The sequence below is a fragment of the Halictus rubicundus genome, unplaced genomic scaffold, assembly GCF_050948215.1.
Source record: "Halictus rubicundus isolate RS-2024b unplaced genomic scaffold, iyHalRubi1_principal scaffold0497, whole genome shotgun sequence".
Classification (NCBI taxonomy): domain Eukaryota; kingdom Metazoa; phylum Arthropoda; class Insecta; order Hymenoptera; family Halictidae; genus Halictus; species Halictus rubicundus.
The window spans coordinates 33,088-105,176 of record NW_027489038.1 but is presented as its reverse complement, the minus strand read 5'-3'; the positions used below and the strand labels follow the sequence as shown (position 1 = coordinate 105,176).

Genomic DNA, 72,089 nt, shown 5'->3' with positions numbered 1-72,089 from the left:
CAAGCATTACAGTTCGCAGTATTTGACTGAAGAAAACATAATAAAAATATGATTTCACAATGTTAAAATTAATTTGTAAAGTTGTTCGTTGTGGTTTGAAGAAAATGACATCGCAACTCAAATGAACAATATTCGTAATTTCGAAAAATTGTCCTATGGCCGGCTTTCGGGCATTCTCGCATACTCTGCGCAGTGGCGTGCGATGATTTCCGTACATTATTCCTTTCGTTATTTCCTAACTCGTGGTGATCTGGACTTTGTCAGCCAGGTCTGTCCTGCTCAGGTACACGTGTTTCCATATTTTATGGAACCCAGCCTTATTTGCGCCAATTTGCTTTTCCCCGTCGAGGGACCCGAAATGAGAGAGCACTTGAGAGTGCCATAAACCTCACCCCCCGTACCAGGCCGAGAGGACCGGGCATGATAATTCGTTGGTTTCGTCTCTGGCAGAGTTGGGCAAAATATTTATCTACATAAAAATTTCGAATAACGAATAAAAGATAAAAATATTTGTATTCGTTATTCGAAGGTTCGAATTAAAAAAGTATCTTTATCCGACGAGTATCGAATAAATAATTCTATTCCACGAGAATGTATCCGACGAATAAAGTTACTTTTCTATTCGAAGCGGATTTATTCGAACTTCGAATAATTTTTCCATCTTTTATCTGTATCTTTTATTCGAAGGCTTCGAATAAATGTTCGAACAACTTTTGCCGAGCGCCGAGCATCAAAGACCCAGCGACGACAGACGACATACAATGTAAGCGGATGGAGAATCGCGGACGAATGAAAGTTTAAACTTTTAGATTTTTCAATATATCCTCATAAAATTGTGACGAGCGTATGGAGGGGATTTTCCTGATGAGAATGAGGTCAAATTCGAGTGTAATCGAACAAGTTTCACTGATTCGTAATGTTACGATAAAAATCACAAACAAATGATGCCGTGTTTGGACTCATTTTGATCGTGAAAAGCTCTACAACTCATTCGTATTAACAATATTGTTCTGATTAAAAATATAAAAGCATAAATTGCCAATAATGCACGATTCTCCATCCGCGTATCTTTTATTCGAATCGTTATTGAAATAATTTTTTATCGAAACAATGCCCAACTCTGGTCTCTGGTGCGTGTTGAGCGCCAGTGTCGGATGACAATATGATACCCTTATTTGAAGATCTGTTCGAATAAAGTCTAATTATTTACTACTTATTTATAGAATAGAAAAATATCCGTTATATTCTAGTAATTAACTAGAATGAAATATGTTGTAGTCCATGTAACAGTTGAAGAGGTTTAGCAATAATTTCTTTTTTGCAGCTTGAGAACTATTTTTAGAAATTACAGGCGAAGTTTACAATTTCTGCCTACATTGTCGATGAACGGGCCTCGCTTGCGCATTATTATCTCCGGGACTGTTTCCACTTCAGCTACACTACTTTTTGTTTAATTTAGAAAGGATACGGCTGTTATAAAATAATTTTTTCGACCATGACAAGTAACTTTACAATGTAGGAAACTGTAAACAAATTCCTCTTTTGCGTTTTTTTCCGATGATGAGCCAGTGATTCACATGTTGGAAAAAATATGGTCACATTCCCTGAAGTTTCCCCTTCAAAATGAACCCTTCAGAAGAATGGAGAATTCTGATTGATTACGTATACATGTTAGTTTGTATGTGAATTGAATATGTTCTACAAGAAAGGTGTCATTGCTCAATGAAAACCACGAGAAGGTGGTGATTATTTACTTGACAATTAGGGTTTCATAAAATATACTTCAAAACCAGAATTTCGTGTTGTCGGCTTTGCAGTCTGCGAGGTACTGTCTGCAAAATATATGTCTAAATAAAAACTTCAAATAACGAATGAAAGAAAACAAAAAATTTGATTCGTCATTCGAAGGTCATAACGTCGATTTGGGAGTTCTAGTCTTAGAATTAATGGAAAAAGGGTGACACGTTTTTTGAAATGTCTGTAAAATCAAGAATTTGTAAGAGATCGAAAAATCCTTTGAGATTCGGTCAATAAACACCACATAGAAAGAATAAAAGCCGAAACATTACTACAACAGGGATGACCCATAGTTCTCGAGGTAAAAATAGGGTCATTTAGTCGTAAACGAAGTCTGCTGGTATTGCGGAGCGCACCACTCACCTACCTGAAACGGGGACACCCCGCGTCCTTTTCCAGCTCATTGTGAAGTCAATGTTCAATTCTCTATCCTTCTAAAGGGGTCATTACGAAGGGGAAACGTTTTTAGTAGATACTTTTATGGTTTTACTTTTCTGACTTTATAATGTAATGAAGAAAGGGTGATCCGTTTTTAACACGTCTATATCGAGATGTCTCATCACACAAACGTAATAGTAACTTGTTCGAAATCCGGAAAATCACAGGAAATTTATAAAATTTAATATATAATTATTATATAAAAATCGATTGAAAATATAAATACATAACGATAAAACATAATAAAATAAAAAAAAAATGCGTTAGTAGGCAGGATTTGAACGCTGGTCGGCCGGGTGAAAGCTTGGCACGCTACCGTCGCGCCACACCAATTTTTGTAGTGTACATAAAATACGGCGTGACATAGACGATATATATAAATATACATATATATAATAGTATACATATATTATTACATTTATGCGCTTCGTGGCATAAAAAGAGCTGCTTTAAATTTCATTCAAATGAGATTTGAATATAATTTTCTTTCTGCCAGGAAGTAAATGCCGGCACATTTTCAAGAAGTCCTGGTAATATATATAAAATTATTATAATGTTAAGAATAAATTGATTTAATTTAATATACATCAAATGATTTCATTAGCTTTTGCATACACGTGACCGCCATTCGAGTTTCATTCCAGAGATATTAGCGAAAAACTGCAGAGGTAATGTGACAACGAGTCCTGCGTATATCTACGCGCCCGTGGCAATGTATGTGTTAGCATGTGTTGGTCGGCTGAATCGGGCTCACGAGGCAGGAATCAGTTTCACGAAACGCTTGTACATTTACGGTTTTGATGACATGGCAACAGTGAGGCGAAGGATTATATGTGGCAACCATGTCTAGTCGCTAGCTTTCTCTCTCAATTTTCGTTTCTCTCTTCCGCTACTACTCAATCTTCTTACCATCCTCAATCGGCATTTCATATATTCTTTTTTACCGATATGTCGTAGACGCGACATAGTTCCACAAAAAAAATTTTAACCATTCCACAATGAGTTTTCCCTACTGACCGTTCGAGGACCGTTCAAGAATTGGCGTGACAGTCAAGGTCAAATTCCTGCCGGCCCCCTTAAGCTCCGGCGGCTTCGGGGTCGCGGCGGAGCGGTCTTCGGCAGGATCCCGGCGGCTCGCGTTGGGTTCGGTTCGCAATTCTGTTTTCGTGCGACCGGACTCGCGCGTGGCGGAAAGCCAAAGAGGCCGTTTTCCGGCTCGTCTCTCTCGTCTTCTACGCGAGGGGTGCGGTGCGGTGCGGTTCGCGGCCGGGTTTTCCGGCGTCGTCCGGTATCCGGCGCGGCGGTACTTCGTCATGGCGGGTTCCGGTTCCCGCCAAGATCGGTTTGGGGGTGCGGGGATCGCAGGGGCGCTCGCGGGTGCCGGCGGATCTCGGCATCCGTCGGCCGTGTTCGGCTCGGAACAGGCCTGGCGCAGCCAGGTCTGTTACAAATATTTCCTTTTCCTTAAAAGCTAAACGCCTGGGACGCAGTCGGACTGGATTTTTGTCTACAACCGTAGTTCGGGTTTCGACCGCTGTTTTTACATTTTTAGCCGGCTCATACCTTTCTACAACGTTCCGCAACTCTTTCTTAAATTGTCCATTAACAATGTCCAATTCACTTTGTTCGATGCAGTTGACGCTCGCCAGGCCACCCATCAGGACAGATTCCGCTGCATCGGCGATTGATTCGGGCCTTGGACTCACTTTTTTTTATCACGACTTCACCTTGGTTTATCTGCACTTGCACATCTTTTAAGAAATCTTGTCCTAGTATTAACTCGGTTGACATAGCGTCATTCGGCACCGTGAACATTTCAACGTCGAAGTCGTTATTGCCGACGCGCACTTGCGTTTTAAATATACCGACGGGTACCGTTCGCGCATTTCCAAAGCCGCTAAAAACCCGCGATGTCGACTGTAACTTAGGATTACCGATTTTGCGACACGTGTCTTCTCGCATTAAATTTACCTCACTTCCCGTGTCTATAAGCGCGTAACACACAACATTGTTTATACTAACAGCACTCAGCCGGTTTTTTACACTTCTTACACAGCTGACGTTGTCTCCACTATTTAGCGATTTTACACGCGTTTGGCAGTCTTTTGATAAATGTCCGAACTCGTTACACGCAAAGCATTTATGTAGGCCCCTTTCCTTTATGCGTGCAATTTTTTACATCGTGTTCCACTGACCCACAGGAGAAACAATGCATCTTCTTTTGAAACCTTGCCTCCTGAAACCGTGCTGGTCGTTGTTGCATCTTCCTGTCTTCTCCGTCGCGTTCCTTCCTTTCCCCGTGGCGTCTGCCGCTGTCGGCGTCCTTTTCTTTCTCTTTTCTTCGGTCGTATAGTTCTAAGCTTCTCCTTAATTCGTGAAGCGACATCGCTGCATACAGCATCGTTTTGTTGTGTTCTCGATCTTGGATGCCATTAATAATATGTTCGATTAACGCATCTTCTTCCACGGATCCTTGGCTTGCAATTCCTTGCATGGCCCCCACATACTGTCGCGCGCTCTCATTCGGCCGCCTTTTTCGTTTACGCAACTCTTCATCGATTAACGCGCCGTTCATTTCCGCCTTAAATTCTTGCAACAGCCTCTTTTTAAGAATCTGCCATGATACTATCCCTTTTTCGTAGGTAACAAACTGTTTCGCCGATCCCTTCATCATTCTTTTTCCGTATAACAACTTTTGTAAGTCGTTCCATTCAAGCAACGCACTTAGTTCTTCGAAATCGTTGACCCACTTTTTAATTGGCAATTTGTCGTCACCTGTGAAGTATGGGATACTATTGTCGACGTCTTTAATTGTGAATTTTATCACTTCGTTTCTTGAGCTGGTATGTCTCCTCGGTGTGCGATGTTTTTTATCTTCTTCCATTGCACTTTCCATGTTTTCGTCGGAATCGTCGTCTGTTTCCTCGTCTTCGGATTCTTCTTCCTCCTCTTCTGTTCCGCCGCGAAGGTAATTTTTCAGTCTCACTCGCATCTCGTTCTTGTTGCCTGTACCTGCTAGTTGCAACTCTCTTAATTTTTCTCGCAACTCTTTCACCTTCATTGAGTCTATCGTCTCTTCTGACAATTTTTCGTTCGTCCTATCCTTAGTCTTCATTTCGCTTCCGTTCAACGTTCCCAAGTTGCCCTCTGCACCTCCGTTCATCTCGGTAATTTTCTGATTACAACGTAATGTCGCTCGCTGATTGTTAACAACTTCCTTTGGCTAGTGGCCAACTTACACACTGCCGTACAACTGAATAAATCGCGAAACGACACTTTCAACTTTACTTTCAACTTCAACTGTACCTCGTAACCGAATCGTCCCGATCACTTGATCTAATTGCCCACGCAATCCCGGACGAGCCCCCAAATGTAGGATTTCCCTATTTTCACGAGGTTGCGATCGAATTAAGTAATCGATCTACGCGGGCAGGGATCAATTAATGAGCCGACTCGCAACGAACATATACTATGATTTAAAGCTGAAAGCCATAAATTAATGCCCTTCTCCGATTTCTAGCCATCCTTCGAAAACTAGAAGAATGCTAATTCTCGAGTGGCCGTACGCACGGTCCTCGAGGGTTTTTTAGCTGATGGCATTGGAAAGTGGCCATAAAAGTTCAATCCGGGAAATCCTCGCTCCGCGTACCACCCGCAATGTACCGGAGGTCTCGGATTCGAACAAAGCGGGCCTTACAGCCCGCTCAAGCGTCGACCAGGCCAAGAGCGCAACCCCTCTTGTGCCACACGTGCGCGTGCCCCTTAACCGTCGTCACCGGACCCAAGTTAAGGGGCAATAAATTCGTTCGCGAGCCACTTAGGCTAAATACTCGGGCTGTTCCGGGCAGAGTTGGGCAAAATATTTATCTAAATAAAAATTTCGAATAACGAATAAAAGATAAAAATATTTTTATTCGTTATTCGAAGGTTCGAATAAAAAAAGTATCTTTATCCGACGAGTATCGGATAAATACTTTTATCCGACGAGAATTTATCCGACGAATAAAGATAATTTTTTTTATTCGAAGCGGATTTATTCGAACTTCGAATAATTTTTTCATCTTTAATCTGTATCTTTTATTCGAAGGCTTCGAATAAATCTTCGAATAACTTTTGCCGAGCGCCGAGCATCGAAGACCCAGCGACTGCCAAACGGCACACAATGTAAGCGGATGGAGAATCGCGCACGAATGAAAGTTTAAACTTTTAGATTTTTCAACATATCCTCAAAAAATTGTGACGAGCGAATGGAGGGGATTTTCCTGATGAAAATGTGCTCAAATTCGAGTGTAATCGAACAAGTTTCACTGATACCTAATTTTACGATAAAAATTACAGTCTCATTAAAGAAAGTCCAAATGATGTCGTGTTTGGACTCATTTCGATCGGAACAAGCTCTACAACTCGTTCGTCTTAACAATATTGTTCTGATTAAAAACATACAAGCATAAATTGCCAATAATGCGCGATTCTCCATGCAATTGACATTTAAAAAGCATTATAAATTCGTTAAAAATCGTTATGAGGACATTGAGGACTTTGATCTTTTAGCCCATGAACAGCTAGCGCGGCGATCTGACATAGTTGTCGATCAAAGCATCGCCCGCCGAAAGCGTCCATTGGTCATCTGCCGATTCCTTCGTAAGGCGGCAAGTACCAAGGGTGCCGAAAGCGTCCTTTGGAGATCTGCCGATTCTGTCATAGGCAAAAGACAATGTATGAGCAAGAAGCATATAAAAGAGGGCTGAACGTTCGTTCAGCCAGTCTTCGTCGCGCTGTTGAACACGCACCGTAAACGAATCAGTTTTATATCAATCGCGTTTTCATACGTAACGATCGCTATGGATCCAGAAAGAGTTGCTGTAACAACCATCGAACCATCCGGTTCGACAAGCAACCAAGTGCCAACCATTTTAAATGGGAAGTACTTCCAAATTGCCACATGCCAAGACAAAAATGTTGTTGGCGTGTGTCAAGTTTGCCTTCCAACGGTGAGGGAGATTAAAGGACAATTGACGTCTTCCTCAAACTTCCGCTCGCATTTGAAGCGGAAGCATCCCGTTGAATTCGAGGAATATAGTGGTAGTATATAGAGTATATAGTATACAGGACCAGGACCAGGATCAGGACCCGGAATCGGGACCAGGACCAGGACTCTATTATGCCGACAACCCCTGCCGAAGAGGACCAACGAGAGAAGAGGACCAGCCGAAAACAATTCGAGGTGGACGTAACACGATACGCCATAAACGCCATGATTCCCCTGAGATCGGTGGAAGATGTTTATTTTCACCGTATTTTTAAAAACTTGGGAGTGCCGGGTGCTGTAACAAACATAAGTCGGCGCACAGTGGGACGAGTGATGGGAACAATGTTTGTGGAGAATAATAAAAAAATTGCGGAAGTTTTTAAGACAGTGCCATTTGTATGTACCACAGCAGATATCTGGTCTGCACGGAGAAGAAGTTTCTTCGGCGTGACAGCGCATTGGATTTCCTCCTACTATGAGAGGAAATCAGCGGCGCATGCCTGTCGACGCTTCGCGGGTGTGCATTCCTTCGATCGAATCACGGACATGTTGAGCACGATTCACGCCGAATTCGGGCTCACCAGTGACAAAATCGTCGCGACCGTAACCGACAACGCGGCGAACTTTGCCAAAGCGTTCAAGCGCTTTGGCGTTAAACAATCAGTGATCCGAATCGAGGATGAAGATGAAGCCATCGCAGTGGAATCATCGGCACTGCAAGAAGAGGAAGAAGAAGAAGAAGAAGATCAAGAAGAAGATCAAGAAGAAGATCAAGAAGAGGACGAAGTGGTAAACAGGTTCTTCATGAACCATATATTGCCCCGCCACATCAGATGTGATGCACACACGTTGAGCCTATGTGTCACCACGGACATGGTGAATGCAATCCGAGCGGACGAGCTGCTATCGGCGGTACACACGGAGGTGATGCAAAAATGTAACATTTTATGGAAAGCGGCTATGCGTCCGAAATCCGCGGAAGAAATCCAGTCTATAATTGGCCACGCTTTGAAGAGACCTGGAGAAACCAGATGGAACTCCCTATACGATTCTCTGAAGCAGTTGTCAGAGAACAAGGACAAGCTTACAGATATAGGGAGAGTCCTTGGCGTACGAAACATTCTAAGAGAGAGTGATTTCATTTATATCGAAGAACACGTCAAGTGCACATCACCAATCGCCGAAGCAATTGATATATTGCAGGGGGAGAGAGACATTTTCTATGGAACGTTGCTGCCCTGTCTTCTCTCCCTCAGAAGAAAACTGCAAATTCTAACGGAGAAGAGATGGACATTTCTTGGATCGTTAAGTGTCCAACTTCTCCTTAGCCTGGAAACGAGATTCAAAGACCACTTCGAACTCGTCACGGAGGTAGCAGAAAATGTTGGACTTGCGGCAATATCGCATCCACATGTCAAAAACCGGTGGTTCCCCTGCATACAGGAAGACCGCCGAGATGAATTGATGAATTTGTTCCGAAACAAAGTTATTCAAGAGCTGAAGAACAGCAGCAACCCGCCAATCGAAGGCGTGCCGACGACACCATCGACGTCCCAAACAACTTCAGCTCACGAGAACTTTTTCGATTTTGGCGATAATCCAGCACACCAAGTTCTGGGCTATACGTCCAAAGCATCATTGCAGGTTAGTAAAGTGTTGCCTACTTGGTAAATACATTTTTTCAACTTAATGCAGCACATGCAGTATGTATGTTGTTAATTAAAAAAATTTTGTTTTACAGATACTACACTTCCTGGAGGAAACGACAAGGGACTGGACGATTCTAGAAAAATATCCAGCAATTAAGAAAATATTCCTCAAGTACAACATGCCACTGCCGTCGTCAGCGTCAGTAGAGAGACTGTTTTCTTATGCAACCATGGCAAATTCACCAAAATGCAACAGGCTGTCGGACAAAAACTTCGAAAGAAGAGTGCTACTAAAATCCAGTTTGAAAAAGGGCAAATGAGATGACAACCATCGAGGAACCACCGGAAAAGGGAAAAGCACACAACGAGACAGCAGCGTGGAAAGCGAGCACCAGGCGCCAGGTTAGTTATGACTTATGAGCTATAGTAAAATTTCAATTGTACGTGTAACAAAACAAATTTTTAAATGAGAATGTTTCTCTTTTTATGTTATAGGAGTTGCAGGATTTCAAAAATGATACGGATCTGCGCTACAGGACGACGGCAAAGAACAACGAAGGAATAACACGAGGAAACTTCCAAGGAAAAGAGAATTCGCTGATTCGCCTTTGCCAAGAAGCGGACGTTTCGTCGTAGAAGACTAAGAAAGAATTGCTCGCTTGTAGCAATGACTCTTCCTCTACCTACCCTATTTAAGACCGACTTAGGTGAGGCAGTCACTATTCTCACAAGAGGATGTGCCCTCCACTGGAGATGTTACATTCTTTCTGGAAAGGATGTACCTCCAGAAGTTGGAATATGGTATCTAGAGAAAGATTCATTGGAAAAAAACAAGTGAGTAATTCTTTCAAGAAGACATCAAGAAAGAAGGTCGCAAGTTACAAGCAAGAAGTACACAAAAGGACAGGCAATGACGGACAGCTCTAAATTCTCCGAAATGTAAACATTTGTGTAACAGAACATTATACTTACCAATACAATGTTACCTTCATAATACATATGTAAAGACAGATTGTATCAACGCTTTGCCTAGGGTTTTTGGGAACGTGGTTTTTCCTTAGGTCTAAGGACAAATGTCAAGCGATTTCTTGTATTCACCACAAAAAAAAAAAAATAAATAAATAATATCTACATACGCCGCTTTAACCATATTTATTAATATTTCCCTTTTATATTCCTTTCCATATTTTCATAATTAAAATTTTTATCCGAAGCGTTAAAATAGATGTCCGAACGTAAAAATAAATTTTGCAAAAAAGAATAATTAATAGAGTAGAATCGCGCATTATTGGCAATTTATGCTTGTATGTTTTTAATCAGAACAATATTGTTAAGACGAACGAGTTGTAGAGCTTGTTCCGATCGAAATGAGTCCAAACACGACATCATTTGGACTTTCTTTAATGAGACTGTAATTTTTATCGTAAAATTAGGTATCAGTGAAACTTGTTCGATTACACTCGAATTTGAGCACATTTTCATCAGGAAAATCCCCTCCATTCGCTCGTCACAATTTTTTGAGGATATGTTGAAAAATCTAAAAGTTTAAACTTTCATTCGTGCGCGATTCTCCATCCACTTACATTGTATGTCGTCTGTCGTCGCTGAGTCTTTGATGCTCGACGCTCGGCAAAAGTTATTCGAAGATTTATTCGAAGCCTTCGAATAAAAGATACAGATAAAGGATGAAAAAATTATTCGAAGTTCGAATAAATCCGCTTCGAATAAAAAAAATTATCTTTATTCGTCGGATAAATTCTCGTCGAATAAAATTATTTATCCGATACTCGTCGAATAAAGATACTTTTTTTGTTCGAACCTTCGAATAACGAATAAAGATAAAGTATCTTTTATTCGAATCGTTATTTAAATAATTTTTTATCTAAATAATGCCCAACTCTGGTTCCGGGGTCCTGCAATTCGTTTTTTTCCCAACTTTCCTGGTTTCACTTGTGGGTGGAGACTTCCTCCTCCACCGGTGAGGGTTGTCCGGAAGATTCTTCCCCTTCATGTCAGCCAGCGAATGAGAAAGACTTTTCCCCCAAATTGGGATGTTTTCTCGGCACCACCGAGGTGACCAGCGAGCGGACCCCGGGACAGAAGTTAGATCGGGACAGAAGTTAGATCAACACAGAAGTTTGACTCGGAAAGACTGCATCAAGTCTTCACTCGTTACTCGGAAAGACTACATTGAGATTTCATTCGTTACTCGTTGGTCTTCAACCGTTACTCGTACGACTTACATACGACACTCGTCGACTTACAGTCGTTAAAAACTCTTTACTCGGAAATTCTCCATATTTCTTGTACCGCGAGAGTCTACTGGCTCCGTGAATCAGTTGCCCAACGTTAATTCCGCAGGCAACAATTGTTATTTGTTACGTTTTAATAAAAACATATTTAAACCCGAACGAAACAATTCAGCCGGTTGCGCGATGACGATATTCTGATACCGCTCTACGTCAAATTAATGAAGGACAGCTGTTTCTTGGTTGAATCGTTTATTTTAACAATGATGAATTGACAATGTTATCGACTAGACTGGCGTCGCAGATCGTGTAAGCAGGCGATCGATGCGACGGTTCTGCTGGACTTGACAAGTCGATAGACCAGACAGAAAAGCGACGTGGCGAGCGCAAGTTGAATCGAGTTGATGCGAACTAAGTCATCGACGTGACTTGAGCGAAGTCAATTTGCGAAGTGTTTTTTCGAACTGATGTCTACCCTTTTTATACGCTGAGTTGAATGACTAGCGGCTGATTGGCTGGTGCGGAAAACCCGAAAGAATAGACAAATATCGGTACATCAGGTACCCCGAGCTGGCGACCGAAGTAGAAATGAATGGGCGGACCGTCGTAAACGTTGGGTCGCTTGAGGAGAGGCACGATGTCCCATTGAACGCACGCGTATTAATTGTTTTATTGTCGGACGGTTCGACGGCATTGATTACGATAACTTAATTATATACACAATAAACCTAATGTTACTAAAGGAATAACGCCCATTTCGTCTTCATGTACTAAAACCATTAAATTTTAATTGCAGCTAGTTTGACTAAAGGAATCTAAACAGCTGTTTCGATGAATGCCAGGCAGTTTAGAAAGTCCGTTGAGGACGGAACAATAGTAGCAACACTTAAAGAATTTAAAACTGGTGTTGCATTATTTTCGTTTCGCTACAATTACATACTAAGAAAGAGATAAATGTTTATGTAACGTCTTGCAATTAATGCAGACAATTTTCATTTTGCATAAATATTCGCATTGATATAACATTGTGAAGAGTGGTTCAATTTAGGTGCTGGTGTAAACCAGATTACTATCTGCTAATAATATGAATAAATACGATAAAATGAATTTTTGTCATCGATTCTCAGAAAATGACAACTATCCACGTACTTTTGAGTAGCAGTGTACGTGAAGAAGTTCGATGGTTTAACAAAATAAGGTAAGCATACACTAACGAACCCGTCGATGTGTTTGTGGAAATGAGATTTCATGTTTGCAAGATCAAACATTATTATCTCCTCAGCTTACATTCTGCATACTATGAAAACAAACAGTTTTATTATTATTATCTCAGTAAGATAATAATTCAATTACATTTTTTATTATCAAACTTATACTTTACACAGTTTTCTTTCGATATAAGACGATGGCTTCGGACGACTTATTGCGGATGAGGGTACCTAAAACACAAAGTGGTCCGCCGGCCATTCTGGCCCTAAACGAATCCAGCGGACAACTTCGAAAGAAAAAGAGGGGATAGGGATTTTCTTGTTGCAAAAAAAAAACATAGTTGTCTTGTATCGAAAGAAAACTGTATAGGTATGACAAAGTTTCCAAAATAAAATGCTCGCAACGAAGGCTACGTATGTCCGTAGAAATATTTATTGTACATTTCTAAAAATAACAATGCGTGTGTGACGTCACGCGACGTTTGCGTAGTTTTAAGATATCATATTGTTTTGTATTATATGCTCATAGCCGCTAAGTACACAACCATTGTAACACGAACACGATAGAACATAAGAACAATCCTATAGTTAAGTATCAATCCACCTTATCCTACCAATCCTATCACACGTACCTTCCCGCTAAACACCTCACCCTAAACCGCGCGACGACGCTCGGTAGTACGTCATCGCGTCCAGCGATCCTCACTCCGAGCGTTAATGCCTCCTACCCCACCATTCATCCATGCCCAGACTCACCCCCGCTCCACTGACCCACTCCGCACCGAAGGAGCAGAGTGTGGCCCCCTAATTAATTAATTAGTTCGTTCTGTCCTGAACTCCACCGCGAGACAACGTATCTTGGAGTTTTTCTACCCTTCCATTCCGCGTCTTATTCCACGCCTTGCTATTTCTTTCGCGTATTATAACTAGGCCATAGGCACAAGTGTATACATATATAGTTTTCTTATTGATTAAATAACTATTACCATAACCACGACTCCATTCAATCGAATCCCTACCCTTCGTCGCATGTGATTTCATTAATTGTCATTTCCGATATTCGTAATAAATCTGTGTTCTCTTCCGTACGTCTGCAGCCCACCAGTGGCTCGGTACACCCTCCGAGAAAACAGATTGTTTATTGAACTGAATCTGAGTTCTTATTCGTACGCCCGTAGCCCACCAGCGGCCCGGTACGCTATCGAGAACCAGATTCTTCCATCGATTTCGTAGTTGTTTAGCTCGCGTACATTGTTCTATTGAGAAGTGACATGCCTCGTCGCGCCGTCCAGAAATATCAGCTGCGAAAGCTCGCCCGCGAGTACGGCCTAGCAGCGGCAGGTCAGGACCAGTTCGTGCGGTTCTGAGCGCGGAAGCGGTCCCGACGATCGCCCGTGTAACTAATTTTTCCGGGAAAGTGCGCGTCGTAACCGGTCAACGAGAGCAGGTCCCCTGGAGGACGCCCGCCCGGATCACGCTGGCTCCTGTCGACCGTGCCCGAGAGATAGCCCAGTCTCAGCCCGCCGAGCACCCAGAGGAGCCTCTTCCACGGGACGAGCAGCGTCCGCAACCCCGAGCCTGAGCATCACGACCAGCGAGCATCGTCCGAAGGAGATTAGCCCGGTGGGAAGCAGCCGGAAGGGTCTAGTCCGGTGAGAGTAGCCGAAGGGGCTTGGGCCGGTGAGTGTCGGCCAAATAATTACGCGCGTCCGAAAGTCTCCCGCGTGTCCCGAGTCGTGTGGACCCAAAAGCTGAATTATTATTATCGACGTCTTGTCCGCGACCTCGTAATTCGCGCTATCGCCCGAAGCGAATCGCGGGACGTAACACGTGAAAATTACAGTTCGATCTGGCGTAACAGAATATTCAATGATAAAAACCGTAAAAATATAAAAACATTTACGAACAACACCACTTTTTAGGAACGCACCGCCCAAATTTGTTTCTCAGCAAACCGGGTTTGCAGTGGCAGCCTCTACTAACGCATTCCTGAAACACAAATGAAGACGCACTGATTAGAATAGGTCAACTGATTGAAACGAAGGCCAATATCTCTCCCAGATCGTTGCAGAACTTTCTCGTGTCTGATTTTGAAGGATTTGACAACTAACCTTCGTGCAAACTCTTGGTTCAGGATTCTCGCAAGTTAACGGACAGGCTGTTCCGCAATCGTTCCACTCCTCGTGCGGTGAACAGCTTTCAGGTCCATCAGCCGCTTAATTTGTACAACGATTAATTAGAAAGTAACAAAAGTATTCCAAAAGTAATAAAATACTGAACGATGAAAACCACAAAAATCTAAAAATATTTACGTACGACACGATTCTTTAGGCACGCAATCTCCCGACTCGTTTCTCAGCAAACCAGGTTTGCATTGGCAGCCTATAACGCATGGCTGAAACACAAATACAACCGCACAATTAGAAATGATACAACGAATCCTCTTTTCTGAAATTGTAGGCTTTGAATGCTAACCACCGTGCAAATTCTTGGCTTAGGATTTTTGCAAGTTAATTGACAGGCTGTTGTTCCGCACACGCTCCAATCTTCATTCCGTGGACAGCTGTCACCCCCAAGAGACCCTTGATTTGTTAAAAGATTTATTAGAGACGGAGAAAAGTATTTCTAGAAAATTTAATGACTGAACAATATTGTTACTAATAATATTACAAATGAATTTTCTGTACCGAAGTGAAGAAGGTGTGGGTAAGGTCTGTGAATGATCCACACTTGTACTGGCGAACTGACTTTAATGAAATATGTACAGGGTGTCAAAAAATTATATGTCACGGCCACCAGAGCGTGATTCTACACCTACGATTTGGTGGAAATTGACATAAAAAACTCCCCGCAAAATTGAAAGAAAGAAGCTGCAAAAATTATAAGATATGCAACATCATTTTTTAAGAGAAAGGTTGAGATTTTTTTTTTTTTTATTTAATGCAATTAGAATCTCAAAGTAGAGATTATTAAGAGATTATTAAAAATACAAAGTACAGAAACGAGTAGGTTATTTTACATACTTCAACCGTAGGTCTGGATAGGAGAACATTGCATGAGAGCGGAAGAAAAAGATGCAGTTTCCGTAGTTGTCTGATAAACTCCAACCTCCGTTCATCGAACACGTGGGACACTGTCATAGCACGTGGTCGATATCCTGACTCTCATAACCGCACTGACATTGTGGATCGTTTACTATGCCAATTCGAGCAAGAGAGCTGGCAAGATTGTAGTGTCCTGATCTGCATCATCTGTTTATCGTTGTGACAATCTCACGTTGGAGATTTGTGTGACTGTACCACGGTTTAGATTTTCGGTTGTGGAAGTATGTGAAGTAGTTTACACCTTTAGATAAACCTTCTTTCTCTGTTGTTTTTATTAAAGGAACGGTGAGGGTAAACACGACACTTCACAAACAGTCGAGGATTCCGAAAAGACAAGAAACTATGCTTTATTAATTATATCCGGACCGAAATTAAAACCGTCACACTTGTACGATTTCCGCTAAATACAATGTCAGCGTGTCGCGTATACTCGAGAACTAAAAATCTCGACACACCGAAAACACTCTACAGTCCGAATCCGTAAAAATCTTAATACTCGAATCCTAACTTTCTGCTGCGGGGTCAGCTCTATTTAAACTAAAATCGACTGGGCGGAGGTATCCGCTAACGGGGGAAAAATCATCCCTATTTGCTGGACGACTTGGGGGAGGAGGGTCTTCTTGATCCGTGGAGGAGAAAGTCACTCCCTCAAGTCGTTTTAGTGCACTTCTAAAAACTATGACTCCCGGAGCAGCGCGTTCACGGTACCCTAAAATGGGCCTCTTAATTTATGGCCCCTCGACTGGCGCAGGCCAAGTGTAGTGCCAATTGCACGGATGGCCTGCACATGCGCCAGGACCCATTCTGTCCGTTCGGGGCCCTCGCTTACCATTTTATGGCCCCCTTTTCCGTGGTCATTTGGAAACGGCGGAAAAAGGGAAGCGCTCTTCGAAAAATATGCTAAGTAGTCGAGGGGCCATCTGTGCCGCTTGTAAATGAACGTGTATTTCTCACATTCTCTATGATGTCAAATGTGTTTTGTGTTGCCGCTGATTTAACCGATTCTCTTAGATCTGAGAAGGGAATTTTGACGGAGAATGAGGCTATCGTGTTGGTTGCTGTTCTAGCTAATGCGTCTGCACTCTAGTTAATATGTACCAAATATGAGATGGTACCCAGTAGAATTTGATTTTACTATCGTTTGTGGTTTCGGATGCGAAGTTGAACACGGTTTTTCTTATTTCAAAGATATAGGGATTCGTTTTTGTGCTTATATTAGTTTGTTTCAACGAGAGTAGTGCACTAAGAGAATCCGTAAAAATGAGAAAATTCTGATTGGGATGATTCAAAGCTATTTTGACTGCGTCGTTCAAGGCTGTAGATTCCGCAGTGAAAATTGATGCGTTTTTATATTTATATTTAAGTTGTAAGGATATGGGGGTCTGGTCTAAATGAATCTCCCCAGCGTGTTCGAACCAGGAACTTGGTTTATTTCTAGGTGGTATTTCACAGAGTTCTCTTTTGCTATGTTTCAACGCGACGCGAGACCTATTCGACTCTCCGGTCAAAACGTTTCTGTTCTCTCTTCCGTTCTTCTTAGTCTACTAGGCTTGTTGCCTATCCCTGAATCGTCCTGATTGGCCGGGGCTGAATTAGCCTGTTTAGCCAATCAGGTACCTTTTTCGGGGACTCTTCTCGACCTTGGCGCGGTCTCTCTAAACGCGGGGGCGACCCCGTAATTCCGGTAATGCAGCGGGATTTCCGACGGGCCCGCGGTGCATGGCGCGGCCGGCTGTCGCCTACCTGCCTAGCTTCCGGGTCCCTTTGGAAAACTCGAGGTTTATGATACCCGTACGAGCTGTTCAGGCCGATGGTAAAAATCTAATGGCCAATACGTGCCATAACAAAAACTGCTAAGACGACTAACGGCTTTCTCAAAAACAGCTGTGGGACAACGGGTTCCAGAAACTCGCTCGACCATTTGCACGCCAGATGTTGCTAAATGTACGTGCCGATGGCCGCTACATAGTCATTACAAATACATGAACTTCCCACAGAAACTGAATCCTTTGACTTACTACCGGCTGTGTAAATAGACAAGGATTTTTCTTCTTTAATTAGATTTTCAATTAATAGGTTGGGATTATCAGCATACAGAAGAGATGAGCCAAACTCCGTGTCAACATAAATATTGCTATTAAAAGTGTAATATTCTCGAACATCGTTATAGTGGTTGCTGGTGCAGAAAATATGACTGATAGAGTTTTTTGTGTCTTTTATGCATTGATATATTAGCCTGTTACTATTTTTACGTTTGCTGTACTTGTTATCCATAATATTCCTGATCCGTGAAACAGTTGCATATATAACCGTGTTTTGGTTTGAATGGACTTTGTAAAGGTAATTCATACATAGGAATCGGGCACGTTCTTGTAAAAATTGAAGTTTAGATTCCGATATAAGAATATTGGTGGGTGTGCTAATTCTGTACCCAAGAGCAAGTCGTATTGCCGCGAATTGAATTTTCTCTAGCTTTCGTATTTGGTTTTGTTGGGTGGGAAAATATACAAAGCAGCCATAATCTAGTATTGAACGAACAAAACTTTTGTAAAGTATTATTAAGGTTTCTGGATCTGATCCCCACCACGTATCCCGAAGAAATTTTATTATGTTAATAGCTCTTGCGCATTTTTTCTGTAATTGATCAATTTGATTTTTAAATGACATTTTGTAGTCGAAGATTATCCCCAAGAAGCGTACACATTCACTTGATTTGATTGTAGTATTCTTGATCTTTATTTCTGTTTGACCTGGGTGGATGTTGAGTCCGTTGAAATGTATAAACACGGTTTTATGAGGAGAGTGTTTGTGGGTTAGGTTTTAGGAGCACGCGATGTGAATAAACCATTAGGTTGTATATTGAAAACACGCTGTGCGAATGTCGCTCTATATACTGTAATGTTTATGTTTAAGTACGTAGCGAGCAAGAACCGGGAGAGCGAGATATATACCACCGCGAGACGCGACAGAACACGCATCGGTATAACGCGAGAGAGTGAGAGTACTGAGAGTAAGAGCAACAAGAGAAAGAGAGAGAGAGAGAGAGAGAGAGTAACCGTCGTGTGAACCACGTGCCGGCGAGAGTTTGTGGTATAACGTGTAATTGTATCTATTCAATCCTATATCTGTTGATTAAACTATTATTAATCTCTTTGTCCAATCCACGACTCATTTATTGTGGTCACCCACAGAGTTCTAATCCTAAATTACGTAGGTTGATGTCAATATGCGAAATTGCTTTTTCTAATAGTCTTTTACTATTGCTGACTGAGGATCTGTTGCAATAAATTGCTATATCATCTGCAAATTGAGATACTATGACGCTCTTGGGTAAGTTATCAGCAATGTTAGAAATGTATATATATTGTATAAAAGTGGACTGAGGACTCCGCCTTGAGGAACACCCTTAAAAACTTTTCTAGCCTGGTCACCTGTGAGATCTGTATATATTATCCTTTCAAAAGTTATGGATTTAACAAATTTAATAATATTTAATGGACAGCCAATCATTGCCAATTTTTGTAAAAGAATGTTTGTATTGACGTTATCAAATGCACTGCTGACGTCTAGAAATGTGGCTAAAAGATTCTTTTTATTGTTAACGGATTCTTCAATGCTCAAGGTTGTAGAGTGGAAGGGTCTTTTCAGGAAGCTAAATTGTGTAATTTTGAAAGATGCTTTATTAAATGTTCTCTGCCAAGTCTGAAGTGAACTAAACTCGTTTAACGGACAACTCAAAACGAAAACTAGTGTCGGCGGTTTTTCGTCGTCGATCAGTTATTGTGTCGAAAAACACGGGGCGACGACCGCGCGCCACAACATTGTCTGAGGAACGACAATCCTTCCTCGCGCAAGGGACACACGCTTGTATACAAGGCAGCGCAAGGTGTTGTTTCTTTTACAGTTCGGCCTATTCTGACACCATGACCGTCCTCGGTCAAAGTCGATTTCACAGCGACTAACAGAGCAATAAACAAAAGAAACGATATACAAAGATATGATAAAGTGGAATCACAAAAAAAAAAAATAAAATTGTAACATAAAATGAGATAAAATTATTAGTCATCACGATTATTTGGCCAGAGTTTCATTTGGTCGGGCCCTACAACCGTCGAAAAGGGTATACGTGTTCGTTGAAACCCATCGATATCGCTGACTACGTATCGATCATAATCTAACACCTTAATTACTTCATATGGGCCTTTAAACTTAGGTATTAACTTTTTATTGACTCCTGGCGTAACGTCGTGATTCCTAATCAATACATAATCTCCGACTCCATATTGAGTGCTCGGTTTGTGACGCCGATCATATAGTAATTTATTGCGATCTTGCTGTTAAAGTATACATTTAGAATGCATCTACGTACGAAAGAAAAAGTCTCCTCTATCCCTTATACCTGGGTTCTCCCTTTTTTTTTTTTTTTTTTTTTTTTTTCGTGAGGAAATGTTTTATACATACCCCGACTCCCTGGGGGAAGCCGGGGTTATGTGGGATTCTCTCCGGGGGGCGGAGCCCCCGGAGACTACCCACTAAAACCTCACGCCCACCTAAGCTAAAGGGGAGGTGCCTGGATCACGCGAGTACTCAACAGGACACCTCCCAGCTATCATCATGCCCCGGGGGAGGGGTTAACCTCCCCCACTGCCTACGCTATAAGACCTCGGGCGGAGGGACCCGCCCGGTGTCCCCATCCCTGGAGCCTTCGGATTGGGCTTCCCGAGCCCCAGCTCGGTCCACCCACAGCTCCCGGAGTCTTCGTGTCCCGCTCGGGGTCGGTGTCCCGAAGGAACCAGCCCCGGCCGAGACAAGAAGACGCCGCCACCGGAAGGAAGGGCCGTCGGAGGCGTGATCCGGCACGCCCCGACCCTTCCTTTCCCCAAACCCCCCACGGATCCCCCTCCCCAATCGGGGAGGGACGGACCGACACCCCCCTACACCGGGAAACTAACCCGGGGGGTGTCGGCCTATCACGGGGGGAGCTACGCTCCCCCCCGGGGGCCCGGGTCAGCTCACACCCCGGGCCCCCAAGTTCACCGCCCCCAGTTGTGGGGGCATAATACCTGGGTTCTCCCTTCTGCGTTTATGACCATCCTTAAAGGCGGCAACTGTCCGAGGACAGACTTCGAACAAATTCAGTTGAACTGAAGCGCTTGAGCGAGAAGCTCCTCCTGTATTCGCTCCTGAATAAACTGTATATTCTGTTTTTTTATTTTTCACGTACTACGGACCTTTAACTTATTTCATAACCTACAGGATAATTAACACTTGCATCTTATCAATAACGGCGCACGCATTGTTTCTTATCCCAACTAAATCTCTCGATTGATCAATATTATCGAGAAGAATTGGTCGTACGCTATCATTCACTTTACCTGCTTGGTCCACACCGAAAAGTAATTTGCTGGGAGTAGTTCCAGTTGATTGGCAAATTGTGTTGTTTATAGCGTATTCTACATTATCGAGAACGTAAGACCAATCCTTGGGTGCTTCGCATAATTTCGCTAACATTGGCGTTATTAATTTATTATATCTTTCAGCCTGTCCGTTGGCTCGAGGTGTTCCGACAGCAATCAACACGTGGCTTATTCCTGCTTCATCAATAAATTCTTTAAAAATGTTCGACGTGAAACAGGATCCGCGATCGCTAATTATACGTTTGGGCTTGCTGTAACTTTGGAAATAATCGTTAAGATGTTTAATAACTTCCTCGGTCGTTGTGGACTTGCACGCGAACAATCTAATAAATTTTGTAAATGCATCGACAACTAATAGTATGAATTTATAACCACGCCCGCTTTTCTCAGACAGACCGCAATGATCTATATGTATCGTGCTAAATGGTACATTGTCTTTCGGAATATTGTTTAAAAGCCCTTCGCTTCGGCCTTCCAAGGGGGAAAACTCTATACACTTGAGACAATTCCGAATGTGCTGCTTAACTTTTTGTCGTATGTTCGGAAACCAGTATACCTGTGTAATGTGCTGGACCACTTTTCCGACACCTAAATGCCCCAAATCGTCGTGGGAGGCACGCAATACATTTGATTCTAATATCCGTGGCACATAAAATAATAACTTGTTTTTTCCTGCTTTCCGATATACTAAACCATTTCTAAGCTCGTAAACTTTGTCTTCGGTTATTTCCAAACGTTTCCGAATTGCTTGAATGGTCTCGTTTTGGCATTGTTTTAACGCTAGAACTTGCTCGAACGTGTTCCCCTCTAAAACTAATATGACACCTGCTTAATGCATCTACGTGGTTCATTCTCTCGTTACGTCGATGTTCTATCTCGTGATCGTAATTTTCTAAAAATAAAGCCCATCGGTAAATACGTGGATTTACATTTTGTTTGCTCAGAGTTAATCGAAAACTGTCACAATCTGTAATTATTTTAAAATGTATTCCAGACAGATAGATATCAAATCTCTTAATTGCGTAAATGACGGATAAACATTCTAATTCAAAACTATGGTACTTTGATTCCGGGGTACTTGCACGCTTGCTGAAGTAAAATACTGGTCGAAAAAGTCCATCCGCCTGTTTCTGAAGCAAGATAGCTCCAAATCCACTAGCACTGGCGTCGCAATGCAATTCTGTTACCAATTTCGGGTCATAAATTGCTAAGACAGGTTCCTCTGCTAATCGTTGTTTCAAAATTTCGAAAGCTTGATGTTCGTTCGGACCAAATCGAAACTCTGCGTTCATTTTTATTATATTGTAAAGAGGTTTCGCTAAAATTGAGAAATTTTTAATAAATCGACGGAAGTAACTGGCTAGGCAAACAAACCGATGTAGTTCTTTGGTATTCTTCGGAATAGGGTAATTCAGAACAGATTCTACGTTTTCTTTGCTAGGCCGTATTCCTGTCTCGTCTACCAAATAACCCAAATAGTTCACATGTGTGTACAAAAGGGAGCATTTATCCCAACGAAACTCTAATTGATATTGAGCAGCTAAACTAAAAACACTAAGTACGCAGAATATTTAAATGATCGTCTATTGTGGTTGTTGCGACCAATATGTCGTCAAAATACAATAATATTTTATGATCGTTTAATAATTCACTGAAAATGTTAGATAAATAACGTTGGAATACACGCGGTGCGTTTGTTAGGCCAAAAGGCATTTTCAAATATTCGTATTGACCGAGTGGCGTTACGAAGGAAGTATACTTCACGGATTCGTTAGCCATTTTAACGTGATGAAAGCCATTACGTAAATCGAGTTTAGAAAAATATTTTTTTCCTTTCAATTGGTCCAAATGATCATCAATGAGCGGGGTTGGGTAATTATCTCGAATTGTTATTGCATTCAATGCTCGATAGTCTACGCACAACCTCACGTCGCCTGTTTTCTTCCGTACCAACACAATTGGACTCGCGTACGGAGAGTTACTTGGTTGGATAATCTTATCTCTAAGCAAAGTGTCTAAAAGTTCCTTCAATTTTCCTTTATCGGCGAAGGAGAGTCTCCTGGGGCGAAAGCTAATAGGCTGCGTATTTTTTAACTCGATCGCCATCTCGAAACCGGTAGGAGTAATGCTGTTATTATCGCAAGAGTTTAGTGCTTCGAAAAATAAATTTTTAACAGCCTCGGTTAAGCCCGATATTTCGGGGTTTATATCTAAATTTTTTATTGGGTCCGTTGACCCATCGACGTAATGAATCTGCAAAATTTGTTTTTCGAAATCGTCGACACACTCTATTTGGAATTGCTGTCCTAGTGTTATTTTTAACGAAGGATTTAATATATAGTCTCGTCCTAAAATAACGGCGTAATACATAGTAGTATCCGGAACGATTAAAAATTTCATGAAAATATCTACATTATTTATACAAACAGTCGTTTCAAAAATGCCTTCAACGTTCAAAGGTGAACCATTGATCCCGCTAAACGAATCTGTACGTTGATAAGGTGACCGAAACGCTACGGGTGTAAAACTAGACTTAATCAAACTGACGGGGGAACCTGAATCGATCATAGCAGATAGAGAATAATCACAAGTATTACCATCGTGACTATGCAGCGAAAATTTAAATGGTACCATAAATGGAGTCTGCGTCGACGTTGGTTGTACCAGATTGACAGTCGTCGGCCTCGATGATCCCTGCCGTGACGCTCTGGGTAGAGAATCGTTGCTTTCTTGCCGGTTTTGTGGACAGCTATCGACTTTGTGCGACCGGCTTCCACATTTGAAACACGATCCCCAATCACGCTTTGGCTGGCGACAATCTCGTTGTAGGTGACCACTGGTATTGCAATTATAACATTTCTCTTCACGACGAATTCCTTGGGACGTCGTTCCTGCCCTCTTCGTTATCGCAGGCCACTTCACTTCTTTCCTCTCGTGAATAAGTTTCGGATTCTCCAATGTCAGTTTCGAAAACGCTTTCAGCATTTGATCTGTTGTTTCTATTAAGTTTACACTCGTGATAATTGATGAACACAGGTCTATTAAATAAAATAAGTGGAAAGAAAAGAATACACGTGGTTTACACGCTACAACGTTTCACTGCTAAGCAAGCGCTGCAGGTCGGCGTCGCTCGGTTGAGGTTTTTTGCCGGTTACAACAGATGGCGCTATGTATAATCAGAAAGCGCGATATTCAAAACGGAACCTCAATACTCCCACTAATTGAGTGCTTTCTAACATGTTTACAATATAACAGTTTTACAGTATTACAATATTTTTCTCTTTTAAATACATCAACGAACCAAACAAAAAAAAAACATATACTTATTTATCTTTTGGTAATTCTAGCAAATCACATAAACAGTAAGTTCACAATAAAACTTTACATCTTTCTTACACCTAGTTTGGCTCGTAATATTTCAAATTGGTTACAAGGAATCGCTTTAGTTAAGATATCCGCGATTTGATCCTTGCTTGTTACATAAGAAACACCTATATCGCCACTAACATATTTTTCACGAATATAATGGTAACGTACATCTATATGTTTTGTTCTCTTATGAAATTCCGCATTGTGTACCAATTTTATTGCACTCTTATTATCCATAAAAATCGGTGTCGGTTTAATAATGGATTCTTGTAAGTCGCGTAACAACTGACGTATCCACATGGCTTCTTTAACCGCACATGATGCTGCAATGTATTCTGCCTCTGTAGTTGACAGGGAAACTGTTGACTGGCGTTGACTGTTCCATGTTACTGATCCACCGCTCATCTTGAAAACATAACCAGTCACTGATTTCCTTGTATCCACATCATTTGCGAAATCCGAATCAGAGTATCCTTGTATTATTTCTGACCCCTGATCCCTTGTGTAGAGAATTCCATAATCTATTGTATTCTTGAGGTACCTGATGATTCTTTTGACAGCATTCCAGTGAGAGTCTCCATGTTTATCCAAAAAACGGCTTGCAACTCCCACTGCATATGCAATGTCTGGCCTCGTGACTATAGCAGCAAATATCAAGCTGCCTACAACTTCTCTGTACGGTACTTCCCGTTTCGTGTTTACTTCCTCTATTGTTTTTAGTTGTACATTATTATCAGCAGGTGTGTTAACTCCATTGGCATCTTCCATATTGAATTTCTTAATAATCTTGTTGATATAATTTCTCTGATGAATTGATATCGTTCCTTCCTTTTCATCATGTAGAATCTCCATGCCAACGAAACATCGTACCTGATCACATGTCGTGATTTCAAAGTTCGCCTTCAATTGAGAGATAATTAATTGAAGTTCGGCTTCGTTGTCGCTCATTAGCAGGCCATCATCTACATATAATGCAAGAAATATTTTGGAATTATTAGTAGTTTTCTGATAAACACATTTGTCTGCGTTACTCTGAGTGAAACCTATTGTTTTCAGAAATTGATCGAATTGTTCGTTCCACTGACGAGAAGCCTGCTTCAGGCCGTACAATGCCTTTTTTAACCTACATACCATACCGGGTGTAACTTCAGTTCCTTCCGGCGGAAGCATGTACACTTCTTCTCGTAAATGACCATTAAGAAACGCAGTTTTCACATCAAATTGCTTTATTTTAAGCTTTCTTTGTATTGCTGTAGCTAGTAAAATTCTTATTGAGTCATACCTTACAGTCGGTGAGAAAGTCTCAGTGTAATCAATACCTTTCTCTTGTGCGTATCCTCTCGCACATAATCTTGCTTTAAATCTAGGAGAATTCCCTTCTTCACTCGATTTTATACTAAAGACCCATCTGGAATCGATTGCGTTTTTGTCCTTTGGCATAGGCACTTCCTCCCACGTTTCATTTTTAACAAGTGCGTTGATCTCTTCTGAAATCGCTTCATTCCACTTGTTTTTGTCATCGCTTTGCATCGCTTGTTCAAACGTTTGAGGTATGTAAACTTCTGCCAAATTTGCTTCGTACCGCATTGGTGGTCTTCTTGATTCCTTTGGTCGCAACGAGTATCCTTTATCATTATTATCAGCTACAATACGATCATTTCTTACATTACTATTTGTATTATTGTCTGTCTGCTCACTTTCACGACTTTTATCATTTAAATTTTCGTGCGATACCCCATTCAATGTGTCTCTATCTGTTTCAATAAATATTTTTGCAATATTTTTTCTGCAGTCTGAACTAGTGTTATCTTCATTGAATGAAACATCACGCGAAACATTAACCTTTTTCGTTACAGGATCAAATATACGATAATTTGTCGAATTTCCTTCATATCCTACAAAAATACGCTTCTTACTTTTACTCTCTAGCTTGTTTCGCAATGCTTTTGGAACATGCATGAATGCCTCACACCCAAAGATTTTAATATGTCCTAATTCGGGAGGTTTTCCCGTCCATATCTCAAACGGTGTCGAGTTCGGCGCTTGTGATGTCGGTGTTCTGTTCAAAATATATACTGCCGTATTTACGGCCTCGGCCCACAAATATAACGGCGCATCTTTCGCGTACAACATAGACCGGGCGCTCTCTACAATTGTTCGCATGTCTCGCTCCGCTCGTGCGTTTTGTTCGGGTGTATAAGGGGCAGTAGTTTGTAATTCAATACCAGATTTTGAAAGATAACTCTTAAACCTCTCATTACAGTATTCTCTACCATTATCTACATGTAAAATCTTCACCGAATTACCGAATTTATTTTTCGACAAGTTACAGAATTGTTCAAAACAATTTAACGTGTCATCTTTATGTTTAATAAAGAAAACCACCCTATAGCCCGATAAATCATCCTTAAACAATACAAAGTATCTAGCACCTTGAACAGAAGGAACGGACATTGGTCCACAAAGATCACTATGTATGTGTTCTCCTAGTCTCGCTTTTATATGACTTGACGGAGCAAATGATAACTTATGTTGCTTACCATACATACACGCTTCGCAAAAGAAACTGTCTACATCAGATAACTCTATACCTTGAATTAAATTCTTAGAAACCATTTCCTTAATATATTTTACATTAATGTGTCCTAGACGCTCATGCCATTTACGTAGGCTATCTTTTATAACTACATTCGCCTCTTGTGACAAAACAGTTTTAAAATGCATCTGATACAGGTTACTCTCTACGCGTTCGGCTGTCGCTATTTTTACATTATTCTCATATAGGCTGGCATATTTACCTTCTTTAACTATTTTCATTCCTTTCTTTGTAACTACTCCTTCCGAAAAAAGGTTTTTGTCTAAATTCGGTACATACAAGACGTCAGTAATTATTGAATCATACAACTCCTTATCTAACAGTTTTCTGATTTTAATATTGCCTTTTCCTTTCACAGGCAATTCTTGTCCGTTTCCTAAAATAACTGCTGAGTTGTTCTCAATTTTTTGAAAATCGCTAAAAAAATCCCGACGATAGGTCATGTGCGACGTTGCACCGCTATCCAGTATCCACACTTCATTATCTAAATTTGGAATTAAATCATTATTATCTAGTACGCTAAAAGCAGAATAGTTACCTTGATGAGAATTTTGTTGTTCCCTACTACTTTTACCTTTTCCGCGACACTCCTTAGCAAAATGACCTTTCTTTTGACATTTATAACAAATAATTTTTGATTTATCAAACTTAGTGTACGTACGCTGTTTGTTTTCTTCGCGGTTTGCTACCTTTTTTACATTCGACGACGCGACAAGGGCATTCTCAGAATCGTCTACCACAGTGAGACTCGTGTCTTCATCGATCAAACGCGACATTAGATTTTTTATCGTTTGTTTTGTTTCATCCAATGATAACCACGCCTGACGAAAACTTCTAAACTTCGCGGGCAAACTACCGAGAATCTTTGTCATGATTGCCGTATCACTAATCGTTTCACCCGAATCTTTTATTTGTTGTGCCAAATTTTCAACTTTCGCGATATGTTGAGCGATCGAATCGTTTACATTCATTTTATACTGTGAGAATCTTTCATGCGCCAACATTTTGTTAATTTCGGTTTTTTGAGCATAAATCGCATCTAACTTATCTAAGATTTCTTTGGACGACATGCAGTTCTCGATGAGCGTGATCTGGGAGAATTCCATCGCAGTTGTTAACAGGAACATGGCCGTTGCATCATTCTTCTCCCAAGTTTTAACCTCTGCTTTCTCAGCTACTGTCGACGTCACAGTCAATGCCGCCGGTTTTTCCTCTGTTCCCTTTGCAATTCCATGCAAACCCTTTGCTCGTAATGCACATAACAGTTGAAACTTCCACTGATGGTAATTGTTGCCATCGAATTTATTTATAGACGCTGTGTCGATTCTACTTTCCGCCATCTTTGTCAGAGAAAAACGTTCTTACGACGCGAAAACTTTATGCGCTCGTAACGAGATTATAGCGGAGTTCTTCTACGTATTCTTGCAGGTGATCGTCACAATCTGGAATTTCGGTTTGTAGTCGTGTGAGCAGATCGTGCTTCGAACCTCCGCTTGCCAGATTTCTCGAACGTAGTAAGATTCTTAATTCCGAAACCGTGAAATCACTGATGGATTCTTTCAATATTGGCAGTCTTGGCATTTTCGAAATATTCTCAATAACCAAAATAAGGCAAAGTCAAACAAAAGATGAAATACACGAGAACACGGTTTCTTAAACAAAATTACCAAACGGATAAAAATTTCACAAAAGATTCTTTGTTCTAACCAGTCCAAAATATCCTGAAAATGACTATTGAAAACTTCCACTACTAACGAAATCAATACTAAACGGATAGCCCAAAATTTACGGACGCGCTAACTAAACTCGCGAACTGTTTCCAAAAAAAAAAGTTCAGTTATCCCACTTCTGATACTGTAGAGTGGAAGGGTCTTTTCAGGAAGCTAAATCGTGTAATTTTGAAAGATGCTTTATTAAATGTTCTCTGCCAAGTCTGAACGTGAACTAAACTCGCTTAACGGACAACTCAAAACGAAAACTAGTGTCGGCGGTTTTTCACTCTGACCTTATAGCGCGAGTCGTCGTCGATCAGTTATTGTGTCGAAAAACACGGGGCGATGACCGCGCGCCACAACATTGTCTGAGGAACGAGAATCCTTCAAAACCCAATCTTCATTTGGTGGACAGCGGTCAACCTCATCGGCCGTTGAATTTGTTAAACGATTTATTACAAACTGAGAAAATTATTCCTAAAGTACTAAAACATTGAATGAGAAAAACCACAAAAATCTAAAAGCATCTACGTTCGACACGACTCTTTAGGCACGCACTGGCCCGATTCGTTTCTCAGCAAACCAGGTTTGCATTGGCAGCCTGTAACGCATTCCTGAAACACAAGTAGAAGCGGACGATTAGAAATGCTGCAACGAATGCAATTTCTTCGTTTCTGAAATTGTAGGCTTGCAATACTAACCAGCGTGAAAATTTTTGGCCCAGGGTTTTTGCAAGTTGGTGGACAGGCTGTACCGCACTCGTTCCAATCTTCATTTGGTGGACAGGCTGTACCGCACTCGTTCCAATCTTCATTTGGTGGACAGCGGTCAACCTCATCGGCCGTTGAATTTGTTAAACGATTTATTACAAACTGAGAAAATTATTCCTAAAGTACTAAAACATTGAATGAGAAAAACCACAAAAATCTAAAAGCATCTACGTTCGACACGACTCTTTAGGCACGCACTGGCCCGATTCGTTTCTCAGCAAACCAGGTTTGCATTGGCAGCCTGTAACGCATTCCTGAAACACAAGTAGAAGCGGACGATTAGAAATGCTGCAACGAATGCAATTTCTTCGTTTCTGAAATTGTAGGCTTGCAATACTAACCAGCGTGAAAATTTTTGGCCCAGGGTTTTTGCAAGTTGGTGGACAGGCTGTACCGCACTCGTTCCAATCTTCATTTGGTGGACAGGCTGTACCGCACTCGTTCCAATCTTCATTTGGTGGACAGCGGTCAACCTCATCGGCCGTTGAATTTGTTAAACGATTTATTACAAACTGAGAAAATTATTCCTAAAGTACTAAAACATTGAATGAGAAAAACCACAAAAATCTAAAAGCTTCTACGTTCGACACGACTCTTTAGGCACGCACTGGCCCGATTCGTTTCTCAGCAAACCAGGTTTGCATTGGCAGCCTGTAACGCATTCCTGAAACACAAGTAGAAGCGGACGATTAGAAATGCTGCAACGAATGCAATTTCTTCGTTTCTGAAATTGTAGGCTTGCAATACTAACCAGCGTGAAAATTTTTGGCCCAGGGTTTTTGCAAGTTGGTGGACAGGCTGTACCGCACTCGTTCCAATCTTCATTTGGTGGACAGGCTGTACCGCACTCGTTCCAATCTTCATTTGGTGGACAGCGGTCAACCTCATCGGCCGTTGAATTTGTTAAACGATTTATTACAAACTGAGAAAATTATTCCTAAAGTACTAAAACATTGAATGAGAAAAACCACAAAAATCTAAAAGCATCTACGTTCGACACGACTCTTTAGGCACGCACTGGCCCGATTCGTTTCTCAGCAAACCAGGTTTGCATTGGCAGCCTGTAACGCATTCCTGAAACACAAGTAGAAGCGGACGATTAGAAATGCTGCAACGAATGCAATTTCTTCGTTTCTGAAATTGTAGGCTTGCAATACTAACCAGCGTGAAAATTTTCGGCCCAGGGTTTTTGCAAGTTGGTGGACAGGCTGTACCGCACTCGTTCCAATCTTCATTTGGTGGACAGGCTGTACCGCACTCGTTCCAATCTTCATTTGGTGGACAGCGGTCAACCTCATCGGCCGTTGAATTTGTTAAACGATTTATTACAAACTGAGAAAATTATTCCTAAAGTACTAAAACATTGAATGAGAAAAACCACAAAAATCTAAAAGCATCTACGTTCGACACGACTCTTTAGGCACGCACTGGCCCGATTCGTTTCTCAGCAAACCAGGTTTGCATTGGCAGCCTGTAACGCATTCCTGAAACACAAGTAGAAGCGGACGATTAGAAATGCTGCAACGAATGCAATTTCTTCGTTTCTGAAATTGTAGGCTTGCAATACTAACCAGCGTGAAAATTTTCGGCCCAGGGTTTTTGCAAGTTGGTGGACAGGCTGTACCGCACTCGTTCCAATCTTCATTTGGTGGACAGGCTGTACCGCACTCGTTCCAATCTTCATTTGGTGGACAGCGGTCAACCTCATCGGCCGTTGAATTTGTTAAACGATTTATTACAAACTGAGAAAATTATTCCTAAAGTACTAAAACATTGAATGAGAAAAACCACAAAAATCTAAAAGCATCTACGTTCGACACGACTCTTTAGGCACGCACTGGCCCGATTCGTTTCTCAGCAAACCAGGTTTGCATTGGCAGCCTGTAACGCATTCCTGAAACACAAGTAGAAGCGGACGATTAGAAATGCTGCAACGAATGCAATTTCTTCGTTTCTGAAATTGTAGGCTTGCAATACTAACCAGCGTGAAAATTTTTGGCCCAGGGTTTTTGCAAGTTGGTGGACAGGCTGTACCGCACTCGTTCCAATCTTCATTTGGTGGACAGGCTGTACCGCACTCGTTCCAATCTTCATTTGGTGGACAGCGGTCAACCTCATCGGCCGTTGAATTTGTTAAACGATTTATTACAAACTGAGAAAATTATTCCTAAAGTACTAAAACATTGAATGAGAAAAACCACAAAAATCTAAAAGCTTCTACGTTCGACACGACTCTTTAGGCACGCACTGGCCCGATTCGTTTCTCAGCAAACCAGGTTTGCATTGGCAGCCTGTAACGCATTCCTGAAACACAAGTAGAAGCGGACGATTAGAAATGCTGCAACGAATGCAATTTCTTCGTTTCTGAAATTGTAGGCTTGCAATACTAACCAGCGTGAAAATTTTCGGCCCAGGGTTTTTGCAAGTTGGTGGACAGGCTGTACCGCACTCGTTCCAATCTTCATTTGGTGGACAGGCTGTACCGCACTCGTTCCAATCTTCATTTGGTGGACAGCGGTCAACCTCATCGGCCGTTGAATTTGTTAAACGATTTATTACAAACTGAGAAAATTATTCCTAAAGTACTAAAACATTGAATGAGAAAAACCACAAAAATCTAAAAGCATCTACGTTCGACACGACTCTTTAGGCACGCACTGGCCCGATTCGTTTCTCAGCAAACCAGGTTTGCATTGGCAGCCTGTAACGCATTCCTGAAACACAAGTAGAAGCGGACGATTAGAAATGCTGCAACGAATGCAATTTCTTCGTTTCTGAAATTGTAGGCTTGCAATACTAACCAGCGTGAAAATTTTTGGCCCAGGGTTTTTGCAAGTTGGTGGACAGGCTGTACCGCACTCGTTCCAATCTTCATTTGGTGGACAGGCTGTACCGCACTCGTTCCAATCTTCATTTGGTGGACAGCGGTCAACCTCATCGGCCGTTGAATTTGTTAAACGATTTATTACAAACTGAGAAAATTATTCCTAAAGTACTAAAACATTGAATGAGAAAAACCACAAAAATCTAAAAGCATCTACGTTCGACACGACTCTTTAGGCACGCACTGGCCCGATTCGTTTCTCAGCAAACCAGGTTTGCATTGGCAGCCTGTAACGCATTCCTGAAACACAAGTAGAAGCGGACGATTAGAAATGCTGCAACGAATGCAATTTCTTCGTTTCTGAAATTGTAGGCTTGCAATACTAACCAGCGTGAAAATTTTCGGCCCAGGGTTTTTGCAAGTTGGTGGACAGGCTGTACCGCACTCGTTCCAATCTTCATTTGGTGGACAGGCTGTACCGCACTCGTTCCAATCTTCATTTGGTGGACAGCGGTCAACCTCATCGGCCGTTGAATTTGTTAAACGATTTATTACAAACTGAGAAAATTATTCCTAAAGTACTAAAACATTGAATGAGAAAAACCACAAAAATCTAAAAGCATCTACGTTCGACACGACTCTTTAGGCACGCACTGGCCCGATTCGTTTCTCAGCAAACCAGGTTTGCATTGGCAGCCTGTAACGCATTCCTGAAACACAAGTAGAAGCGGACGATTAGAAATGCTGCAACGAATGCAATTTCTTCGTTTCTGAAATTGTAGGCTTGCAATACTAACCAGCGTGAAAATTTTTGGCCCAGGGTTTTTGCAAGTTGGTGGACAGGCTGTACCGCACTCGTTCCAATCTTCATTTGGTGGACAGGCTGTACCGCACTCGTTCCAATCTTCATTTGGTGGACAGCGGTCAACCTCATCGGCCGTTGAATTTGTTAAACGATTTATTACAAACTGAGAAAATTATTCCTAAAGTACTAAAACATTGAATGAGAAAAACCACAAAAATCTAAAAGCATCTACGTTCGACACGACTCTTTAGGCACGCACTGGCCCGATTCGTTTCTCAGCAAACCAGGTTTGCATTGGCAGCCTGTAACGCATTCCTGAAACACAAGTAGAAGCGGACGATTAGAAATGCTGCAACGAATGCAATTTCTTCGTTTCTGAAATTGTAGGCTTGCAATACTAACCAGCGTGAAAATTTTCGGCCCAGGGTTTTTGCAAGTTGGTGGACAGGCTGTACCGCACTCGTTCCAATCTTCATTTGGTGGACAGGCTGTACCGCACTCGTTCCAATCTTCATTTGGTGGACAGCGGTCAACCTCATCGGCCGTTGAATTTGTTAAACGATTTATTACAAACTGAGAAAATTATTCCTAAAGTACTAAAACATTGAATGAGAAAAACCACAAAAATCTAAAAGCATCTACGTTCGACACGACTCTTTAGGCACGCACTGGCCCGATTCGTTTCTCAGCAAACCAGGTTTGCATTGGCAGCCTGTAACGCATTCCTGAAACACAAGTAGAAGCGGACGATTAGAAATGCTGCAACGAATGCAATTTCTTCGTTTCTGAAATTGTAGGCTTGCAATACTAACCAGCGTGAAAATTTTTGGCCCAGGGTTTTTGCAAGTTGGTGGACAGGCTGTACCGCACTCGTTCCAATCTTCATTTGGTGGACAGGCTGTACCGCACTCGTTCCAATCTTCATTTGGTGGACAGCGGTCAACCTCATCGGCCGTTGAATTTGTTAAACGATTTATTACAAACTGAGAAAATTATTCCTAAAGTACTAAAACATTGAATGAGAAAAACCACAAAAATCTAAAAGCTTCTACGTTCGACACGACTCGTTAGGCACGCACTGGCCCGATTCGTTTCTCAGCAAACCAGGTTTGCATTGGCAGCCTGTAACGCATTCCTGAAACACAAGTAGAAGCGGACGATTAGAAATGCTGCAACGAATGCAATTTCTTCGTTTCTGAAATTGTAGGCTTGCAATACTAACCAGCGTGAAAATTTTTGGCCCAGGGTTTTTGCAAGTTGGTGGACAGGCTGTACCGCACTCGTTCCAATCTTCATTTGGTGGACAGGCTGTACCGCACTCGTTCCAATCTTCATTTGGTGGACAGCGGTCAACCTCATCGGCCGTTGAATTTGTTAAACGATTTATTACAAACTGAGAAAATTATTCCTAAAGTACTAAAACATTGAATGAGAAAAACCACAAAAATCTAAAAGCTTCTACGTTCGACACGACTCGTTAGGCACGCACTGGCCCGATTCGTTTCTCAGCAAACCAGGTTTGCATTGGCAGCCTGTAACGCATTCCTGAAACACAAGTAGAAGCGGACGATTAGAAATGCTGCAACGAATGCAATTTCTTCGTTTCTGAAATTGTAGGCTTGCAATACTAACCAGCGTGAAAATTTTTGGCCCAGGGTTTTTGCAAGTTGGTGGACAGGCTGTACCGCACTCGTTCCAATCTTCATTTGGTGGACAGGCTGTACCGCACTCGTTCCAATCTTCATTTGGTGGACAGGCTGTACCGCACTCGTTCCAATCTTCATTTGGTGGACAGCGGTCAACCTCATCGGCCGTTGAATTTGTTAAACGATTTATTACAAACTGAGAAAATTATTCCTAAAGTACTAAAACATTGAATGAGAAAAACCACAAAAATCTAAAAGCATCTACGTTCGACACGACTCTTTAGGCACGCACTGGCCCGATTCGTTTCTCAGCAAACCAGGTTTGCATTGGCAGCCTGTAACGCATTCCTGAAACACAAGTAGAAGCGGACGATTAGAAATGCTGCAACGAATGCAATTTCTTCGTTTCTGAAATTGTAGGCTTGCAATACTAACCAGCGTGAAAATTTTTGGCCCAGGGTTTTTGCAAGTTGGTGGACAGGCTGTACCGCACTCGTTCCAATCTTCATTTGGTGGACAGGCTGTACCGCACTCGTTCCAATCTTCATTTGGTGGACAGCGGTCAACCTCATCGGCCGTTGAATTTGTTAAACGATTTATTACAAACTGAGAAAATTATTCCTAAAGTACTAAAACATTGAATGAGAAAAACCACAAAAATCTAAAAGCTTCTACGTTCGACACGACTCTTTAGGCACGCACTGGCCCGATTCGTTTCTCAGCAAACCAGGTTTGCATTGGCAGCCTGTAACGCATTCCTGAAACACAAGTAGAAGCGGACGATTAGAAATGCTGCAACGAATGCAATTTCTTCGTTTCTGAAATTGTAGGCTTGCAATACTAACCAGCGTGAAAATTTTTGGCCCAGGGTTTTTGCAAGTTGGTGGACAGGCTGTACCGCACTCGTTCCAATCTTCATTTGGTGGACAGGCTGTACCGCACTCGTTCCAATCTTCATTTGGTGGACAGCGGTCAACCTCATCGGCCGTTGAATTTGTTAAACGATTTATTACAAACTGAGAAAATTATTCCTAAAGTACTAAAACATTGAATGAGAAAAACCACAAAAATCTAAAAGCTTCTACGTTCGACACGACTCGTTAGGCACGCACTGGCCCGATTCGTTTCTCAGCAAACCAGGTTTGCATTGGCAGCCTGTAACGCATTCCTGAAACACAAGTAGAAGCGGACGATTAGAAATGCTGCAACGAATGCAATTTCTTCGTTTCTGAAATTGTAGGCTTGCAATACTAACCAGCGTGAAAATTTTTGGCCCAGGGTTTTTGCAAGTTGGTGGACAGGCTGTACCGCACTCGTTCCAATCTTCATTTGGTGGACAGGCTGTACCGCACTCGTTCCAATCTTCATTTGGTGGACAGGCTGTACCGCACTCGTTCCAATCTTCATTTGGTGGACAGCGGTCAACCTCATCGGCCGTTGAATTTGTTAAACGATTTATTACAAACTGAGAAAATTATTCCTAAAGTACTAAAACATTGAATGAGAAAAACCACAAAAATCTAAAAGCATCTACGTTCGACACGACTCTTTAGGCACGCACTGGCCCGATTCGTTTCTCAGCAAACCAGGTTTGCATTGGCAGCCTGTAACGCATTCCTGAAACACAAGTAGAAGCGGACGATTAGAAATGCTGCAACGAATGCAATTTCTTCGTTTCTGAAATTGTAGGCTTGCAATACTAACCAGCGTGAAAATTTTTGGCCCAGGGTTTTTGCAAGTTGGTGGACAGGCTGTACCGCACTCGTTCCAATCTTCATTTGGTGGACAGGCTGTACCGCACTCGTTCCAATCTTCATTTGGTGGACAGGCTGTACCGCACTCGTTCCAATCTTCATTTGGTGGACAGCGGTCAACCTCATCGGCCGTTGAATTTGTTAAACGATTTATTACAAACTGAGAAAATTATTCCTAAAGTACTAAAACATTGAATGAGAAAAACCACAAAAATCTAAAAGCATCTACGTTCGACACGACTCTTTAGGCACGCACTGGCCCGATTCGTTTCTCAGCAAACCAGGTTTGCATTGGCAGCCTGTAACGCATTCCTGAAACACAAGTAGAAGCGGACGATTAGAAATGCTGCAACGAATGCAATTTCTTCGTTTCTGAAATTGTAGGCTTGCAATACTAACCAGCGTGAAAATTTTTGGCCCAGGGTTTTTGCAAGTTGGTGGACAGGCTGTACCGCACTCGTTCCAATCTTCATTTGGTGGACAGGCTGTACCGCACTCGTTCCAATCTTCATTTGGTGGACAGCGGTCAACCTCATCGGCCGTTGAATTTGTTAAACGATTTATTACAAACTGAGAAAATTATTCCTAAAGTACTAAAACATTGAATGAGAAAAACCACAAAAATCTAAAAGCTTCTACGTTCGACACGACTCGTTAGGCACGCACTGGCCCGATTCGTTTCTCAGCAAACCAGGTTTGCATTGGCAGCCTGTAACGCATTCCTGAAACACAAGTAGAAGCGGACGATTAGAAATGCTGCAACGAATGCAATTTCTTCGTTTCTGAAATTGTAGGCTTGCAATACTAACCAGCGTGAAAATTTTTGGCCCAGGGTTTTTGCAAGTTGGTGGACAGGCTGTACCGCACTCGTTCCAATCTTCATTTGGTGGACAGGCTGTACCGCACTCGTTCCAATCTTCATTTGGTGGACAGGCTGTACCGCACTCGTTCCAATCTTCATTTGGTGGACAGCGGTCAACCTCATCGGCCGTTGAATTTGTTAAACGATTTATTACAAACTGAGAAAATTATTCCTAAAGTACTAAAACATTGAATGAGAAAAACCACAAAAATCTAAAAGCATCTACGTTCGACACGACTCTTTAGGCACGCACTGGCCCGATTCGTTTCTCAGCAAACCAGGTTTGCATTGGCAGCCTGTAACGCATTCCTGAAACACAAGTAGAAGCGGACGATTAGAAATGCTGCAACGAATGCAATTTCTTCGTTTCTGAAATTGTAGGCTTGCAATACTAACCAGCGTGAAAATTTTTGGCCCAGGGTTTTTGCAAGTTGGTGGACAGGCTGTACCGCACTCGTTCCAATCTTCATTTGGTGGACAGGCTGTACCGCACTCGTTCCAATCTTCATTTGGTGGACAGGCTGTACCGCACTCGTTCCAATCTTCATTTGGTGGACAGCGGTCAACCTCATCGGCCGTTGAATTTGTTAAACGATTTATTACAAACTGAGAAAATTATTCCTAAAGTACTAAAACATTGAATGAGAAAAACCACAAAAATCTAAAAGCATCTACGTTCGACACGACTCTTTAGGCACGCACTGGCCCGATTCGTTTCTCAGCAAACCAGGTTTGCATTGGCAGCCTGTAACGCATTCCTGAAACACAAGTAGAAGCGGACGATTAGAAATGCTGCAACGAATGCAATTTCTTCGTTTCTGAAATTGTAGGCTTGCAATACTAACCAGCGTGAAAATTTTTGGCCCAGGGTTTTTGCAAGTTGGTGGACAGGCTGTACCGCACTCGTTCCAATCTTCATTTGGTGGACAGGCTGTACCGCACTCGTTCCAATCTTCATTTGGTGGACAGCGGTCAACCTCATCGGCCGTTGAATTTGTTAAACGATTTATTACAAACTGAGAAAATTATTCCTAAAGTACTAAAACATTGAATGAGAAAAACCACAAAAATCTAAAAGCTTCTACGTTCGACACGACTCGTTAGGCACGCACTGGCCCGATTCGTTTCTCAGCAAACCAGGTTTGCATTGGCAGCCTGTAACGCATTCCTGAAACACAAGTAGAAGCGGACGATTAGAAATGCTGCAACGAATGCAATTTCTTCGTTTCTGAAATTGTAGGCTTGCAATACTAACCAGCGTGAAAATTTTTGGCCCAGGGTTTTTGCAAGTTGGTGGACAGGCTGTACCGCACTCGTTCCAATCTTCATTTGGTGGACAGGCTGTACCGCACTCGTTCCAATCTTCATTTGGTGGACAGGCTGTACCGCACTCGTTCCAATCTTCATTTGGTGGACAGCGGTCAACCTCATCGGCCGTTGAATTTGTTAAACGATTTATTACAAACTGAGAAAATTATTCCTAAAGTACTAAAACATTGAATGAGAAAAACCACAAAAATCTAAAAGCATCTACGTTCGACACGACTCTTTAGGCACGCACTGGCCCGATTCGTTTCTCAGCAAACCAGGTTTGCATTGGCAGCCTGTAACGCATTCCTGAAACACAAGTAGAAGCGGACGATTAGAAATGCTGCAACGAATGCAATTTCTTCGTTTCTGAAATTGTAGGCTTGCAATACTAACCAGCGTGAAAATTTTTGGCCCAGGGTTTTTGCAAGTTGGTGGACAGGCTGTACCGCACTCGTTCCAATCTTCATTTGGTGGACAGGCTGTACCGCACTCGTTCCAATCTTCATTTGGTGGACAGGCTGTACCGCACTCGTTCCAATCTTCATTTGGTGGACAGCGGTCAACCTCATCGGCCGTTGAATTTGTTAAACGATTTATTACAAACTGAGAAAATTATTCCTAAAGTACTAAAACATTGAATGAGAAAAACCACAAAAATCTAAAAGCATCTACGTTCGACACGACTCTTTAGGCACGCACTGGCCCGATTCGTTTCTCAGCAAACCAGGTTTGCATTGGCAGCCTGTAACGCATTCCTGAAACACAAGTAGAAGCGGACGATTAGAAATGCTGCAACGAATGCAATTTCTTCGTTTCTGAAATTGTAGGCTTGCAATACTAACCAGCGTGAAAATTTTTGGCCCAGGGTTTTTGCAAGTTGGTGGACAGGCTGTACCGCACTCGTTCCAATCTTCATTTGGTGGACAGGCTGTACCGCACTCGTTCCAATCTTCATTTGGTGGACAGCGGTCAACCTCATCGGCCGTTGAATTTGTTAAACGATTTATTACAAACTGAGAAAATTATTCCTAAAGTACTAAAACATTGAATGAGAAAAACCACAAAAATCTAAAAGCTTCTACGTTCGACACGACTCGTTAGGCACGCACTGGCCCGATTCGTTTCTCAGCAAACCAGGTTTGCATTGGCAGCCTGTAACGCATTCCTGAAACACAAGTAGAAGCGGACGATTAGAAATGCTGCAACGAATGCAATTTCTTCGTTTCTGAAATTGTAGGCTTGCAATACTAACCAGCGTGAAAATTTTTGGCCCAGGGTTTTTGCAAGTTGGTGGACAGGCTGTACCGCACTCGTTCCAATCTTCATTTGGTGGACAGGCTGTACCGCACTCGTTCCAATCTTCATTTGGTGGACAGGCTGTACCGCACTCGTTCCAATCTTCATTTGGTGGACAGCGGTCAACCTCATCGGCCGTTGAATTTGTTAAACGATTTATTACAAACTGAGAAAATTATTCCTAAAGTACTAAAACATTGAATGAGAAAAACCACAAAAATCTAAAAGCATCTACGTTCGACACGACTCTTTAGGCACGCACTGGCCCGATTCGTTTCTCAGCAAACCAGGTTTGCATTGGCAGCCTGTAACGCATTCCTGAAACACAAGTAGAAGCGGACGATTAGAAATGCTGCAACGAATGCAATTTCTTCGTTTCTGAAATTGTAGGCTTGCAATACTAACCAGCGTGAAAATTTTTGGCCCAGGGTTTTTGCAAGTTGGTGGACAGGCTGTACCGCACTCGTTCCAATCTTCATTTGGTGGACAGGCTGTACCGCACTCGTTCCAATCTTCATTTGGTGGACAGCGGTCAACCTCATCGGCCGTTGAATTTGTTAAACGATTTATTACAAACTGAGAAAATTATTCCTAAAGTACTAAAACATTGAATGAGAAAAACCACAAAAATCTAAAAGCTTCTACGTTCGACACGACTCTTTAGGCACGCACTGGCCCGATTCGTTTCTCAGCAAACCAGGTTTGCATTGGCAGCCTGTAACGCATTCCTGAAACACAAGTAGAAGCGGACGATTAGAAATGCTGCAACGAATGCAATTTCTTCGTTTCTGAAATTGTAGGCTTGCAATACTAACCAGCGTGAAAATTTTTGGCCCAGGGTTTTTGCAAGTTGGTGGACAGGCTGTACCGCACTCGTTCCAATCTTCATTTGGTGGACAGGCTGTACCGCACTCGTTCCAATCTTCATTTGGTGGACAGCGGTCAACCTCATCGGCCGTTGAATTTGTTAAACGATTTATTACAAACTGAGAAAATTATTCCTAAAGTACTAAAACATTGAATGAGAAAAACCACAAAAATCTAAAAGCTTCTACGTTCGACACGACTCGTTAGGCACGCACTGGCCCGATTCGTTTCTCAGCAAACCAGGTTTGCATTGGCAGCCTGTAACGCATTCCTGAAACACAAGTAGAAGCGGACGATTAGAAATGCTGCAACGAATGCAATTTCTTCGTTTCTGAAATTGTAGGCTTGCAATACTAACCAGCGTGAAAATTTTTGGCCCAGGGTTTTTGCAAGTTGGTGGACAGGCTGTACCGCACTCGTTCCAATCTTCATTTGGTGGACAGGCTGTACCGCACTCGTTCCAATCTTCATTTGGTGGACAGGCTGTACCGCACTCGTTCCAATCTTCATTTGGTGGACAGCGGTCAACCTCATCGGCCGTTGAATTTGTTAAACGATTTATTACAAACTGAGAAAATTATTCCTAAAGTACTAAAACATTGAATGAGAAAAACCACAAAAATCTAAAAGCATCTACGTTCGACACGACTCTTTAGGCACGCACTGGCCCGATTCGTTTCTCAGCAAACCAGGTTTGCATTGGCAGCCTGTAACGCATTCCTGAAACACAAGTAGAAGCGGACGATTAGAAATGCTGCAACGAATGCAATTTCTTCGTTTCTGAAATTGTAGGCTTGCAATACTAACCAGCGTGAAAATTTTTGGCCCAGGGTTTTTGCAAGTTGGTGGACAGGCTGTACCGCACTCGTTCCAATCTTCATTTGGTGGACAGGCTGTACCGCACTCGTTCCAATCTTCATTTGGTGGACAGGCTGTACCGCACTCGTTCCAATCTTCATTTGGTGGACAGCGGTCAACCTCATCGGCCGTTGAATTTGTTAAACGATTTATTACAAACTGAGAAAATTATTCCTAAAGTACTAAAACATTGAATGAGAAAAACCACAAAAATCTAAAAGCATCTACGTTCGACACGACTCTTTAGGCACGCACTGGCCCGATTCGTTTCTCAGCAAACCAGGTTTGCATTGGCAGCCTGTAACGCATTCCTGAAACACAAGTAGAAGCGGACGATTAGAAATGCTGCAACGAATGCAATTTCTTCGTTTCTGAAATTGTAGGCTTGCAATACTAACCAGCGTGAAAATTTTTGGCCCAGGGTTTTTGCAAGTTGGTGGACAGGCTGTACCGCACTCGTTCCAATCTTCATTTGGTGGACAGGCTGTACCGCACTCGTTCCAATCTTCATTTGGTGGACAGCGGTCAACCTCATCGGCCGTTGAATTTGTTAAACGATTTATTACAAACTGAGAAAATTATTCCTAAAGTACTAAAACATTGAATGAGAAAAACCACAAAAATCTAAAAGCTTCTACGTTCGACACGACTCTTTAGGCACGCACTGGCCCGATTCGTTTCTCAGCAAACCAGGTTTGCATTGGCAGCCTGTAACGCATTCCTGAAACACAAGTAGAAGCGGACGATTAGAAATGCTGCAACGAATGCAATTTCTTCGTTTCTGAAATTGTAGGCTTGCAATACTAACCAGCGTGAAAATTTTTGGCCCAGGGTTTTTGCAAGTTGGTGGACAGGCTGTACCGCACTCGTTCCAATCTTCATTTGGTGGACAGGCTGTACCGCACTCGTTCCAATCTTCATTTGGTGGACAGCGGTCAACCTCATCGGCCGTTGAATTTGTTAAACGATTTATTACAAACTGAGAAAATTATTCCTAAAGTACTAAAACATTGAATGAGAAAAACCACAAAAATCTAAAAGCATCTACGTTCGACACGACTCTTTAGGCACGCACTGGCCCGATTCGTTTCTCAGCAAACCAGGTTTGCATTGGCAGCCTGTAACGCATTCCTGAAACACAAGTAGAAGCGGACGATTAGAAATGCTGCAACGAATACAATTTCTTCGTTTCTGAAATTGTAGGCTTGCAATACTAACCAGCGTGAAAATTTTTGGCCCAGGGTTTTTGCAAGTTGGTGGACAGGCTGTACCGCACTCGTTCCAATCTTCATTTGGTGGACAGGCTGTACCGCACTCGTTCCAATCTTCATTTGGTGGACAGCGGTCAACCTCATCGGCCGTTGAATTTGTTAAACGATTTATTACAAACTGAGAAAATTATTCCTAAAGTACTAAAACATTGAATGAGAAAAACCACAAAAATCTAAAAGCTTCTACGTTCGACACGACTCGTTAGGCACGCACTGGCCCGATTCGTTTCTCAGCAAACCAGGTTTGCATTGGCAGCCTGTAACGCATTCCTGAAACACAAGTAGAAGCGGACGATTAGAAATGCTGCAACGAATGCAATTTCTTCGTTTCTGAAATTGTAGGCTTGCAATACTAACCAGCGTGAAAATTTTTGGCCCAGGGTTTTTGCAAGTTGGTGGACAGGCTGTACCGCACTCGTTCCAATCTTCATTTGGTGGACAGGCTGTACCGCACTCGTTCCAATCTTCATTTGGTGGACAGGCTGTACCGCACTCGTTCCAATCTTCATTTGGTGGACAGCGGTCAACCTCATCGGCCGTTGAATTTGTTAAACGATTTATTACAAACTGAGAAAATTATTCCTAAAGTACTAAAACATTGAATGAGAAAAACCACAAAAATCTAAAAGCATCTACGTTCGACACGACTCTTTAGGCACGCACTGGCCCGATTCGTTTCTCAGCAAACCAGGTTTGCATTGGCAGCCTGTAACGCATTCCTGAAACACAAGTAGAAGCGGACGATTAGAAATGCTGCAACGAATGCAATTTCTTCGTTTCTGAAATTGTAGGCTTGCAATACTAACCAGCGTGAAAATTTTTGGCCCAGGGTTTTTGCAAGTTGGTGGACAGGCTGTACCGCACTCGTTCCAATCTTCATTTGGTGGACAGGCTGTACCGCACTCGTTCCAATCTTCATTTGGTGGACAGCGGTCAACCTCATCGGCCGTTGAATTTGTTAAACGATTTATTACAAACTGAGAAAATTATTCCTAAAGTACTAAAACATTGAATGAGAAAAACCACAAAAATCTAAAAGCTTCTACGTTCGACACGACTCTTTAGGCACGCACTGGCCCGATTCGTTTCTCAGCAAACCAGGTTTGCATTGGCAGCCTGTAACGCATTCCTGAAACACAAGTAGAAGCGGACGATTAGAAATGCTGCAACGAATGCAATTTCTTCGTTTCTGAAATTGTAGGCTTGCAATACTAACCAGCGTGAAAATTTTTGGCCCAGGGTTTTTGCAAGTTGGTGGACAGGCTGTACCGCACTCGTTCCAATCTTCATTTGGTGGACAGGCTGTACCGCACTCGTTCCAATCTTCATTTGGTGGACAGCGGTCAACCTCATCGGCCGTTGAATTTGTTAAACGATTTATTACAAACTGAGAAAATTATTCCTAAAGTACTAAAACATTGAATGAGAAAAACCACAAAAATCTAAAAGCATCTACGTTCGACACGACTCTTTAGGCACGCACTGGCCCGATTCGTTTCTCAGCAAACCAGGTTTGCATTGGCAGCCTGTAACGCATTCCTGAAACACAAGTAGAAGCGGACGATTAGAAATGCTGCAACGAATACAATTTCTTCGTTTCTGAAATTGTAGGCTTGCAATACTAACCAGCGTGAAAATTTTTGGCCCAGGGTTTTTGCAAGTTGGTGGACAGGCTGTACCGCACTCGTTCCAATCTTCATTTGGTGGACAGGCTGTACCGCACTCGTTCCAATCTTCATTTGGTGGACAGCGGTCAACCTCATCGGCCGTTGAATTTGTTAAACGATTTATTACAAACTGAGAAAATTATTCCTAAAGTACTAAAACATTGAATGAGAAAAACCACAAAAATCTAAAAGCTTCTACGTTCGACACGACTCGTTAGGCACGCACTGGCCCGATTCGTTTCTCAGCAAACCAGGTTTGCATTGGCAGCCTGTAACGCATTCCTGAAACACAAATACACGATTACAAATGATACAACGAATGCAACGTCCCCGTTTCTGAAATTGTAGGCTTCGAATACCAACCAGCGTGCAAATTCTTGGTTTAGGATTTTCGCAAGTTAATTGACAGGCTGTTCCGCACACGTCCCAGTCCTCGCTCGGTGGACAGCGGTCACCCCCAGGAGCCCCTTGATTTGTTAAACGATTTATTAGGGTCTAAGAAAAGGATTTCTATAAAATTGTATAGCTAATTGATATTGTTACTAATATATTAGAAATGAATTTCTCGTACTGAAGTAAAGAAAGTATCAACGCGTTGACGACGATAAGATACAAACTAATTTAATTATTTATTTAACAAAATACGCGTACCTACATATTTTCTTCTCCCCAAATATTTAAGATTTTAACATATTACCTAGTTCGAATACAAAGATTTCGAGAAATATGAATCACAATGGTTTGGTATCTTCAGAGGTATATTTACTGTACACACATTTGAAAAGTGCTGTGTTGTAAATGGTTGTTATGTCGAAAATTTTCTGCAATAAATAAAAGCAAACACCTTGGTATGACAGTTATTTTGTCTTCTAATTATTTTAACTGAAATATATCCTAAATGAATAACTTCTCGACATAAGCAGGTTAATACCTTTTTAGTGTATTTTCTACATACATCATTATATTATGTAATTATAATACACAATTCCATTTAAAAAAACGAAATTGTCCTTCATAAGACCTTTACGCGTTCACTCACGAAAAAACTAATAATCATATTGTTACATATCCGCGGTTGATCTTGTTCGATCTGTCGGACGTCTGTTGTGTTAGCACTACGAGGTGTCCGCTATTTAACGATTACTAGGCACGAAGGACCACCTTCCTTGATCGGAAGGAAATGAATTAGGGGTGCAACTATGGGTTTAAACAAACTATATTTCGACTATGAGGTGAGACAGCGTCTAGAGGAAGTCAAGTCACGGTCCGAAGTATGGGTCGAAGAGCACTAAGTGACTTTGCTAATGTTTGACTTCTTAGAGCGATCTGCCTGGGAGAACACGAGTTACAAAGAATCTAAGCTCGGTTCTCCCCACTACGCTAAAGTCTCAACCCTACTTCGGGGGTTTGGTGGGAGGATCTAGGGGCTGGGTGCTTGAGACAGGCCCAGGGTTCGCCAAGGCCCCGCCCCCCGACTAGAGAGGACGGCAGCCGCATTGGCGCGGCTGCTGCCGAATGTCGGGGGGCCGGATTTGAAAGTACGCCGCCTCTATACGGAGGTGGTGCGGTCTATAGCCCTGTATGGGACCCCCGTATGGCACCGCTCGCTCGAGGCCAGCACGCCCAGCCGCAAACTCTTAGAAAGAGTGCGGCGGCGGCTGGCCTTGCGGGTCATATGGGAATAACGCACCATCTCCACCGAGGCGGCGGGACTCCTCGCCGTGATTCCACCCTTCACTGTGGTGGCGGCGGAGCGGGCGAAGCTATACCACATCGCCCGCTCCTTCCGCCGCCCGCCGGGAGTGGAACTCACGCGCGGGGAGGAGTTGGAGCTCGAGGGCCGGAATCGCCAGGCCCGGACGGAAAGTCTTTCGGAGTGGAGGGCGCTGCTAACGTTTAAACGGCAATAAATTTGTTAAATAAAAAAAAAAAAACAAAAATAGCACAACCATAAACTTGGAGTCATTTTAACGCTCGAATCCTTTATCTTCTCGATCCATCGTTCATTTTTTTCCCAGATCGATGCTTCCCTCTTGCAACGACGTACAAAAACGTCATTTGGAACAGCGTTCTATTTTATTAAACATTACCGTACGTCGTTCTTCCATCAAGCAATCAACTCGATATCGTATAATCCGTTAATTACGGAATCTTCTTTTTCCGTCGTGAATTTAACCAGCAAGCAATTATTATTGGCACCAATTTCTCTACAAATATGGAACCCAGATTGAAATCAAGAAGTCAAGTATTTGAGCAACGTATTTGAGCAAATATTGAAGGGAGCCTGCTGAATTCCAGGAGATATTCCTGTTTGAATTTAATATGAACAATCTTGGCTATCGAATACGTATTCTCTCAATTCGCACGATAGATTCTGTCACTCTCGAGTGCATTTGTTTCCACGAAATTTTGAACGATGCTCTTTTGCACCGTGCGATCATTTATTTTCGCCGAACGTAAACATCTATTAAAAATAGCTATTGCAAGTTACATGTCCGAAGATATTTAACATAGATTGTATTATAGTGTTATGTAAATTACTTCGTGCGTCACTGCGCACAGATAACTGTCCAGCTGTGAAAATGCAAACAGTGGATCAAAATTGAGATAACTAGCATTTGTAAAATCTTTAGGAAACCTAATTAAAATCCGTAGCTACTGATAAAGCACGTGTTCTGCGCCAGGCAGATCTTTTAGAGGAAGTGACTTTCCTTGATGCATTTACGACAGCTGTTGACTTTTGTTATCTCAGAACGCATATATCGCTTCTCTTCAAGTTGGTTAGATGTAATAGTTAATACATTTTTATTTTATGTCTCCCGAGTATGCTGTACTTCCTCCACTCTTTCAGAACGTACAACAAGTTGTTATGAATAATCTACTATTCTGGGATCATAAAGCGTAGAGTGTACTATACAATGCACCTGGAGAGGTCTCCGTAACAGGAGGGCACCATGTGGTATTTTGATGCTATGGTCAGCTTCTACCATGAGCGCGCTTCTAATTATACAATACAAGTTTGTTATTTGAAACAGTGGACCTTGAACGATGCAAGTTTGTCATTTGAAGCAGTGAACTTTGTTTTAAGCGAGAATATATTAATCCGTCAATGAATGGCACATTTTCCGGCAATAAATCTCTCAACGATAAAGATCGAGGTCAACCATCGTAAAATGCTCCTACACATCGTGCATGTGACGTCTCCTCAGCTTTTAAATCAAATCGGCACGTGCCGACAGAAGACACGAGCCAAGCTCTCTCCTGTAAAATCAATGAAAATAAAAGTGGAAATCTAGGATGTTAAAGAAAATTGTTATCTCTTCAATTTTCATTTAATTGATTTAATGTTAGACCAGTATCTAGAAAATTCTGATTTTTAACAGAACGTTGTTGCATATGCCGTAATTGAGTAAATATTTTGCAATGAAAAAATCATTGGGATGTATAAAAAATCATGGTGCAACCGGAAATTGACGGGAAGACGTAAATAATAAAATTAATAAATTTGTTTAATATGATAATCGAATTTTGTTCATCGAAATATTATTGTAATCAATATACCTACCGTTGTTACAATGTAGTTCAGTAGTATATCGCATCATTTATGTTATTGAAAAGTATACTACTAAACTAAACATTTAAATTAAAGTCAATGGAAATTTGTAAACGGAGAAAATAATTTACGATTAAAATGATTAATGTACCGTTAATGTTTGACAAAGATGTAAATAAAAACATCAGTACGTCTCTTTGTATTGAAATTTTATACTAGTAAATATACTGTTGCCAAAACGGTTGTCAAAATAAAATAACGCTATACCAGCTGTCGTATAACAGCCGATGTACACGTACATAAGCTGAAGGATTTAGATTTGAACAAATCTCCTCGGAAGTATCGACATTGAAAATTTATTTGTTACACGCTGCGCTGACGGAACGGAGTTGTAGAATTTCTATCAATCGGAGATCATGACAGTCGAACAAAAACGACCATAGAAATGTGAATGAGAAAAAGTTACTTGAACCAAGAAAATTATTTTCATTTTTTCCGCAAAAATCTGGTATTTTGAATTACACGATCTAGTCATTTAAACTCCGTCAATTTCATTTCATTGTCCAACACTGTAAATGTGAAATGGCGGAAAAACTTTATGGTACTTAGTAGAAATTTCACATTTTGTTTTCTGTTTAATAAAAAAGAAAATGATTAGAGATTGTGTAATGAAAATTGCTTGAGAGTAAAATTGCATTCTTGTTCTCGTACGAAATTTTTGAAATGAATTTGCATGCCGATTCGCAGTATAAAATTATTTTCCAAGCCCCGGACTATTACTCCTGATATTCAGATTTCGTGCCGATGTAAAATGGACGGAATTACTCTCTTGGCAAGGAGTGGATAGACATCAATTACAAACAAACTTTCAGGGAAGTTCTGATTACTAACATATCGAAAATGCGGAAAGTTCATAATATGGAGCTATGACGGACGATGAAAGTATGTGGACACAATACCGGAACTAGCGTTCAGCGAATTAGAGAGCCGAGTTACGAAAGTTGCCTTTGTGTCACAGCAATTCTGAACGAAGAGATGTTTGCGTGCGTTTTATAATTGAATTATACTGTGGCGGCGACAAGCTGGCGCCACGTCTCCGCCATGTGTTTAGTTTTAAGAAAGTATGTTTGTACGAATGAATATCGGGTTGCGTGCTGCGCGATAGCGTCGAGTGGATGTTTAGATGACTGGGTCGAGTGTCGCGTAGGGTGAGTGTGTTTAGTTTAGTTAAGAGTGAATGCAGACCGTGAGAATGAAGAAAGAGGGATTGTTGTGAGGATGCGTTAGCGAGCGAATGGTTAGTTCGTAAGTTAGTTCTGTAAGAGAATTCGTCGAGAGCGGACACGCGGGCTACGCGGGTGTATCGTCCCTCGCACAAATAAAACTCTAGTCCAACCACGAGCTGTACATGCTGATTACCCGTAACCTATCCCGACCGTACTCACCGTCCACAATACCTTCTCGTACATCGCGGATGGATGCTGTCCCTTTAACTGCAAAGATCAGTTGCAGATTCCCATAACTCGTTTTTACTCCCTTCTAAATGTTACAAGATCATATTCGTTCAGATTCGCCGCATCATAACTTGCGCATGAAAAGATTAGTTAACAATTTCTTACAGAACTACTTGTAGGGCCTTGGTAATCGTAAAATAAGAAATCTGAAATCGATCGTGTTGCGGATGGATAGAAGAGTTTGTTTGTAGCGCAAGGGTGGCGATTGTAATGTCGGCTGCCCGTATATTATCGCCCGTATTATTATTGTAATTGCCAGTCAAAATGAATAAATGGAAATGACCGGTAAAGACTTGCTTGCTTCGAGCTCACAGCTTTGTTTTGGCTAGAAGAATTTGTCACCACGTAGTCCAAAATGTGTTGCAGTGCCTTATGCAATTGTTTAAGATGATTTACCGTTTAAATGAAATATATTATAATTGTTTAAAAATAGTTTAATATGCTGTCAAGGAAATCGTCTCGAATGGTAATCTTGAAACGTTATTAGTCGACGAAGCTGTTCAATAAAATGGCATTCATAGCAAACACGTTTCTACATGAAAGTGGTCGATTGCCATGTCACTATGTTTCCTCGCAAGAAAGTATTGTAGATCTGCCCTATGAGATTAAAAACCGATACTTTTGACGTTAGTGGTAAACAATTCGGACGACTTCAGGAAATGCAAATAAACGATCCAAGCGCATTCAATGAAACGAGCCAGTGCGGGTAAACAAAATATCCGGGTGCTAAGCCTGTGGTAGATGTGGTAGCTATCGCTCCTATCGGACTAATCAACTCTGACCTACATACCTTAATTTGTTTATAGCTACTGGCACAGCTTGTTCATTCTACCCTATAGTGGCATTATTGGACGAACGCTGTCCTAAATTGTTATGCGTTAATTCCGCGGTGATCGCGACCGATCCGATGAACAAAATTTGTTGACGACATATTATTACTAGACTGTGGATCTTTATGCAAAATAAAAAAATTGTCCCAAAAATGTTGTATTCCCTTGAAAGGGGTAATTCCTAGGTCATTTGAAGAAACTTTTTTCTTTTCGAAAATGCTCTCCGCGGCTTTGTTAAGGAGTTATTAACGAAAAGCACGGACCAATCAGAGCGCAGCTATAGCGGACGGATTCCGGCTCGACCAATGCCAGCGTCACGCTCGGCGCAACCTGCCGCCATGTCGGTGTCCTTCTGCTGTTGTTGCGTCCTGATTGGTCCGTGTTTTTCGTCGATAACTCCCCAATGAAGCCGCGGAGAGCATTTTAGAAACGGAAAAAGTTACTTGAAATCATCTCAGGAATCGCTCATTTCAAAGCGAATGTTCCGAATTTTTGGGACACCCTGTATAATTTCTCGGTACAGTGTTTACTCAATATATGTCCAAAACACGGTTCTAGCCAGGGACATATATCGGACAGGAGATACTATTCTTTGATCCACGCGATCACACACTCCTCGGCTAGGTCTCTCGACCTCTTGGTGGCAGTGAGGATAGTTTTGAGACTTTTATCGGCTATATTGGGACATATATAGAGTAAACACTGGATCTTCAAGGCGACAACAAGGTGATCGACATTTCCAAAATGGAGTTTTGAAATGGAGTGAGTTTTCCGAAACGGAGCTTGCATGATGAAAAGCACGGCTACTGTTATGCCGCGAAGGCAGATTTTTTCCCATTTTGTATAGAAGGGATGTTTATGGCCCGAGCGGCTGATTTCCGCTATTCTCAGGGAGGTTTTACCAGTGGTAATTTCGGCCGTCCTCGGATTAGTCTCGGAGTCAAGCCCGGCAATCTAAGTTATTAGGGACGTTTGTAGAAAAAACGTGCCTTTGCAGGGTTCTGGCTCTTCGCTTAACGGCAATTGACGGGTCATAAACCTCCACGTGCAAATCAGCTGTTTTCAACTCCGAACGCGAGGGGACCCTTGGGCTCAGGAAGGGGCCCGGGAAAGGCCCTTTCCCTGATCGGGAAAGCGACCAGACCACTAGTTTTCCAGGACCACATTGGTCAATAATGTTTACGGCCACCAAGGGTCCTCGGGTATAAATAGGCTAAGGACACTGCGATCGCGGCTGTTTAAATTTCACCACCAAGAATCGCAACACGGAGACAATCCTTGTCGTTCCCGTATACCTAAATTAGTAAACCAGATTCCGTTTCCTTCAGTGTTTCTTAAGTTTTATTACAGTTACAAGTTTCTTGATCCTAAAGAACTGTCATTTATTTATCCCCATTCGGGACGCGTATACTCAACGGTCCGCTAATACTGTCGGGCATTGAGACAACGCATGAACTACTTATTACATTTAGCGATGCGTAATTGACATGAATAGACAATTAAAGTGTATTACCGGATTTCGGCACGAGCGAAATCTCTTCGAGGAAGATCGTCGATTCGTTTTCGCTCAGTCGTTTCCAACTTGTATTACGTTTCTCGTCAACGTCATAGCGGCATCGTCGTTTCTGCATCCTACTCTAAAATTTAAACGCACAGATCTTTACGAAAAAAAAAAGAAAAAGAAAAGAAGACCACTGCCTTTGCTGTTGCTCGAACAGTGTTTCGATTAAAACTCTGCGACGAAACGACGAAATTCGCGTTCCGTCGCGAGCTCGCGAATCTGACCCGCACGCGAGCCAATCCGTGGCTGGCCCCTTACGCGAACCAATCCGCGAATAGACCCGAGCGCGGACCAATCCGCGAGCGCCGACGCTTCGCGAACTCTTCGCGGGGGGGCGCGCTCTCCGTAGTCCTGTGGGGATTTTTAGTATGGTCCACCACGTCTCCCACGACTCCCAACATCACGGGTCGCCAATGTGGGGATTTTAATGGTGGTGGAGGCGCACAGGTGTACGCACTGCCAAGTTCCGACGGTCCTCCACGCACGTGGGGACTAGGAACATAGATCTCGTAACACACGAGAGATTGGGGTCACCAGTGGCCAGAGGCCACGCGTTCTCTAGCGAGAACGCACGAAATATATGTCCAGACGGACTGTGTTCAATATGGACACGCCACGTGTTCGCGGCAAGGAGGATACAGGTTAGGCACGTGAGGCCCACACCTCACGAGTAATACACACGTCGGATAACGACCGAATAACGAGGTTTATTAAAGCTCACGGCGAGAGTTCGCGATGACAAAATATGTCGAGCCGGCAGTCCTGCGGCACCACGCCGCAGGATACACTTTACGTAGCAGGGACGCTATATGCGCAGCGTATTCTCACGACGACGACTCGGAGAAGAAGAAGAACAAGGCAGAGACGGCAACGCGCTCGTTGCCGCTATCGCCCGGCCGCGCAGGCGCAGAAGCGCTTAACTGCGCGGCTGTGTCGCCGGCCCCACAGTCCTGTGGGAAATTCCTGGTGTCGGACACCAACACACCGAAGTGGGAGTTGGTATGCGTTCCGACGGTCCTCCACGGATGTGTCGGACTGAGAACGGAAACATCGCATCAAGCGAGGGATCGGGGTCACCAGTGGCCAGAAGCCACACGTTCTCTGCTGAGAACGCACGAAATAACCCTGCCCAAGATGGACGCGCCACGTGGCCGCGGCGAATAGGAATTTGGTTAGGGAACGAGGTCCACTCCTCGTGAATAACGTACACATCGGATAACGACCGCAGTGACGAGATTTATTCAACTTAACTCGACAGGAGCAAAGCGATACTCGATGGCAAGTCGCGGCAGTTACAAAATGAAAACCCGGCACGGTCCAGCGGCACTACGCCGCTGGAGTCAGAAAGAATACAGAAAGATACACGTCTATATGCTACGACGATTGCACAGAGAAGAAAACACACGTCTATATACTACGACGGTCGTGCTGAGAAGAACGGGCGAATCGCCGGCGAGGCGCTCCTCACCGCGAACGCGCGGTTAACGCAGGCGCACTAGCGCATGCCCTACGGCACATGCGTCTAGTGCAGCCATCCCCACAGTCCGCGCTTCGCCAATAAATACCGACACACTCAGAGCATACTTCTCTGGCCCTCTTCGCTGATGATACAGCTTTAATAGCTGCCTCTCTCTTCCACCTCCGCTTAGTGAAAATCCTTCAAGATCATCTCGACCTCATTGGTAAATTTTTCAACAACTGGAAGCTCACACTGAACAGCTCCAAAACTCAGGTCATTCTTCCCTCCAGAAGAAGAAAGTATCAAAAGAAAGATCTAACTAGATTAAGGATTAATCAAGATGAGGTTGACTGGTGCGACAAGGTCAGATACCTGGGCGTGGTCTTGGACTCTGGAATGAGGTGGGCACCAGCGGTTCTGGACAGAAAAACGAAAGCGGTGGCAGCCCTTGCTGCGGCCAATGTACTATTTGGCAAGAGATCCAAGCTAAAAATTCATCTGAAAATATTAATCTACAAAACTGTCTCATCTCAAAAACACATCTCATCTCCTTACAGAGAGTTCAAAATAAAGCAATCAAGACTATCCTTAGCTTGGTAATGGATCACCCCACTACAGAAATTCACATAAAATCAGACCTTCCCATGTTAGACAAGGTTTTTCATGCCCTGGTCAGTGGGTTTAAACCAAATGATCACCAAAATCCCTTGATACGTCAAATAGCGCTGTTTGGGAGAGACCAACTACCTTATTCCCCTAGGATTCGTTTCCCTCTGGCCCTATCATCGATACCTGCAGCTCCGTCCACCGTTCCGGCTCCTGGCCCAAACCCGACCGCGTCGGTCTACGGAGGTCTACTACAGCTGCTTGACCGGCTTAACGTTCCGTAAAGCCGTAGTGAGCATTAAGGGATAAACGGATGGGCAAGATGACACGTCGACTCATGGACCCGTGGACTCATCCTAGGACACAGTACCGGCTAGCAACCAGCTTCCCTCGGGGAGTGAATTGCTTACCCTGAAGCTGCAAACTCTTTGCAAGCTCTATCTATAGGTTTTTTGTAAATTTTCTTATAATTCACCTTCACGTTAGCTCACGCTAAACACAATCTATCAATTGACTACCCGATATATCCTTCATGTTTAAAGGTTAGAGAGCCTCTGTTCTAGGTACCTTTGTAACGGTGCATGCCTCGTGCGGGAAGCGCTGCGAGGCGTGCGAGCCCTCCCCGGATTGGCTCAGCGGCCAGGGTTCTTTGGGGAGGGGGAACAAGGTGATTAAATGAGAAACGCTGGGTTAATAATAAAAGAAATGATAATGGTTTATTTTAATTAATCTCGGTGGCCGGATTCCCCGTTGGTCCGGCGACGGGGTCTCGGCGGGAGCCTGTCTCTTGGCCGGCCTGGTTACAAAGAAACAAAGAAACAAAATAAACCGTGAGTGTGGACACCCGGTAACGGCGCGGACCTAGCTTAATTACTGTCGAATAACGCGAGCTTAATCCTAACCGATGGAATACCTAAGTCTAACGTACTTATCTACTATTAACGTGGCTTAATCATACTGTGGCGGCGACAAGCTGGCGCCACGTCTCCGCCATGTGTTTAGTTTTAAGAAAGTATGTTTGTAAGAATGAATATCGGGTTGCATGCTGCGCGAGAGCGTCGAGTGGATGTTTAGATGACTGGGTCGAGTGTCGCGTAGGGTGAGTGTGTTTAGTTTAGTCAAGAGCGAATGCAGACCGTGAGAATGAAGAAAGAGGGATTGTTGTGAGGATGCGTTAGCGAGCGAATGGTTAGTTCGTAAGTTTAGTTCTGTAAGAGAATTCGTCGAGAGCGGACACGCGGGCTACGCGGGTGTATCGTCCCTCTCGGAATAAAAATTCTAGTCGAACCACGAGCGGTACACCTTTAATACCCGTAACCTATCCCGACGGTACTCACCATCCACAATACTTTACACGCGGAGCGTCGGTGTCTCCGGTACTGGTACTGGTCTCGGTGGTCCGGAGTATCGCGGTGGGCGCCGTCCGTCGGTGGACGACGACAGAAAACCGGAGTCGGGCTCGGTACGGTACGGCGGTGCGCGGAGCGCGGGGCGAGCCGGGCTTGCTTTGGCGTCGGCACGGCGATCGGGCGCTCTCGGCGCGGTCCCGAACCCCCACGATTCTCGTCGCGCGGTCGCCTCGGCGAGATGGTCGTAACGGCCGCGGCTCAGCAAGAGATCGTGAATTGGTGACGTTTCCTGCGTCGGCTGAGCTCGCGGGGCGCGGAGAGGAGGTGCGGGATTCGCGGAACGCTCCGTTTGTCGTCCCCGCGCGGCCGCGGCTCGAGTACGTAGACGCAGACGTAAACCTAGGGTCTACGACTCGAAACCGGCGAGGTCGCTCGTCCCCGGTAGTGTACCGTGAGACGAGCTCCACACGCTGCTGCGGTGCTCTGAAAAGAGCAGGCCGTCGATCGACTGCCTCCCAGAACCTATTCGCGGTCTCGGTTTCGGCGTATGGGACGTAAACCCACGTACGCCTCGACCGGTCCCAGCGCTTCGGCGTGTTCGCCCGATAGTAGATCGAGGCTAGCACGATTCCGCGCGGCTGCGAGAGGATCTGGGCTCGGGTGTTCGCCCGAGAACTGCTCCAGACCAACTCGGCTCTCGGGTGATTTCGTCGCGATCTTTATAGCCCGAGCGCGGACCTCGTGTGCTCGTTCGCGAGCCTTCGGCGCACGTCAATTGGTCCGCGCCCGGGCCGGTTTCGCGGATTGGCGCGCGGCTGGTCCTAGTCGGTGATTGGTGCGGGCCTGGTCGCAAACTCGCTCGCAACGAGACGTATGTGTCTCGTTGCACCTTCAACACCCAAACCCTCAGATTAGATTTCCAGGTTAATCCTGTCTAAAAAAAAAAAACGACAGAAGCGGAGTTGGTTTGGAGCTGCTCGTGGAGGATCATCTCCGAGCTCCAGACCACTCGCAGCCGCGTGTAAACGCGCACCCTACGGTCTCGTCCGTGCGTGTGCGTGAGCACGTTGGTATCGGTGGAACGCGTACAAGGAATCGTCCGTGTGCAAGCGAAAGCGATACCGCGAGCGAGATTAGTGCTTCCGAGCATTACTACGCGCCGCGCCAACGGCCCTCTCCCCCCTGCCCGATTCCTGATTCCCGAAATCCTGCGAAATCCGCTCACCGGTCCGCGATCAAACCTCGCGCATCGCCCGCTTAGTCCTTGTCCGGCCGCAGCCGCGTTCGGAGCTCGTCCTGTGGGTTCGTCCGCGAACGAGCAACGACGCCGGTGTCGGGGAGCCCGTTCTCTGGGTTCGTCCGGGTGCGAGCAAGCCACACCGCGGTCTGACAGAGGACGACGGGCTAGGCGTCCCGCCGGTCCGGATACGAGGCCGATTCGCGAGCTCAACCCAGCGCAGGAAACGAATTCACTAAGATCTCGCTGAGCCGCGGTGGTTCCTGCCGCCCAGCCGGAGATCCGGAATCCCGGGCCCCTCCGCCGTTTCCAACCGCCGTTTTCACGATTCTCCGCCGTTTCGCGACTCTCGTCGCTCCGCGTTCCCGCCATATAAGCGAGTCCGATCGCTCCGTTTTAAAGCGAGTCCGTTCGCTTCGCGCTCCGCCGTTTCCGCGATTCACCGCTCCGCGTTCCCGCCGTGAAAGCGAGACCTGTTCACTTTGCGATCCGCCGTTCGGGACGTACCGCCGCGCCGTCCGTATTCCAGAGCGAGTCCTGCTCGCTTCGCGCTCCGCTCCCGCGATTTCTATTACCCGCGTACGATAGGTTTAAGCTGGGTTAAGAGTAGGGTTAAGTTTTGTGCATTAACGTGTCGTCCCCTCGCGCTGCTTACAGCCCGTCGTCTCACCGGAATCCTCCAGCAGGACACTCCGTCCTGCTCCAAAGCACCGGGGGCCAACCGTCGTAAATAAAGTCTACATTATTTTCTTTCATAAATCGTTTCCGTTTATTTCAACCGCTGTCCTTTCCGCCGACCCTGGCGACTGAGCAAATCCAGGAGAGGACAGTACTACCCAACCTTCCTTCGCGAGTAAACGCTTGCGTTAGAAACGCTCCCGTTACAACTCATGTACGAAATACCATCGAATGTTAATGAAACACTTTCCAAACCGGTTTCACAATATCCCGTTTAAATAGTTCCTACACACTAGAAACGTACACAGGGTGTCTCACGCAACTGGACCAGGCTGTATCTCCTAAACGATTGGAAATAGAAGGAACTGTTATATATCAAAGTTACACGGTATCGAAAGTCGTATAACATGCAAACAACTTCACGCACTTCGGTGCATCGACGCGTCTAAAAAATTCAACAGTCCCCATTTTTTAAAATGGATATCTACGTTTTCGACTGGATCGATTGACGCAGTTTTTTGTGCTCTACATAAAAGTACCGACATACTTATGCCCTGAACTTGTTCGTTAGGAAGTTATCGCAGCGAAAAGTTTTCTGAATTGTTCCGGTCCGCCGGCGGATTTTGCGCATTTATGAGAAAACTGAGTAGAAGAAAACCGTCGAAAGTTTAGCAGAATTGGAGTACGTGTAATTTCTGACAGCTTAAAATCATTGGAAAAAGAAGAAAATTTCTATTTGACAAGGACAGAAGCGAAAGCGTGAGAGACAAGCTAGAAGTCGCCTATCGATTACCTCTAACAACGATGACAGTTGAAGAGGCCCAGGAACGCTTGCCGGAACTTTCTGTGCATGAAATAGTATGTGATGAGATGGCAGCAGCTGGAAACATAGGCGAGTAACTGGACCAGGCTAATGCCCGTGCTTCCGACCACAGAATCTACCAATTGCGGGGTGAAAAAGTGCCAGGTATTGATCACGTACAGCGGTGTCCAACAGATGAAGAACTCCAGCACAATTACGAACAGCATTCTGATCACCTGTAATTCATGTACGCCGTTAGAACACTCGCCAATCGACTGTTACGTTCCGCCGAGCCCTCCACGAAACAGCAACCCCCGACTCGCGGGTTCTCCGTTATCCAGACGTTCTCGAGTTATCGGGAAAGTGCATTCCTTTCGATCAATTGAACCGCTAAAAGCTACCTTTTTAATCCATTTACTACTCCGACGCCCCGAGAAGTTCTCCCGACTTCAAAAGTTTCGAAAACTCACAACTCCCCTTTGTATTCTTGTTTGTGTTTTATGCCGACGTTGTAACCGTAATTTTAAAGTGATCTTAAGATATTGAAATTAACATCATACTAATATCGAACCTTTACCACTCGGTGGTGGTAAGCCTAGTTATTCGGGTAATTTATTCTAATTGTAACATGTTATTGATCAAGCTCTTCGACAGTGAAATGCCAAGAAGAATAATATTAAACAATTTTTACCGTTAAGTTTATACGCTAAATGTTCTTTATTTGCAGTATTTACGGAGATAATTCACGGGTTCAAAGCTTAACTCGTTAGTTCCTGCATAACTCGTTTCCACGGAACTTTTATTATACAGACTCTAAAATACCTGCTCCACGGGAACGCTTTTTAAAACAGTTTCGATAGACAACTTTTCCTTCCGTGCAAATTCCACGGGAACAGTTCGCAGAGAATTTCTTTAAAAATTAATATACGTCAGTAACGGTTGATTTCAATCCTTGACTTTTACGGTTGACTTGCATTTTCGAACTTGTGGGGTTACTTTCGCATAGGGTTAAATTTTTTCCATGAAAATCAGTTAATAATGGTATATATCTCATTTTTAATATTCATTATGCTTTAAAAATAAGCATAATTCATACAAGCACAGTAATTGGCACCCCCAAAATCAAGAAGACGAATTCGGTTTATTTGTCGGAGGTGTACAGTGTGTCTCGGTATAATGAGAAAGAGACGAGCATGATATTTGTGAAAAACTTGATTTCCATTATCACGGAGCGTATACCTATGTACAACATCCTAATCTGGGTATTACGCACCTTTTTCTTGGCCTGGATGCTCTTGCCCGTGTAATTGCTACGTATTGCATGTTGTTTGCTAAAAGGAGAACTCAACCTCTGCTGTTCCTCGTTAATAGTGCCGGTTGCACCTCTCGTCAAATGGCTGTTTCCGTTGATCCTGATTTGTGTCCTTGTTTCAAGAGGAAACTCTGGCCCTTCACAGTTGCTGTTCGGAATTTTAGAAATCCTCGATCTCGGAATGCAAAGCTGTATAGAAAAAGAATGAACTATTGCTGTAGTACTCGGCACAATCATTAGCAAGGACAAAAAGTAAGATATTTTACAAATCTTCGCGAGCATCGAATAATAATTTAAAAGAAATTTAACAATCATTCTGCATAATTAATATTATCCATATTTTTTTGACGAATCAATATTTTGAGAAACTGCTCGAGTAGTTAAATTTGTTATTGAATGATCCACAATCCTTGTGTGTGTTTTGTTCAATATTATTTTTTGGGGTTAGAGAAGTAGAAAATGAGGGATTAGAAAATTAGAGAATCTTTTTAATCATGTGAATAGTATTTCCCGAAAAATTTGGGCCAATGAAAAATAAAAATGACTGAAAAATGGTGGTTTTCGTTAAATGGACAGTGCAGAAACAAAAGGTTATTTATGTTTAACGTGAGACTAACACCTGATGAAAACACTAATCGATCATACATCATGAGGCAAGTCCACGACAAAAGCGAGCAAACGGTCAAACGGTGATCCTATAGGCTATGCCTGCAGCGATCGCGAGCAAATATAAAGGATCTAGCATAGTAACCATGAGCGATATGGCCTGTGGCATAATATACATATCAATTATTATGTTTATGTTTGACAAATAATGAATTTTACTCAAAGTACCGTTCCGAATAATTTCCGGCCCCCGACGGGGTTTATCAGATTGCTATGGAGACAGCAAAGTTATGGTCCAAAGGCATGGAAATACTTTGCTTCACTAAGTTTGTAGCGGCCAGCCTGGGACATCTGGTTATGGCATGGTTACTGCTTTACGCTCTTGGAACGTGACTTTGGGGATTTTTAGAAATTAGGTACGGAGTGGCCTTGTCACCGTTTTAGCTGATGTCCCATTCGTGTCCGTTCCCAGGACGTAGCACTTGTATATAGTTTTCTAGGCCCATGCCATAAATCTGCCCGGGGTCCCATCCTGCCCTTCTCTAGTTTCGCACTTGACGATTGCCAGACGCCCTGGGTCTTTCCCAGGCTCTGACAACTCTTCACCCGTGGTGAGTGGTTGATGGCCCTTGGTTCATCAGGATGGCCTTGGGGCCATCAGGATGTTCCTCGGTCCCATCTTCCACTTTCCAACCGTCCACCCCCCAATTGGTCCTCGTCTTGGCCAATCCGGGATATCTCTCGTCATCCAGGGAAGGGAGGAAAATCCCGAAGCAGAGGGAGGATCTACCCTTTCGTGGGTTCTTGGCTCGATCCTCCCAATCAATTGGCTTCCAAGCACGCTAGGGAAAACGACGTTTTCTAGCTGCTCTCCTGTACGCTATTCATTTGTATTCGGTTACGGCTCAAATCAATCTTGTAAATACAGTCCACTGCTTTAGTTTCGTTACACTTGGTCTCCTTTCTTACAAGAGGAAAACTCCCATCCTTTGTCGACTAGGCATGTGCGGGCCGCCCGATATTCGGGTTCGGGTCGGGTCGCAGAAAGTCGGGCGGGCTCGATTCGGGCGCGCGACACTTCATGACACATCGGGCTACCCGAGAGTTTCGGGCTGCCCGCTCGACTTCGTCGGGCGGGTTCGGGATGAATCGGACAAGTTCGAGCGAGCGAGTTATCACAATACCTGAGATTCAACTCTGCGTTCTTATGAAATACATAATCATAATAATTCGTAATTTTTAATATACTTGGCTTTTTTATAATTACCGTAGGTATAATTGGCAAACATATGCGTAATCTTTACGTTACACGTGAAAAATTTAACAGACAATATTTCTGGCATTCTGACGAATTTGTTCCTCCGAATAAACTTGCATATGCATCGATAATATCATTAAAATATCCTTACGAAGTTACATACACCTAGAAGGTATGAAAATAAGGTAAATTATGGCAATTTTTGACATTTTGTGCTGTTTTTATTAACTGTAATATAACTGACTTAATATCTTGTTGTAATATATAAACTTATTAATAATATAATTTATTAATTAACTGTCATATAATATAATATATAAACTTATTAATAATATAACTTATTAATTAACTATCATTAACCTATCAGAAGTTCTTAAAAAATAATACATAATAATCAAATGTGGTAAAAATAAATAAGTAATAAATAATGTGGTTTTAAATATAATATAAAATACATAATATATATTAAATCATGTGCGATATCTTTAATATAATATATTCATGAATATAAATAAGTATTACATTTTTAATATATTAATACATTTACTTTAATTGTGATTTAACTTACTTTATAAATTAACTTATTTTATTTAAATTAAAATGTAGAAAACTTAACTTTTCAACATTTTCTGTCACTAACCGCGACAACGTTTGAGTTACTATATTTCCAGAAGTTGAAAATAAACGCTCACTCGTAACCTGCGTCGCGGGTACAGCTAGGTAATGTTGGGCTGCTAATGATAAAATTGGGAATCTCTTGCGATGGCAGCCCCAACACTCTATAATGTTGGTGTCTCTCGAGACAACGTTTTCGTTAAAATAAATTTTAATTTCGCTGTTTTTTTTTTGTTGGCAAATGATTCTACTCTTTCCTCTTGGTTGTTCAATGTTTTGTTAAAGAAATCTATTATTTTAGATTTTGTCTTACCTAATTCAAAAATTAAAATATAACTGTGAATTTTGAAATTTATTTAATTAAAAATGAAAAATTATAATTTTAGAATCTTACCGCTGGTATTATTATTGATATTAATATTCTCTTGATTCTGTGAATTTGGTTTATTATGTATTGCAGAAATTTGGAAACAAAATTTTTCATGAGTTTCATGTCTTTTGTTGGGTGTTAGAAGCTGATCCTTAAAGCGGGGATCCAATAACATAGCGAAAGTATATATAGAATCATTTTCTATAATGGGTTCCATACGTTCCTGTAAGTCAAATATTGTATTTGATTCAATTCTTTTCGTAAATTGTTTCATTCCGATATTCGAATAAATAATTTAAATTACCTTTAATGCGTTTCGCACTTTGTTGCTAATATCTATACATACGATATTTTCGGGGGGATCTGCTTCTTGCAATACATGCATCAATGCAATGTACATTGGGTAATATTGAGATATCGTGGGATATAATTCTCCACTCATAATCACTGTGGCATCATGCATTGGTTCCAGGATGTTGGTTAATGCTTCTATAAATGTCCACTCCTGGCTGCTTAAATTATCGGGCATATGTTCCTCGGAGAGTATCATGTTCAGCGGTGTACGTAATAAGATTAACCTCTTAAACATTCCATACGTGGAGTTCCATCTTATGTCTATTTCCTGTATTAATTGGAGCGGTGTTGAGGTGGGATCTAGTGATTTTTGGATTTGCGTAAATTTTTCTCTTGCTGTTGTCGATTTTGAAAAATAAGTTACAATTGCTTTACATTTTTTTCTAACTTCTTCGTATTCTTGAAAGTGTTTCATTCCAGATTTTATGACTAACTGAAGACAGTGTCCAAAGCATGGTATCCTGGTCCAATTCTTATAACTATTTATTGCTTTTGCTATATTTCGCCCATTATCGGTGGTAAAAAAAGCCGGTTTGTCTATATCTATACTCCATGTTTGCATACATTTTAAAATGCTGTTTTGTATGTATTTGTACGTATGCTTTTCAGGCACATGATGCAGGTTCAACATATAATGTTTAAATTGAAAATCTGGAGTTATATAGTGTATTGTTAATGATAAAAAACTTTGCACTCCCCGCGATGTCCAGCCGTCCGTAGTGAATGCAAACACCGTGTTGCCTGTCATTGCTAATATAAATTTAACAAAATATAGTATTGGAAAATAAAAACGTGGGTCCAACCACGAAAAATCGGACACTTTCTGAAGTACTGTTTCGGATATTGTTCAAATTTGAATATATTGTAGTCTTTAGTGACCTATCAACCTTTCTCGGTCCATCCCATTGTGTGCGGCCGGCCGAGGCTGTATATTGCGGTGCAGTGTTCACTTCAAATAATTTTAATTTCGTCAATTACAAAACATTTTTTCAAATGACAACATTTTTAGTAGATACTCTTATGTGTTCTCTATAAGCTTCTAAAAACTCAATTTTTTCTCGTCTGTGAAGTCAACAATTTTTAAAATATCGAAAAATCTTATGAGATTCGTTCATTCATTTACTGAAGACTACAACATATTCAAATTTGAACGACAATCACGAAAAAATATTAAAAAATTAAATGTAATATATACCTGTAGATATTTCGTTTTTTATTTTTGATTGTAAATCTTCATACATTTTGGGTATGATCCTCCGTGAAAACGTGGTCCGTGAAGGAATTTCATACCTCGGTTCTACGATATTAATAAAAGACCGAAATCCAATGTCGTCCACTATGGAGTACGGTTGCAAATCCAATGCAATAATTTGTGCAATTCCTTCTGTAAGTTGCTTCGATCTACTTGAATTTTTGTCGAAGTATGCAATATTTTTATCTTTAACAGATTCAGTTTCGATTTGCGTGGTCGTGGGCAAATGAATTACACTACCATGCACAGCTTTCAAATGGCGCAGTAGTGAGCTGGTATTGCCGTATTTTAATTTAAATTTCTTATCACAAATATTACATTGTGCTTCTCCACGACCAATTTTTAAAAAATGCTGCCAGACATCACTTTTGGATCGACTAGATCGATATGTCTCCACGGCTTCACTATCATTCATGTCACTACATCCTGCGACCACGACTTCCATATCTTCGCTTGCACGGCTTTCACACATCACTACGATATTCTGAAGTAATACTGATTGCTCGAACTTTGATTTCCAACTGATCTTCCAACGAAGTCACAAGAAAAACGAAACCTCGCGGGGGTGAACATTTCCTCCACCAAAATGTAGAATGGTGAGGTTTTAGCCAATAATTACATTTTAGGGCGGTTTCTAAAATGACGCAACGCCCACAAACGAAATACGTAAAATCTGGGGATGACACTGACTCCCTTGTATTTTTTTTTTTTTTTTTTTTTGAGGGATCTATAAATTATCGGGCCTCTAGCGCTATGTGTGGGCCTATGCTACGTCAAATCAAGTGCCATTGAGATTGAGAGCGCTACAGCCAGGCTAACATTCCCAAACAAGTCAGCTGATACATTCTGGGAATACTAAACATGTAAACCAATAAATTCGTCAAAGAGCCATTAGAAAGATTCTTAAAAATGTCATCGTCTACAGTGGACCGCAGTGTAAACCTAAACTCCTAAACTGAAATTTGTGCTGGCCATACAATATGCATGCATCGACATCATATGCAATGTTCAAAAAGGCTAATCTATCTACACTACAGATATTTGCAGCAAAGTTTGCAACGCATTAAAGGTTATTTAAAATATTTATTTGAATATTAAAATGGAACAATTTAAAAAAAGCGTTACATCGAATACAATACTCGACTTATAGGAATATTTTAACACTAGAAAAAAAATATACAATACATGAAAAGTCTAGTTTACAAATTTCTGCACTACATATAACGGATCAAATTCAAGAAATCAAGAAAATATTAATAGCAACAATAATATCAGCGGTAAGATTCTAAAAGTATAATTTTTTATTTTTAATTCCATAAATTCCAAAATTCACCTTTATAAATTCACCTTTATTCACCTTTTAATTTTTGTATTAGGTAAGAAAAAATTTAAAATAATAGATTTCTTCAACAAAACATTAAATAACAGAGAGGAAGGCGCAGAAACATTCGTGAACAAGAAAAGTAGCGAAATTAACGTTTATTTTAATGAAAACGTTGTCTTGAGAGACACTAACATTGTAGAGTGGTGGGGCCGTCATTGTACAAGATCTCCAATTTTATCATTAGCAGCCCAACGTTATGTAGCTGTACCCGCGACGCAAGTTACGAGTTAGCGTTTATGCTCTCCTTCAGGAAATATAGTAACTCAAACACGGTCGCGGTTAATAACAGAAAATGTTGAACAATTAAGTTTCCCACATTTTCAGTTAAATAAGATAAGTTAATTTTTAAAGTAAGTTAAATCACAATTAAAGTAAATGTATTAATATTAAAATTATAATATCTATATTTACATTTATATTCGTGTATATATTATATTAAACATATCACCCATCATTCAATATATATTATGTATCATATTATATTTGTCTACAATTCTAGACATCGTGTCAGGGTCTGTGCTACGATCGAGTGGGACACCGTAATTTTTTGGTTATTTATTGGCATGTTTGGACCTAAGAATTCGTTACGGATTTTCCAACGGGGAAAGAGACCAGCCGTACTCCACTTAATGACAATTGGAATTGACGCATCGCAGGCCAACACTCAGCGGAAAGGCGACACCAGATTCGGGGAAAGATCCTTGAACAAAGGATCTTTGTGCAGTGTCCTACGAGACTTACATAAGAATATGCCGCAGTCAGTAGGCGTTGCACAATTTCTGTCAGGTTAATGATAGTTAATTAATAAGTTATATTTATAACAAGATATGAAGTAAGTTAAATAACAGTTAATGAAAACTACTCCTTAAAAATGGTCATAATTTTCATATTTTCATACATTCTAGGTGTATGTAACTTCGTAAGGATATTTTGATGATATTATCGATACATATGCAAATTCATTCGGAGGAACAAATTCGTCAGAATGCCAGAAATATTGTCTCTTAAATTTTGCACGTGTAACTTGCATTACTTCAAAATTTAATACAAATAAAGATTATGCATATGTTTGCCAATTATACCTACGGTAATTATAAAAAAACCAAGTATATTAAAAATTACGTTAATTAAGTTATGAAAGAAGTATCATTATTACCATTATGTATTTCATAAGAACGCAGAGTTTAATCACAGGTATCGCAATAACTCGCTCGCACGAACTTGTCCGATTCTTTCCGAACCCGCCCGACGAAGTCGAGCAGGCAGCCCGAAACTCTCGGGTAGCCCGAAACTATCGGGTAGCCCGAAATGCACGGGCCGCCCGAAACGCTCGGGCCGCCCGAAACTCTCGGGTAGCCCGATGTGTCATGAAGTATCGCGCGCCCGAATCAAGCCCGCCCGACTGTCTGCGACCCGACCCGACGATTCAGGCGCCCGACAATCGGGCGGCCCGCACATCCCTATTGTCGACAAATCGCGTGTAAATATACATCACAAGCTCGAACATCCTTCGGGATAATCACGAGCAATTAAACAAAGTTTCAAAAAAATTGGTTACTTGCGAACACATTTATGAGTAACAAATAATTCTCAGAAATTCAGAGATACTAATTATTTGAAAGCAATTGGAATGAATCCTTTTACATATATCAAAAGCTAGGTAGTGGAACTCGATCGGCGAATTTAAACAAAAATTGTGAAAGTTGCAAACTGGAAAATTTTGTCTCGTGTGTTTGAAAATTTGAAATGAAAGGAAAATTTTTATATCATTTTATATTCATTCTTATTGACATTCTTTCTATAAAAAATGAGATTTAATGCCTTCAGGTATAACTCGAAGTAAAAATATTCATGTGTTCGAGAGTCACGGTGTTCTTAAAAGTACCCTAAAAACCGTACAGTTCTTAGAAATGTAATTTCAAGATAAACGGCTTTAAAGTTTTCAACGATGGTCCTATAGCTTGTGATTTAGGTATACATTCGGTCCTATAACTTCCGCAATTTCGCAAATATTTACGTGAAATTTTTATAAAAGTGTTCACGAACAACGAGGCTTTTAAAGTCGATTCTTTCAAATTACCACTATAACCCCTTAAACGTGGAATTTGTAGCTTGTTTTCACAAAGTTGTCAATGCACGTGAATCACTGGATCACCGTTCGATGCGACCATTAAATTAGAGCAGATGTCGTTTTAATATCCGGGGGTTTAAAGTCCCATTAAAAATGATTAAGCATGAAATGTTCTAATAGCAGATAATTTGAAAATGTTTATAAATTGTGGTAGTATACGTTCTTTATGTAAAGTTATTATGTTTTCAGGTCACGTTATGTACCAGAATTAAGTAAGTTTCGAACTCACACGAGAAGATATGAGATAAGGAACTACGTGAGAAACATGCAAATGGTGGAAATTCAGAGCAAATGAGGGAAGAATTTTTTACTATCTTAGTGTAGAAAATTTAGTAAGCATGCAATTAAACTCTGTATAGATTTCACGACGTTGATGGCTCGTGTAATTGTTGCGGCATTGGTTGAAATGGCCTTCTCGTTTACTTAACTGATATAATGAGCCAATTTTGTATACGCGTAACAGCTAAATTTTTATGTTTTATTTGTACAGTACTTAATCGTATCGCCTGGCGATATTTGGCTGCAGTTACTCACCTTAAATACTCACCTTAATTTCGAGGATGCGCTGCGATCATTCAAGATAACTATCGTGCTGAGTCGTCCATCACCCCTGCCGTACGATGAATTCCGGACTGTTCCACTGGATTCAGTACTCTCGACTGTAACACGGATTTGCTTCGATCAGGCTACCGAGAATAATGCTGGGTCCAAATGCGCCGGTCGAGTCCGCAATTTAATTTTACAAGTCGCATGCCGGAACTTGTCGCGAAGTCGTTTACTGAATGAGAATTGAGCAATAGTTTTTAATGGAAAAATCTCATTCGGAAATGACGAGGAACATCGTCGTATGCGTCAAGCACAACACGTCTGCATCGATTTAATGAAAACTAATTTTGGCGTGATCGATAATACGGTAGTATTTGTTGGTGTTGTTGCAATATCCACGACCATCGACGATTAAATTCAGAGTGATTGAATGTTATTGTCGATAAAATATTGACGCTCAAACAATGAAAAATTGAAATAGTTTATTATCTGGCGTTTCTAGTCTCCGTTCTCGGATTGTCCGTTGTAACGACGGGAGTTGATCGAACATAGTGTGTATTTATCTAAAAATCATAGTTTATAACGGACTACAAGTTATGCTGCGGCGGGTAGTAGCATTGCCTATAGCACCGAGTTTCTAACAGTTTAACGCAGTTTCCGTCTCATAATTGCGTCAAGTTGCATGACAATGTGAGACAGTAACTGCTCGTTACTTCAATGTTAATATCATTTTGAGAATTACCGTGTTAAAGTGTTTGGCGAGCAAGAATTTGAATTTAGGTATATTGATATAATTTATATTTAATTTTTGAATTTATAATTTGAAGTTAAGTATATTTTGCGATTAATATAATACATTTGAATTTAAGTATACTAATTAACAGTCTAGTGCAGAGCTGTCTGCCCGTACGGGCAGCGATTTTCTCGCCCTGGGCATACACAGAATGGCTGGCTTACTCGAAGCCTTGTCACAGCTACGTGGCTAGCCATGGCCACGGCCTACCCCCACTTCGCTAAGTTACTTGCCCGTAGCTGTGCCCACCAGTATTGCCAGATCAAGACTTGAGTCCCCACTCTAACTTCCCCTTCCACCGTACTATTCCCCACGCTTCCGCCGCGGTCCGGTCACGTGACGCGTTCCGCCTCTGGTACTGACAGAGAGAGGGTAACTTTTTCCCCTCAATTCATGCTCCCTTCTCTCATCCGGCGACACTGGTGCCCACGGGCATCTAGTCTAGTAACAACAGTGAAAATTGCATTTTTTAAATCGAAAACCTATTTCACCTGAACTCGAGTAGAAATTCCAAACATGTCCGCGACAACTTTCAAGCATATTGTCCCACTATGACGAAACAAAAGTGTACAAGTACCCGATTCTAATGTTCACGGTTTACGACTTATGGCACTGTTACGAGCTCGGTAGCTAACTTTGGCAGTAACGCTCGTGCCGAGTCGTGGGAAACGATCGTAAACATTTTCGATATACTTACGACGCCGTTGACAGGTGGATGTTTGTCGTATTTCCTCTCGTAATCCGCGCCAAAGTTCTGCGCCGATTAACCAGTAGGCGACGCTCATTATGATTAAAGGGATCAGCAGCAAGGTTCCATCCAAAAACAAATTGACGGCGAGCTCGGTGCCAACAGTCGGCCATTCTTCTCGACATCTGTGTCTTCCTGAAAAACAAGAGAGAAATACCGAACGCTTACGTTTTTTAATTGTTATTCGTGGACCCAGTGTCCACAGTCAAAGAAACTGAACGTGGGTTTTACGCGTCCATGATGAAAATGGCTAACCAAACTGTGAATGCATTAGTTGATATGAACACTGTTGTCGTGGATTTGTCGTGGAAAAAAGATTTGTCCCCCACCCTTCCCCTTCTACGACGTTATTCCCCTACTTTCTGGTGGCAAGCATCCCGACGCTTCCGCCACGGATCGGTCACGTAACGCGACGCGCGCACCCAATTCGCGTTGCGTCTGCGACTGCGTCGTGACTAGCCTGGTAATGACGGAGAGGGGGTAACTGTATTCTCCTCAAGTATCAATTCCCCTGACAAAAGATTACCAGGAGATTTATAGTAAACAAACAAAATTAAAAAAACACGGAAGCTGATATTGTTTGAAGATATAACGATTCATATTTATCTGAATTTTACGTAACTAAATATATTTTCATGGATATACATATTAAAACTTCCGCGATGAAACAAATTCATACCTCCACGTAAACTTTGCAGATTTGAGACAATCAGCATAGGCGTGCCCCATATAAGACTAACTATCCACACTATAGCGATCATTTTGTAAGCGTGGAACTTGGTTTGCCAGCGCCTTGATTCCAGCGTTTTGCAAATAGCGAAGTACCGTTCCAATGAAATTGCGACGAGAGTCCAGACTACTACGGACACCGACGCAACTGCAATCAAGAAATAATACAGCTGCAACGAAAATATTCACACTCCCCTTAAACAGGAACAATTGTTTTCAAAGTGGACCGAACGACTTCAGTCTGTGCGTGACGTTGGAAGAATTAGATTACTAAATCAAGTGTACAAAATTAATGAAAAATTCCTGTTGCTCAAGATTGCGAATGAAAATGAAAAGGTCACGACTTTTAACTATTTCGTCCGACCCTATAATGAAAATCTAGAACACACCTTTTGTCAGTCTAAATTACAATACATGCGCAAAGTTTCGTCGAAATTGATTAACGTAAAAATGGCAAAAAAATGAAAAAAAATTTTCAATTTCTGATTCTAAAGACAGTACCGAGAATGCTTTTAGGTATTGTGAGAGTTCAACAATTTTAACAAGTGAGATTAAGGTAAGGCATCCAATTACTGTGGGGGTGCTGATTACCTTGCTTATATTAATTATACTTATTTTCAAAGTATAATGAATATTGAAAAAGAGATATTAAACTTCTTATTTATCAATTAAAAATAAGTATAATTAATATAGGCAAAGTAATTGGCACCCCCACAGTAATTGAGTCCCGTTTTCTGTGTCATGGGATTCACAATCAAATTTCCGGAATTCTCAGTGCAAGTTAAGAACTGAAAATCGTGGCGTGTGTTCATTTTTTAAAAATGTAAATATACCGGTATTCCTTAAAGTTGCAAAATTTTTTATATCAATGCTACGCGGATTGTCTTTCTCATCTGGGAAATCATTAACGACAAGGGAGTTCTAATGAAAAATTCGCTATTGCATGCAGCCTTCTTTTTTTGTCACAGGCTGTTCGTTCAAACATTCGTTCGTGACAGCACACTTCACAGTGTATATTCTAATTTATCCTTCTCGCGTGTAGATACAGCGGAGAGATAGCAACTAAAATTTCCGTTATATTTGAACTGGCAATTGTTTTCCACTAATTCTGTTTGCAGTACGATGCCCGCGGATGTTTTTTGCGGATTTCAAACGTAAACAATCTATCTGAACATTTTGTAAACATACTTTTGTCTGTCAAAATACAGTCTGTTACAGAGAAGTGTGGACACGATCTCCTCGTAAACAATTAATCCTTTTTATAAACATTTTTATAAGTACACTTGGCTAACTCTCAGACAATAGATACTTTTCACAATATTTTTAAAGTATACTGTCGGAGATCGTTCTTGTAGATTAATTAATTTATATTAAGCTTTTGTTGTTACTCGTGTAACATTCATTTACTTAGCATACAGTAAGTAATTAAATTCCGATTTTGATACTCTGTAGGTTAACCTTCGGATTTCTGTCAGTTCTAGGCCTATGGGTCATTTCTGACCCACGCCGATATTTCGCCACAGCTTCCTTTCGATATAAGGCGATTGCTCGGGACCGGATTTCGTCGTATTGCGGATGAAGAAGGAGAAGAGGGGATAGCGATTTTCTTATTTCGAAATAAAAAGCATCGTCTTATATCGGAATAAAATTGTATATAATGACGGTCGCAGTAATTATGCGACCAATATTCTCAATTAGCGATTATTGCTATAAATCTAGGCATACTTTCAACTAACTTTCATTGAACAAGATACTCGCTGTATAATTATGAAAAAATGTGTAAGATGAAATGTAAAACATGTGCATGATGTAAATAAAATTTATACTATTATTAACTAGCCATCTTATTTGAATTGTAGTATTTCTGATAATACACCCGACACTACAAACAGATATCTCTTAT

At 42.0% G+C, this 72,089-nt stretch overlaps 1 protein-coding gene across 1 annotated transcript; it reads right to left on the bottom strand.

Moving 5' to 3' along the window:
- Nucleotides 1–14,205: 14,205 nt before the first annotated feature.
- LOC143364361 (serine protease inhibitor swm-1-like) lies at nt 14,206–45,456 on the bottom strand. Its single transcript, XM_076804757.1, has 6 exons — nt 45,431–45,456; nt 45,043–45,115; nt 44,863–44,994; nt 14,687–14,765; nt 14,482–14,585; nt 14,206–14,359 (listed from the first exon to the last, which is right to left on the bottom strand). Exons 1-6 carry the CDS (start codon nt 45,454–45,456, stop codon nt 14,270–14,272), a joined length of 504 nt encoding a protein of 167 aa, XP_076660872.1. The 3' UTR covers nt 14,206–14,269.
- Between the last annotated feature and the right edge of the window lie 26,633 nt (nt 45,457–72,089).

Bases quoted from the DNA above. Each gene is read 5' to 3' on its own strand.
- LOC143364361 (XM_076804757.1), bottom strand. From the start codon at position 45,456: ATGTATGTAGAAAATACACTAAAAAG. The intron at 44,995-45,042 runs GTAACAATATCA...TCCTTTTCTTAG, and splicing joins AATTCATTTCTAATATATTA to ACCCTAATAAATCGTTTAAC. The intron at 14,586-14,686 runs GTACGTAAATAT...GTACAAATTAAG, and splicing joins CGTGCCTAAAGAATCGTGTC to CGGCTGATGGACCTGAAAGC.